The 61,167-nt window shown below is 39.2% G+C and overlaps 3 protein-coding genes across 3 annotated transcripts; 2 read left to right on the top strand and 1 right to left on the bottom strand.

Moving 5' to 3' along the window:
* Nucleotides 1-16,544: 16,544 nt before the first annotated feature.
* Nucleotides 16,545-20,835, top strand: zgc:162592 (uncharacterized protein LOC561993 homolog). Its single transcript, XM_034116214.1, has 2 exons — nt 16,545-17,514; nt 19,285-20,835. Exons 1-2 carry the CDS (start codon nt 16,704-16,706, stop codon nt 19,578-19,580), a joined length of 1,107 nt encoding a protein of 368 aa, XP_033972105.1. The 5' UTR covers nt 16,545-16,703; the 3' UTR covers nt 19,581-20,835.
* Nucleotides 20,836-23,723: 2,888 nt separating this feature from the next.
* LOC117471700 (cytochrome b5) lies at nt 23,724-28,027 on the bottom strand. The gene is made up of 5 exons (XM_034116884.1): nt 27,542-28,027; nt 26,544-26,672; nt 25,558-25,584; nt 25,415-25,446; nt 23,724-25,072 (listed from the first exon to the last, which is right to left on the bottom strand). The coding sequence occupies exons 1-5, from the start codon at nt 27,734-27,736 to the stop codon at nt 24,982-24,984; spliced, it is 474 nt and encodes a 157-aa protein (XP_033972775.1). The 5' UTR covers nt 27,737-28,027; the 3' UTR covers nt 23,724-24,981.
* A 1,889-nt stretch (nt 28,028-29,916) lies between these two features.
* dhx38 (DEAH (Asp-Glu-Ala-His) box polypeptide 38) lies at nt 29,917-48,161 on the top strand. The gene is made up of 27 exons (XM_034116520.1): nt 29,917-30,209; nt 31,134-31,465; nt 32,146-32,342; nt 32,667-32,816; nt 32,903-33,065; nt 33,150-33,268; nt 33,355-33,431; nt 33,537-33,692; nt 33,824-33,985; nt 34,543-34,650; nt 35,075-35,199; nt 35,333-35,470; nt 35,586-35,772; nt 36,353-36,538; nt 36,703-36,843; nt 37,306-37,416; nt 39,325-39,441; nt 39,551-39,658; nt 39,781-39,893; nt 41,464-41,672; nt 42,896-43,050; nt 43,663-43,818; nt 44,166-44,300; nt 44,708-44,833; nt 44,923-45,018; nt 45,276-45,397; nt 47,344-48,161. Exons 2-27 carry the CDS (start codon nt 31,137-31,139, stop codon nt 47,423-47,425), a joined length of 3,768 nt encoding a protein of 1,255 aa, XP_033972411.1. The 5' UTR covers nt 29,917-30,209; nt 31,134-31,136; the 3' UTR covers nt 47,426-48,161.
* The last annotated feature ends 13,006 nt before the right edge of the window (nt 48,162-61,167 follow it).

Below are 61,167 nucleotides of genomic sequence, written 5' to 3'. Positions count from 1 at the left end.
GTAGCAATTGGCACAAAAAATGCACAAACGTAAGCAACCATGGCTTTCTTCCGATAGCAAAGCAGACCAACGGATTTTACGAGCAAGTGCTCCACTTAATTTAAAGAGCACTTGATTAACAGGAATGCCTCATCCCCACTCTATCTATCTTTGAAAAAGCAATCTTTAAAGAAATAAATCAGCTGTGCTTTTTGTCAGCCTAGCAACATATTGGTCTAGTTTTGTATTCTTCCTATACTTTTTGGTCTGTACAACGATTCTTTGATCAATGCCATCGATTCTCCACAGGACTGTGTGGTGAAGGTCAGATGTGGAGCTTGCTCAATATGCTTTTCCCTGTCTGTCTCCACTATCACCCTTCCCCAGCTACATTGGCAGCTTGGCAGATTAGGTGTCACTTTTAGTGGACAGACAGGCAGTTCTTTGCACGTTTGAGGGTGTTAAGCCACATTCATACTGTGCTGTCCAAACAGAATATCTGATACAACTACACATATTTGTTCTTGTTGTTTGTATTGAGCTGTTTGCCAGGACGCAAGCACACTGAATCTGAGTAAACAGCTGAAGTCTAACTCCAAAAAACATGGATGGATATTGACTGTGCCTGCAACAAAACTTGTACTGTGTTTGGACAGTTTGTGAGTATCAGCGACAACCGGGGAATATTTCACATTTAGCCTCAGTCAGTAAAGTGCATCAGATATTTTTAACCTCCTGGTCAAACAGCATGGGGAATTTAAGAAATCTTTAAACCGGTGACGCTGAGCTGGAGCGCTGTGGTTGCTCCAGGCTTTGTCTGCCACCTGAACTCACACGGAGCAGCTGTCCTCAGGGGTCTGAGTAGTCTATGACCTCTGCAGTTCACTCTCAAATACACCAAAAAAGAAAAAAACAGGATGCTGCCAGGCTGTGTATGTGGCATTCACTTGGAAATCCAGCTTCATTTAGCCATTGGTGGTCACTTTGAGAGATTGCTCTGTGTATTATTCCAATTCCTGAGCTTTACAAGGTAATTACACAGTTCAATGCAATCATGTTCCCCTGAAAACAAAACAATCAATTACGTAAATTATTATACAACAGATACTGTGGTTCCAATATAGAAACCTTGTTTAAACCTTTCTAATTAGTGCACCATCTTGACAGCAAAATCATTTGTGTTGATAAACAAAGATTGCTTGGCAGAAGTGCGTGTATTAATATTGAAATATTTTATTAAAATATGCATTTGTGTGATATTAAGCAACACATTAGTGTGCTGATTCGAATAGCAACATAATGTAAGAATTGCTATTTTTTCGATTAAGAAGAACAACAGTTTCATGGTCTTGAATTCTAAATAATGTTCTGTCATTTACATAATGTTCTTCTGCACAGCATGTGTATGACAAGCTTGGCTGCTTTACTACACACTGGTAATTTGAAGAACACAAGCTACACATATTTCACAGTGATGGATAACATTTCTCAAGTTGTATTTCTCTGCAATAGGGTAGTGTAGTAGTGTGTTTGTTCTGCAGAAAGTCGATAATCAATGTAATCCTCAAATGAAGTTCTTGTTTTATGCTTAATAGTCTTAAAAAAGTGAATTTATTAGTAAAAGATCATATTGGAAATGTTACCTGTGTACAGACAGACAGACAGACAGACAGACAGACAGACAGACAGACATAGCACTTCTTAAAGATATCTTCCTTCACTGGGTATGCAGCAGGGTTATTCAACTGTATTTATTTATTATATTATAATTTGATAGACAGCCTGTTTAAGGTCAGCGAGCAGTCGCAGTGACGAAGTTAAAGCCAGCTGGGACAAGTCTGACCCCGGGTCAGAAAGTTCCCCGGCATAAACGCTCAGCAGCCGACTGTGAATAATAAAACTTCACGCTGGAAAGTTTTCTTGAGACCAATACGTGATCTGTGGGGGATTTTGCCTCATGTGCATTGCTTATGCATGCTTATGAGCATCAGGATGAGCTTTGTGTCTGTTTGTTTCTTTGAATATACAAAGACCCCCCCAGACCATATGCAATATTTATTTGTTCAACGAATAGTAACAGCAGCTCTGCACAACAACACCATTCACTGGTTCACCAGGGAATATTTTAAGATCATATTTATTTTCTATCATATATCATATGCGTTCTCTAAATAATCTACAAAGTGAATTTATCAGAATACAGATAGCTAAATCCTCCAAAATGTCATTTCTGTAAGTGCAGAAGCAGCCACTATGAAATGTATACCTTTGATCTTCAGCAACTATAACACTGAGGTTTACCATCCTGCCATCAAAGAGGTGAATCAGGTAAAAACATGTTTGAAATCATGGATATATAACTTAAAATAAAACTCAATTATTGACAGATTATTCATACTGCAATGAACATTTCTGTTTTGTAATGTAGTCAAGTTGATATAGAACCATTGGAGAGTCTTACTGTAAGAACACTTGAATAGTGCCATAGCATCCTGGTTTTATATGATTGGGTGATACTGGGCAGTGTGAATCTTTAAAGAGCACTCTGACATTTTGGGAAATAAACCTGTTTGTTGATACGTTAGATGATGGGGCTGATACTGTATGAGTTTAATCTCTGTGCACATGTTCACACTGCGTCAGATATTTCAATCTTTCCATTCCAATGTTGATGTCATGCATGATTTTCCATGAACGTTTACTGATTCGTATCTGTGTTTAAAGGGAAAGCCTTGAGTTTGGCTAAACCATTCACACACTTCTGTAATAAAATACATGTAGACATGTTCAGTGAAATTGGGATTTCCTCCAAAGGTAAAAAAATCCCTGTCACAATTACACTGATATAACCACAAATACAAAAAATATATAATGCTTTTGAATTAGAGCTGGGCAATATGGAGAAAAAACCCAGAAATATTGAATTACTGAATCAACCAGTCACACTTGGAGGACAAGGCTGAGGTGTTTGAGTGCCTTTATGTTTGGCAGGAAGCTCAAGGACTGTAGGCAAAGTGTTTGTCACCAGGCTAGAGGGACAGCAGAGACAAACACAGTCTCTGCACAAACAGATGGAGCACCACAAAGAGGACTGGACCAGGCTAGAGAAAGACAGACGGCCATATCCATGAGGGAGGTGGAGGCCCTTAAACATCGTCTGGCAGACATGGAATAATCCAGGAGAAAATGGGATCAAGAAACTGAGATAATAAAATATATATTGTTTTTCATTCAGACATGTTTGACAGAGGTGAGCAAATCACAAAGATGACAGAACCATGCAACAACTTGAGGTGAAGCTCAAAACATATGAAAAATGGAAAGAGCTTAAAAAAAGGTGCCTATTATTACTTAAAAAGAAAGCAAACAAAGGTTTGCAGCACAAAGGTCCTCAAAGAAAAGAAGAAGAAGAATGATACTCTCCATATTTTTGGAAACAAAGAAAAGTATGAAACACAGCTCAAAGCAGGAAAAATAACTTTGGAGGGAGATAAAAGGATGTGAGGATGACGATTTCATCAACTAATGGAAGATAAATGGTCATTGTGCAGAGGAAAGCGAATATGAAAAGTGAAAGGCTTTTAACAAATCTAATCTAAAGGCTAATTAAAAGAGAAGTCTTCATCCTGCCTGATCTTAACAATGAGGAAGATTTATGACAGTTGATTTTCAAAAGTGGAAGTATGTATTCTATATAAGGCTTTTCCGGAAGGCAAGGACAAACCAAATACAATATTTTGGTCATCGGTTTCTAAGTAATAAAGCGAAAGAGATTAAAGGAATGAGTGGTGGTCCTTGATTGACACTAAGTCGTTTTTGATATTTCTCTCGTATTTGTAAATATATATTTAAGTAACATATAGTTCTGTAAACACAAGACAAACAAAACCCATTATTTTCCAATTCAATCATTTGACCGTGGCAAGCAAACCAGTTTCACTATGCAAATAAATATGCCTGCAGTTTATATTGAATAACAGATTGGGCCATGACAGAAAGAAAAGGTGAAGAATGGTAGTATAGCCACACTCTCTGTCTCGTATCATACTAATTATTTTTCTGCGTTTTTGTTCTTCAGATGTTCAAGCCAAGGATTAGTTTCAAAAGAAAGTTTGATATGTCTCCGGCAGAAAAATCCATCCCTGAAATTCTCTCTATTATTCTCCCTCTGGCACAAACAGACCTCCACCTACGCCGTGCCTCGTATCGATGTGCTGACATTTTTAAATGTTTGACTGACGCGTTATCACTACCACAGATTTTGTCTGAAGGGATGTTGTCAACATTATGCCAATTTCTGATCCTCTGTCAGGGCACTGAAGTGTGGAATATATTTGGGCAGAGAGAAGAGAAATAAAACTAAAAGCAAGTTTATTGAAGAAAAGAAGAACAATGTTGATTCAAAATCTACAATACCACCAAAATAGCTGACTCTAGTTGACCTCACTTAGGCATGAGAAACATGTTTTTGTTTTTTAAACAATGTTACATTCAGGCAGCAGAAGGTTCTTCTGAATGCCATTTTTATTATGTGACCTCATATAAATGTAACATAACCACAGAGCACAAATGAAATCTTGTACAATCTCAAACCCTTTATAGAGAAATAAAGAAAAATACAGCTCCAGGCTTTTGTTATTTATCACTGCTGGTGCTACAACTGTGTTTTCAAAATTAACATAATGGAGTTGCCATGGGCTGATAAACACTGATAATAACTGATTATCTCTTTCACACTATTCACAACATTAATTCCTATGTTTGTGTTTTAATGCAAATCAAGTAAAGTCTACTTTTTGACAAATCTGAAGACATACTATTTACAGAGAGTTTGTAATATCTACATATCTTATTTTATAGTGAGACAGTCATTACAATGCACATGGTGTTTGTTTTCTAAAAGTTTATGAAAGTACCCATGCATACCAAACTTTTAAGCTATTTATGTATCTACATTTCCCACAGGCAATCTACTATAATGTGGTTTGTGTCACAATAAACTGTAATTTCACTTGCAAATTGGAAAACTCTTGAGTGAAATATGAAGGAAATATTTACAGCAGCCCTTGCTTTCAGACTGTCATGTGTAATGTTTACAAGCTAAACATTAAATCAACTATATTTAGGTATTTAATGCCTTTATTAAGTAGAAAACAGTAGAGATAACAGAAAATAAAAGGAGAGACATACAAGGGTTTCACAGCAAATTTAGAAACTGTCTCAAGGACAATGTATTTGCGTTTTTTTGCAATTTGAAAACATAGAATAATTAAAATGTTTAATTATTTTAACATTTAAAAAATAAAACTCGCTAGTTGTCTACCTTTTATACACACAAGCAAACATATCTTCCAATATAGTAGCTGTAGTGTGTGTGCGTGTGTCTGTCTGTGCGTGCGTGCGTTTGTGTGTGCGTGCATTTGCGCATGCGTGTGTGTGTGTGTGCGTACGTTCATGCATGCGTGCGTGCTTGCGTGCTACTGAGTTTCACCATGGATACAGCACATATATTTCCAGTGGCTGTGAATCATTCTGTCAGACTAAATGAGTTGTCTGATAATTAGAGTTTCCTGCATCATCATGTAGTCATTGGTCAGTGGCAGACAGCTCCATCTCTCACTATCCAGTCCCATTCCCAGGCAAGTCTCCTTCAACATTCGCTCTCATTCATTATTTAACTTTTTTGGGTCTACTTTCTAAAGTTGGCCCTTGCTTTGCTAAAGTTAATCTCAGGATTTCATATCATGATATTAGAATATGATTTATGTTCCGTGTGCTCCAGTGATCAGTGATTTGGAAAGCTGGAGTTGGAGCATAGGAGTTGATTAAATTGTATCTCAAGTGGTTGTTTTGCAGGAAGCAGTGTCTAAGCCTCCATGCAGTTTATCTACCTGTAAACAAGTTATCTCTCACTTGGCCTTCTACAAGCAATCCTTTTTTAAATATTTGAATAGCAAGGGTTCTCACAATTTCATAAAAGTAAGCCGACCAATCTTCCAGCCGTGTAAAAAATCATTAATGATGGAGCGCTAAATCATTTTCACAATTTCTTTCTAAAAGTCAATAACAGCCTAGTTTACACCCTGTTTGCTTTTATGTTAAAAGGTTTATGAAGTTTAGTATTTATTTTTGCTTATATAATCTAATTAGTACCTGATTTATATTGATATTGAGCTGACAGAGACTCTGGCCTTATTAATAAATGAACAATGTACTATAATGGCTGCTTCTCTTCACCTGTCCTGTGCAAATGCCTATCATGCATTTATTTTGGGCTGGCTATAGGCTGCAAAACATTACATATAAAAGCGTTGATGTTACTGGTTATTAGTATTTAGGGTCAGAGTGCCTGGACTCAATTGAAACTTAGAGCTGTAAATGAGCTCCAAAAGTTAACACACACACACACACACACACACACACACACACACACACACACACACACACACACACACACACACACACACACACACACACACACACACACACACACACACACAAGCAAATTGGACTTTGAGAACCAAAGCCTTCAGTGATTCAGCATAAAGCCCTCAGGAGACGTCTGAAGAGTGCACACACACACACACACACACACACACACACACACACACACACACACACACACACACACACACACACACACACACACACACACACACACACACACACACACACACACACACACACACAAGCAAATTGGACTTTGAGAACCAAAGCCTTCAGTGATTCAGCATAAAGCCCTCAGGAGACGTCTGAAGAGTGCACACACACACACACACACACACACACACACACACACACACACACACACACACACACACACACACACACACACACACACACACACACACACACACACACACACACACACTTAAAGTCCAGGAGTTCGCCTATGAAAAAAACATATACAAATATGTAAATATATATAAATAAATTGTGTAAATGAGAAAAAATAGCTATGTGCAGTATGAATGCTTTGTGAGAATGCAATCCATCACTAGCTGGAACATGCTAACGACCAACTAGACACATTTTGGTCTTGCTCATTAACATGATTGTGGTTGTACTGGGCAGAGTGGAAAGCTTCCAGGTGTAAATGTGTTTGGGTGGCAGCAGCTGGACCCTGGAAAAGAAAGCATTGCTCTCAGTGAAAATGTACTGATTAAAATTGTAGTTTGTTGTACAGCCTCATTATGACCTGCTTCATATATTTCACTTTGATTAAACAACAGCCCTTTTACATACACTCAAATAAAAAGTATGATATTAATCACCTGTTCCTTCACATTTTAGTGAACAGCACCAGCAGTGGAGCTAATAGGCTCATTATCAGAGCTCTGCCACTGGCACAAGTAATTTATTGCAGCCATTATTTTATTTATTTCTATCCAACACAAAGTCCCAACCCATTAATACTAATGTATATGTATCTATACACATATACAGTGTACAGTAATATGTATCAAATGTGATGATGTTATAGCACAATAGCTGTTCATTAGTCTGCTTTAATATGATACATTGCGTTTAATAAAAAACAGTAATTTTATCATTGTTAGCTTTACTGATCAAACCCAACTTATATTTTGTATAGAAGCTATTTTCTCTTCTCTCAAACTTATCAGCAAATGAATTTAAAGTAAGTATGTTTTTGTTGTTGTTGTCTAATCTCATATTCTTGTTTGCGAGCACAAGTGGAAATGACAGTAAATGGAGGGGATGAAAGAGAGTTGTCAAGTCTGTGACACATGGGATGCAACAGCGGCCAAAAACCACATTTCTCGCTCCATGCCAGCGCACCCATACTGAGGCCTCCATTCGACAGAAGAGATGCTGCCAACATCCATATTCATTATCACCAAGGCCGCCACAGTATTGCTGCGTTAATGATTCATAAATGGACGCATATGTGAAATATCAGCCTATATAAAACCTGTACATTACCAGAGCATTGATGCAGCAGTTTGATGCGGTTGACAGTACATACATTAGAATAAAAAGGGAACTTTTATAGTTTGTTGAGTTGCAGTCCATGAGAGTGCTTTTTGATTTCTTTTGTTGATTGTTTTGAGTTGGGAGTGAAAATCTGCTTCAGTATGTTTCTGTCTGTCCTGCTGCCTTGCCACTTTATTCATGGTCCAACCATGACAGCAGTAACATCCTTGATCTGCCCGAGGCTTTGAATCTATTGCTCATTATAATTAAATAATTAATGCAGGAGAAATGTAATTAAAGAGGACCTTGAACACTCAGTTATTTATTTTCTCTATTGGGCCATCTATTGGGACTTTTGCTTTGGAAATCTTGGCAGCCTACATAATGCCACTTTTATAATTCGTGATAAATATGTCTTAGACTATAGTGTTCAAAGAAACTGATATGTAGTAGCAACGTTTATATTTATCTGCATGTGCAAAATTGAAAAATCTTTTAAAATGAATGAAAAAACAAGCAGGGGAGCTTTTTACCGACAAACTGTTGCATAAAAGCTAAACAAGTCTGTCTGTCTGTACTCACAAATGTTTGCCTGAATGTCTTTGAGAAATTGAAAAGGGTACATCATTTAAAAGTCTACATAGAGACTTTCTTTGTGTGATTATTCAAATGGGTTAACATTCTTATATTACTTTCAAAATGTCTTGGATATGTGTTCGTATTTTGTCGTGTATTTTTCTAAAGGATATAGTGATGAGCACTCTATCCTTTATAGATTTCAAACAGCTGGGAACAAATATTCCATTAGGAAGACAGCGTACTTTGTATAACAGTACATGCGACCTCAGAGATTTACAAACTCATTATATATATGCAACCTCTGAAAACATTTATTTACCAATGGTTCTTCTGGATGAAATACCTTCAATGTTTTATGATTCACGAGGTTCCCGACAAACACAGGACATAATGTTCTCTTAACAGGTCAGACACAGGCATCCTGTACCTTCGGTTTTGTGCAACCTGAAAGTGAAAGGTAATGGTTTTAAAAATGGTAGAGAGAGACAGAATGGCAAAAAACAACCACCACAATGGACCAGGTTTGTTTATCAAGAACACGGTAGACTTTACATAAACTGCTTCATACTGACAAGCTATCACACAATAATAGGCTGACAACTCCATAATATATATATGTAACTGTCAACCACAGCATAATGGGCCAGTGTCAGTCTCGCTTTATTCAGTGATAGAATATGCTGCGTTTTGTAATGTTTGGATAACAGGAATCCATCTTTCCCTATTCTCCACGACACACAAAGGCAGCAGCTACACACTGATAGCAAACAGGGCACCAATATGTGAATGGTAAACAAGTTTCAAAAAAGATGAAATCCTGGGGGATTCTTCTGCTAGCACCTGCTCGTACTTAGATAAACAGCAGTTAATCCAGAACAGGAAGGGATGTAGATTGAGGGGGAGGGGGGATACGAAAGGCAAGGGATGAATGCTCTATCATTCAACAAAGACAGTCTGTAGGATTTCTATTGTAAATGGATAGGAAAAAGAAAATAACTCAGCAGTGAGGAGCAAATGAAGTGACTATTGTCTCAGTTTGGTTATGTTTCTCTTGTATGAACACACATGGAGGCGAAGGGGTCATCAGGGTTGCAAACCATCAATGAATCCAACGTGCAGGGAATTGTCCCAGCCAGTATGGATAAACAAACATTGTTTTTTATTGTTTTTTATTAGTCACCCTAGGGGCCTGACTCTGAGGATGACCATGTATTTCTGTCAGTGGGTTATAATAAAACAAGAAGCCAGATTTTATAGTTGACAATATTTCTGTATCAGAACAAAACAAGACGGACCATCTTGTTTTTTTCCCGATTATTTTCCAAGATGAGTTCCTGTCCTGAATATAGGTACAAAAATACAAGAAGGATAGATGGCGACAACATTCCTAGATGCAGAACCCCATGCACCTATACCAACAGAGAGGACGACAGTATACAGCAATACAAATTGAATACATCATACTCCCACAAACAAAGTTATGATTAAACACACATTAGGGAACAAACAGGTATAAGCTCTTGCCGACCAGCAGAAAAGAAACAGAAAAAGTCTGTAGGCGTGTAAAATACATATGCCTATAGTGTGCATAGCTGTGTTTGACTTGGCATAATTGCTTCTGAACCAAGGGTGATATAGTCACTTTGTTACAGGTTGACTGAAATGAAGGCTGTTGTTGTCCACACACCATTATTGTGTCTTGACGAGGACAGGGACTATATCATCAGGTAATAAAACAAATAACATTTCTCTTTCCGAGCCTTCAAATGAATCCTGAAGATGGCTCTTATCACAGTCTGGTGTTGCAGACTCGGGCGGCAGATGAGACTCCTCTGTTCATTCAGACTAAATGTGTTTTTGTTTTCTCCAGCAAGATTTCATCTGTTGCGGGTGCTATCTGATTTACTGTCAGCATGGTAAACACAGTAATTTTACCTAACAGACGGATTTAATAAATTCCCATTATTAAGCTTGACAGCAGTCCTGGGACTGGAGATAAAAACATTGACGTGTGTGCATTACATTGATAGGCTTACTGCTTATGATCTTTTTATGTGCTCTTCAGAACGTGAGATAATCCGTCTTGCAAATGCCATTTCAACATGCTGCCAGTGAACGGAAGTGTGTTAGTACATTTAAATGCTAAAATGTAATGTTAGTATTTATATGAAGCTGTATAATAATAATGGAATTACGACATTAAATGTATTTTATTTATTTCATTACGTTAATTGGAGCTACAAACATTTGATCATAAAACACCTCGGTTTCGTATGTTCCACTGTTAGTTGAGCAACACTATAGCTTGGCTCTACACTGCTTTGGTCCATACTAATATATCGTAACTAGAGTTAGAAATATTGGAAACTTTGCACAATATTCATGTTCCCCTGAGGATGAATCCTAAGGACTTGATTATCTGACCTTTCATCAAGCGCCAACATGTGCTACAATTTTTGTTTATCAATGGAAATACAAAAATCTAAATTCCCACCAGCATCAGTTGTACTTTGTACTTACTCTTATTATCAAGTGACTCGTTCTAACATGCAAAACTAAGCTGGAAGACAGTATAAAAATGCTGATCATCAACATGTTAGCATTTTCATTGTAATCATGAAATGCATGATGACATTAGAATTTAGCATTTAGTTCAGCCTCAAAGAGCTATTAGTATCTGGACCTGTTAGTAATATTGTTTCGCAGTTACCGTTTTCATTGCACTCTACGTGGTCCAAAGAGGAAAATCTTTTTATTTACAATACATTTTTTGTCATGAGCTAAAAGTTTTGTTTATTTTCTTCTTTTATATGTTTTTGTATTGCTCTGGTTTAAGGGTAGACTTAATCTGAGGTTAGACTACAAGTATTCACATAATCTTGACTGCACTTGAGTAACTGCAAGAGTATTTTATTTTCCCATTGGCTGTGATTCAGAAGTAACTACACCAACATATTCACCACCTCCAACACAGTCATTTCGAAAACTAAAATACCTATTTATATGAAGACTCTCTCATAAAAACTGTTTTGTCAAAAGCTTTTAGTTTATTTGCACTTTTAATAAACTTCTTTTTTTAGACGAGTACAGCTGCAGAGGAGGAAATGATTGCCATAACTATACCAGGAAGCTCTTTCAGCCACTCAGAGGCTCATTGTCAGTCAGTGCATGTTACTCAGCATCAAAGGTTTGACGCACACATGGATGACGTCAAATAATACACATTTCTCTGAAAAATCAACAGGCACCAACTGATAAGGGAGAAACTCATCCGCTATGCAGAGAGGGCAAACACAGAGGAGATTTTCACTTAAGCTCTAAAGTATTATCATCTGTTTTGTGAATTTTAGTTTAAACTGGTTATACAATGGGGATTTAAATAAATGAGAGGCATATTCCTTGCATCTGTTTTATTATTTGGAGAATGCCTCCTTTTTTGGGCGGTTTGGAGTTGTGCAGCAAACAATATGTTTCTCTCTGTCCTCTACATCCTTACATGATGGTCGTGGTTTGGATAATGTCTAATGCAAAAATAAAGTAATAATGTTTTCCCCATTCACATTTTCAGAGAGCTACACTCCATTTATGATTGAGCATGTTTTGGCTAAATCACCCTTACAAATGAAATATCTCATCTCCCTGAAACTTTATCAAAGCCAACATGTGTCACATTTGTGTACAAATTTAAAATAGACTGCATGAAAATACAAGCTCAATATTTGCAGACTTTACTTTTCTGCAACATTTTTTACGACTGATTCTTCTGGAGTGATAAGTAAAAAAATCTTAAATTACATTCAATACCCAGGACTTTCAAATGAGAGGTGGATAGATGTTATGCAAGGATGAAATTCTAGCCCCGGTGATATTTCTGTGCAACGGAGAGAAGCAGAGGCACTATGTCATACAGACATTGTGTAACAGGGTCAATATGTGCCGCTCAAATTACCCAGGGTTTTTGTTTTTTTGAATTTGGAGCACCACATTGCTATATTTCCGTTCACACACTGCGTTTAAGAATGCAGCACGTTTCTCTGCCAATATCTAAGATAAGATGTTTTATTTTACTGAACTTATGAATAAACTCCCACAGTTGTCTTGTTGCTTTTCTCACCTTCTGTTTTACTCTTTCTAGCACAAAGGGACCACACACATGCTGTCTCCTTTTTTTAATCAAAAACAACAAATATTGTCTTGGTGTCGTCACTTTAATTTGAACCATATGTTCCAACAGTGTGAGGATTATACAGCAAGCGATTTGAAAATTGAATATGATTAGGGGTCTGTGGCTGTGAGGTAGTGCTGTAGCCTTTTAATCCGAAGGTTGTGGGTTCGATCCCAGCTCTTGCAGTCAACATACTTAACAAGATACATATGAATACATTGCTGTGTGAGTTTTTGTGAATGTTAACTTACTTGAGCAAAATGGCACATTGCTCTATGAATGGGGTATGAATGAATGAGTGATGACTTGTAGAATGTAAAGCGCTTTGAGAGGTGGAAACGACTGGATAAAGGGCTATGTGAATACAGTCCACTTACCACATTTTACTTCTCCATTGATATGTGCAATGCATGATTATGTACAAGCAGGCCACTTATACTTTCCCCTTCAGTTTCTGCACTTCTCTCTGCACACAGGAGAGGCTCTTCCTTATTCGAGTCAACAGGGAGTACACCATGATTTGTTGGCACAAAGAAGATACATCTCAGGCACCACTTTAATAACTTTCAACCTGCCGGGTTGGTTTTGTCTGTGCTGACATCGCCTCGTTATCAGTTTGACAGACTGTCAGGCCAGACATCAAGTTTCACACAATTGCCCATCAAAACACAACGCTATATATCTCCCATAAACATCATGCATCAACCCTCACTGGTAGAATTAGAGTGTTGCTGCCCACACAAACATTCATATACAAGCACACATGTACAGACAGATAAAATCAATGGTTGCCTTCCTCCACATCAGGAAGAGCTGCACAGTATCAGGCCAATGGAGGAGTCAACCCACTCACAGGATATTCAATTGCAAGCATGTACAAATTCACCCTCTCTCTATCTCACTCATGTCCGCCTAGGATCAACTGCATTTACACATGCACCTTTGGGCAAGTACTGCTGGTGTGTGCACACCCACACCAACATAGAATCACACTCTGTGTCACATAAAAACATGATTTTAGCCACACAGAAACACTCTAAAAGCAGCTGGTTTTGTGAATGAACTGAGAGGAGAAAATGGCTCAGAGTGCACTTCCTTCTTTAAAAAAAAATGTGGATTAGATAACTCTTTAAAAACAAACATTAGATTTACATGCTGATAAAAACACTTTAATGGTTGTGAGTCAACTCTGTAGCATCATGGAGATAAACAGGGAATATTTCACAGCTAATGGAGCAAGTCTGGAAAATTGTAGGGAATAAATAAATGGATCTGGTATACTGTACGCCTAAAAATACCATTCCTGGCAATTTAGTAATATATGTTGCATTTGCTGTGTCTGGGACTGTCTGGTGCTTCCAAATCCCTTTAAAATGAGACAGAATCAGATAAGAGGCATGCAATTGACTGTGCAGCTGGGGGAGGGGAAGTGAGAATATGAACCCAAGAGTCTCAGTCCATCCCTTCTTCCAGGGCTCGTGTTAGACATCACCAAGAGAAATCCACTCATTACGACAGCGAGAAACACATATATCAAACACAGAGAGCTGTCAGTTGTCCTCAGGGGGGATCCAGCCATGGCAGCAGAAAAGCTGTGTGTCTTAGGGCCATATACTGTAGACATATATATATATATTTACAGTGTGTGTGTGTGTGTGTGTGTGTGTGTGTGTGTGTGTGTGTGTGTGTGTGTGTGTGTGTGTGTGTGTGTGTGTGTGTGTGTGTGTGTGTGTGTGTGTACTTTTTTATAGTAAAGTATAGTTTCCTCCTATGACACACTAGCAGCTTACATACAGTAACATAAGAGCTTTGTAAGGAGATGTCAACATAACATATGAATTACATTACCAGAATTTTCTTTTACTCTAACATTCTTTTCTGCATATTAAGACATTACATAATTTAACATTTATTTCCACAAAGTCTACTTCTCAAGGTCATAGGAAGAATTTACTTTTATCAAGGTTTAAAATCCTTTTCAACCCTTCATAGAAATGGGAGACACTAAGGCCTGTAAGATGGCTTTTGATTGTGTTATGGGGGAATAATGAAATCATATGTGGCATTAGGCCATGGGGACGCAGGAAAGTGTGGGACTGCACCCTGGAAGAGTGTGTTGATATGTGTTGTTTAATGGACTGCCTGTCACACAGAAGAGTACCTTTGAAACAGATGGTTACCTGAGTGGGAAAGGTCAGTGACAATCTTTTCTTGCCCTTTTCTTTGCCCTTGCGTCATGCAGGTTTTTTTTAAAGGAGAGAATTTGACAGCTACCACTCAGGAGTGCAGACAAAACACTTAAGCTTGTCATTGGAACAGGAGGTAGAGAAAAAGCATGACACTGATGGTCTGCGATCGTGGAAATTGGACCATGATTGGTTGTAAGACGTCAGTCTCCCTAGGCTGTGACAGCGTGCACAACGTATGTGGGACCATAATAGTGATCTATTGTTGACTGACTCATTGTTATTGTTGTTGATGAAAGCTGCCAAGGTGGGCTGCCCTGCACATTTAGAGCTTGATGGAATGGGGGCAGTCTATAGTGGCATTTTTATTTGCTTCCCCCAGGCATCTTGCAAAGAACAAAATATTTTCTTAAGCGATACTTAGATCCGTATACAAGGTTTTTTTGTGTGAAAATGCTTCTGTCATACTATTAACTCCTGAGATATTTTTGATACATGTATAGAACTCACTGTTGAGGCAACACTTCACACTCACATCACATATTAATTCCAATTACCGAGACAACCCTTCTGAATGCATTAAAAGCCCTGAGCTGCTGAAACGGTCTTGCTAATTGTAATTAATAAATCCACAGAGAGAGCTAACAGGTAAGCTTCTACAAATCTTTACTGAAGTGTGGATTAGCCTCGTACCCGTGTATAATTTGCTAACAGATAGCTGTATCGATATGGTGGTTGATTACTATTGCATCTAAAAGTCCTGATATCTACAGACAACTGCATCAGTAGCGGGTCACAGAAAGAAAATCTAACAGTTTGACTGGGTGCCTAAATACTATGCTCTATCTATGTTCTTTTTTGACTATCTTGATACACTAGTCACATGCTTTGAATAAATAGATTGCTGTAATCTAAGTGTGCAGTTAAAAATGTGGTTTTGCATTAAACAAGAGCTGCAACCATTGTTCTCATCTCATCACTTCACAGCTATGACACAGGAGGTGTGATTACAGCAACTAATAACTCTCTTAATGTACCTGTGGAATATGAGGTTGTATAAAGATATACCTGATAAATGAACACCCTATCCTTTGTACAAAACCATTACACTCTACCTTTCTGCCAATCCCTGAGACAAGGCCTATAGGAGCCCCTCTTAATTGATAATTAAACTATCAAATTGGTTGCATATCCAAACTCCTGAACACACATATGCATGCGTTAAATATAAATATAAATGTATTTGGATTCTATAATGCATAGTGTTCATAATTTGTGACTGATGAAATATTGCAATTCATTACTTCTTTTAGATGATTGTTTATTTACTTTTTTTGAAAATATAATACCCTTCAGCTGTCTTGTAAATAGCCATTTCTATTTTTGGAAGGATTATTTTAGTTGTAGCCTACTGTGTTAATATAACATACAGTATGAAGCAAATGGAAAGAGTATAGGCTACCTTTATGTATCATGCTGTATAAATAACACATCATTAACTACAACTGAGAGACCTAGCCTATATAAAGTATATAATTTACTAAATGTAAAATGAATTGTAAATATTAAGAAACTTTACAAAATGACAATCATTCAACTAGTTATAGTTTATAAAGTAGCCTTTGATGTTGATAACAGTTGAGACTTTGCGACACTGCTTTGTTGGATGCTGTGGGCTGTTTCCACCCTGATTGCACCAGGTGTGTCTTTGATTGTTGAGCCTAAAAGCTACAAGCAGCTGCAGCGCTGCTTCCTGATGTAACTCCACAGCTTTGCTTATACTCTTGCGTACTTCCAAACCCTGTTTTTTGCATCACGTGTCCTATGTTTTGGTCGCTTCAATGCCACTGTAAGGAAACATGTATTCAACGCTCAACTTCTCCACTTTTGACGATTCTAACCTGTCGGCCCTCACAAGTGTTGACCCTCATAGACTTCAGGAGCAGACACACCGCTCCGTTAAAATAAGCATAATTATCGTTTTGGGTGTGATGATCACTTTGGGAAACATTGCAGTTCTCCTAGTTATTACTTCATCCGTGGCTGGTTGGTCAAAGAACTCTCGGTACTTCCTGCTCTCTCTCACCGCTGCAGACTCTGCGTTTGGGCTGCTGGTCATGCCCTTGAATCTGTGGGTGAGTCTGCTAAAGGACTACACCGAAGGGCCAGACGCTCTTTGTCACGTCGTGGCCTTTTGCAATGCCACCGTCTACTCCACCTGCATGTACACGCTGGCCACGATAAGCCTGGAGAGATATATTGCAGTGTTTTACCCTCTGCAATATTCCTCTCTGATGACTAGAAAAAGGACCCTGCTCCTGATTGCCTTCGCCTGGTGCTTCCCTCCCTTCCTACTGTTGCCAATATCATTTCCAGTTGGGATTATCGAGGTTCATTTTTCTACCGCATCCCTGGTCTGCAATCCGTCCTACTCGACAAATGTTGGATACACCCTCAGTTTGGCATGTCTGATATTTTTCCCCTGCTCCATCATCATGACACACGCAAACCTGAGAGTGTGGTGTGCTGCAAAGAGACAGAGACTGAAGCTGAGCAAATACACATGTGCGCGTCGCAGCAGACACAATGTGGCATCCCGAGTGCTCGTGCCTGTGATGGCAGCATACTACGCCTGTTGGACACCTTGCATGGCAGCTATGATCTACAACGGTAAGCATTGAATGAGTGGACATAAACATTAAAAAAAAATGTTTTAAAGTTATGAAAAGGCCTGCCATATAGCCTATAGATGACTCTCTTAATCTTCCCTAATTGTGTAGAAGACACCACGATTGGAAATGTGCTTCCAATGTATAGCATTCAATTAATTAAAGTGTATACATTGGTGGAATATATCAATAATGGCTGTCCTGGTGCAACAATTCCCTGGCATCATTTTTTTAAAGTTCAAATGTTCCTGCAAATTCCATAGTGAGAACACCTTGTTTGGCTCCAGTCTGCACATTAACCACAATTTGACTCCCTTTCACACTCAAATAATGTTGTCTCTAGGAAAACAAAGACAAATGGGTTCGGATCATGGGTGAATGTAATATCTTAAAGGAAAACAGAGAATGTAGCTTATGCATCCTGTTAGTTTGTGCCATATCTGGACTAACTGTTGTAACAATATGACTGTTGCTGATTTGTATAACAGGTTCTTCAATTATGTAGTTCAGGAGTTTATATCTGAAGCTCCTGATGTCTTCCTGCAATTAATCTTACAATTAGCTACTGAGCAGTGGCTACTTAGGCAGCTGAAATGTTATCATAATTGTAATAATATATATATATATATATATATATATATATATATATATATATATATATATATATATTCTGTTTTTTAATAAGGGAGAAAGCCCTAAGTCAAAGTTCAAACAGTGATACTTTACCCTTTTTTATTATTTATTTATTTATTTCAGCTGTGACTGTGCAAAGAAAAATGTCAAAGGTATTTAGGTATTTCTGGGCATCACTATAACGATGCAAAGACAGTTTCATGACTAAGGCCTTTTTTTAAAAATTATTTTTCTAATTTCCCCGACCTCGTGGTGTCTTGGAGTAATTAGGACTGAATGTCGTGTCACAGCTGAATATTTATAGAAGTGAAGACCTTTTCCAAAGAGGGCTGTATTTAATCTGATATGACTGAAAATCCCTGCAAAATGAAGCTGACAGTATTAACTTAAACTTCAAAGTGTGCTGCTGTCCAAATGCTACTGAGCCTCACTGTAAAGTAGTTTAATTAGCTTTTAATGTGAAATCATGTTTATATCTCCTTGTAAATGTACCTATAAAAATATAATCTCTTATCTGTTTAAAACAGACTTTTGACCATTATCTCATCACACTTGGATTGGGCTTCTGTAATAGCATTGATGCTTGAATGAACCAAACATCTATTGATGATCTCCAAACTCTTTTAGTCTCCCAGTATGCTTTAGAATAGATTTAGCTGATTACTCTTAAGGCTCTTCATGGCCTCTCCTTGCTTTATCTCTGACCTTTTTAGTCACGTACGCAGTAGTAAGGTGTAAACCCCAGGTATAGAGGTATTTTGTCAAAGATTGGGCTTAAAACTGAAGGAGACAGAGTGTTTGCAGCCAGGGACCAGAGGCCTTTGAACAATCTGCCTGAGGACATCAGTCTGTGAGGCTGAGTCAGTGATTCCCCTTTTTAAACGTACTTCTATAGGAAAGACTTTCCTAATTCAACTTGAGTTTTGATTACCTTTTGAACTATATTAATATTTCATGTAGACATTTTTATCTTTCCTACCTTTTTTCTACCCTATATTGGATTTATGACATGTTTTATTTTGCTGTCTTTGTGTATAACTTTGTATAGTGGAATTTGAAAATGAGTGAAGATTATTATTATTATAATTATTAGTAGTGATAATAGAAGTATTAAATCCCCATGTCTTTTGCCCCACAGCGGTCTCGGGAAACAGTGTACCAGAGTGGCTTGAGTTTGTGGTGGTGTGGCTGCCGACCTCCAATGGTTTCCTCAATTGCATCTTCTACTTCTGGATAAACCGAAGCTTCCGCAGGAAATTCCACCTTGTGCTCCAGAGGATGCTTCTGACCCTCTGCCCCAAACTGGCTGACACCCTTGGGTGCTGCAACCCTTCAAAGACCGATTTTGTGTCGGGAATTACAGATAATAACAACAGTGTCCATGAGCGTTCCTCCAGCGTATCCTCCACCTGCACACTGTTGTCTTTGGCTTAGGATGTGGGCACCTGAAGAGCACCACTGGCATGGTAAGGGACGGGGTCAGTGACCTTTGTATTGTCTGTCTTTCGGATACTGAGATATGGGTCTGATAAGTTGCAGTGCAAATGGGATGGCGCTAAAACAGGCTATAATGGCAAGTAATTGAACTGTACAGTCTACATCACTGTAATTTGAGTTATATTAATTATATTCTACTTTTTTATATATTTTTTTATACATTTGCAGTCTTAAGATAGTGTTCAGTTGAGTGGGACACAGGCTCAGTATAGAACTTATTTGGATTTTTTTTGTTTTACTCATGCAAACAGTATTGCCAATTTTTTGTCTTAAACCACCTTTTTAGTTGTTTTATAGTTCGCCATCTACCTTGTCTGTGCGTCAGAAATGCCCACCATTATTCGGCATACAGCTATATAATGAGCCTTATTTTAAAGTGTCAGCGGTTGCATATTTAGACTTGTTGCCTCTGTCAACATATTTCACTTCAAACATTTGAGGATATTCAATTATTTCATCACAAGAAACTGATATTTAGAGTCCTATTCATATAAAATATTTGTGAACTAACATCACTATCTGATTGCGAGCACTTTGAGGACGGAGGCCGTCTACCTCCTTTCACTTCAAACAGTGCGTCTAAGACCTTTGCATATCACAGCTGGGAGAAGTTAACCTTTAAGTCAAGGCATTTCAATGTATGCAAGGAGAAAAGTAATTATGCAGCTACACTGTAGAAAGGTCAACACATTTGTGCCGTCAAGAGATAATTTGGGTAACTTCTGAAGCTGCGGTTGTTTATTTTGAGATATTAAGCCCATGATCCTCTCAGTATCTTCTAATCCAATATGAAATTGGTGACGCCCATGTCATGTTTATGTTAATAGATTTAACTGCCAGAGTGAAGGTTTATTTACATGTAAAGTTAATCAAGAGTATTGTTTTCCCCAAAAATCTAAAGAAATTCAAATTCAGAAACATTTTATACAACCTTTTTAGCCTTTTGTGTTTCTGCTTGGTGTCACCATCGTTCATGTTAGTGCAGCTGCAAATGATTGTCCTCTCCACTAACTTGTGGAAATTATGTGTATACTAAATTATGTAAAAACAATAACTGACTAAAATATTACCTGTGTATTTATACATGTTGTTATGTTTCTAAAGTCCACATTTTATAATGATTGAAAAAAATAACATTTGATAATGTATTGGTTTATGGATAATCTGTGAAATAAAGCATCATGCCTTTGAATTGTGTCATCACTTTTTAATTGCATTGTAAGCATTGACTGACAAATAATACATTGGAAACGGCATGTAATACATAAATTGAATAAATAATAAACTATTAGTATTACTTAAAATTACTTAAAGAATAGACATCTGGGTCAGCACAAACTTTTGACATTGTTACTGTTGGCTCTAAGTGTTCACCCCAATCAGTTGTACATCCTGTAAAGTGTATTCTGATGCAGCATTTGAATTTGATTGTGTGATTACTGCAATGCCATGTTAGATAAGAGATTGAGCCAGTGGTAATGAGTTAAACGGCATTATTGAAATTAATCCGAAAATGAGAATATAATGCTTTGGCTTCTGAATTTGTATTTAGTACTTGCATATTTATATAAAGCAGGTGTAACCACATGGTCTATGTACATTAGTTTAATTGTTTTTACATTCAAAGGCTTTTTTAATATTGATTTGGTGTGTTGTAGGGCTCCAGGATACTTGAGTAAACGTATTAATTTAAATGGCCTCCTCGGGAAATAAAGGTGTTTTCTTTTTGTGAAAGTTTGGTGCAGGGAACCTTTTAGGCAGTTGTCAATTCCTCAAACCCCTCTCCAGATTTCCTTTCCCGTCACAAAATGTGACACCGTCATTGTGTTTCTGTAAGCAAGTGTATCTCGACTTTGGTATCACTGTGTGCCTGAAAACAAATAAGGATTTGGATTTTAACATCATCGTAAGTAAAACAATTGATAGTGAATATGTGTTCAACAAAAAGGTAAGCTTTTGGAATGATTCAAACCTCTTTTCAGGCATCAGATTTTTTCATGCAACATCTATAAGTGTTAGTCCGGCGGTCGAGCAGGTCTCCCAGGACCCTGGAGTGTAGTGCATTAGCAGCCTCGACTCTCCTTGAGGATGACTCTTTATAAAAATGACAGGCAATCCAGTCATGGGGAATGATGTCTATCTGAAGGCTTCATGTATTCCCACAGATACAATAAGCTGTCTCATGAAGGTGCATCATTCTGTCTGGTCATAACTGCTGCAACAACATCAAGGCTGACGTGGATGTAAAATGGCTTTAAGGCTTTATGAGTGAACAACTAAGAAAGAAACCTGCAACAGAGATCAGAAACATGTCTAGAACATGTTCTTAGGCTTGTAGCCTTGTACACTAAATAAAGGCAGGAGTGCAAAAACTGTCCATATTTGTCTCCAGACATTTTCACAGTAATAATGTGCACAAGTCATAGATGCCAGTTTAAAATAAAATGCTGAAGTTGTAGTGCCACCTTGTGTTTTTACTAAGTATTGCATGGCAAAACATTTCCATGTAATCATCATACATAATTTGTGATTGAATATTGTTGTGCTAAATTGAATGAAAGGCATTCATTTGACTTGTTTTTTTTCAACTATTAGTCAAAGATTCTCCAGGTTGTTTTTGACTTGATCATGATGCACATTAAACTAACGAAAGCACGTTTTCTTTACATTTAATATTAGAGTCTTATTTAAAATAAACTGAAACACTTCATTCTAATTCTTAACAATTCATAAAATTATGCAACAAGGGGGCATTAAGTTCTTGAAATGTCCTGGCCTGATTTAAATTAGGATGAATCAAAGGGGGTTGATTTGTGCTGCTGCAGTTTGCTGAGGGCTCTTGTGAGAGCTGCAGATGGGAAGGCTTTTATTTCAATCACTGCGTCCTGATCCTCTCCACAGGGAAAGCAGCTGAGGGGAGCAGGTTTTTCAGGACTCAAGTGTTCAAGTATGCTGATATCACACTATGAAATGGAAAAAATAGATCAGGGTAAAAGTATGTATTGTATTATTATTTTAATTACCAAATGATGAGGAACCTTAATGTCGTAAAGTAAGCTGTCCTACATTTGATCACAAATATTTTTATTTTGTCACCTTCCTGTTAAGCATAACAAGTTGATATCATTTCATTGAGCTATTATTATTATGTTGCCTATATAATATAATAATATAATAATACCCCCATTACTATGTTACAATAGATTTCAAATGAGCTTTTTGGTCAAAGTATAAATAATCACTAATCTAAGCTACTGTGGCCAAGAGCTGGTTTGAAAAGTATAGCCAGCTTTAGCATTTTGCACGTGTTTCACAACTCTTTTCAGATTAGCTGCCACATTTAATAACAAAGTGCTGACTGTGTGAGTGGACTTGTTTTATCTATGGGCGTGTTCCTTGTTCACATTTTGCACTCCCATTTTGCACTATGTACATCATCTTTTTTTATATATATCCTGCTTACTGAAGTAAACGGTTTTTTGTGTTTTTTTGTAAATCATTGAGTGCTCTTGCATTTTAATGTGTGAGTTGTGTATACCTGGGGACTGTGGGAAACAGTATTTCGATCTTTCTGTGTGTACAAACATATTTTGAGATTGACAATAAAGTTGACTTTGACTTGTTCCCATGCTCATCCTGTCAATAGCATTTGTCATTATTTAACATATGTAATGTATTTGTCAGCAAGTAAACCAGTTTTAAAACCTTTACTAAAGGTATATAGTTACATACAGACAGTATAGCGTGGACATTTTTGTTAGATCTGCAAAAGAAAAAAGAAAATGTACCTACGACACAAACCTGTATAATGTCAGGGGAGGGACTTTTAGATCAATTTTTCCTTGAATGGTGTAAGTAAGGGATAATGTGCAGCGAGGCGGTCATTATGGGTAAAAGAACACCCGACAGGCTGTTAAGGAGCCCGACGCATACAGATAAATAGACCGGACTTCTTTCCGCAGATGTGAGCGTCCTTAACAAATATATTAACATGAATGTACTGTGCACAAACTGCACCACATATTCATATTTAGTCTATATCTTCAAATATGTACACAGTATTTCAGTGAGAGCAGCCACTTGTTTTGAAATATTTTATTCAAAGAGGCCATTAAAGACAGGAAATATCAGTTGGAAGATGGAAAATATTTGTCAACCAACTAGATTCTGCTACACTTATTTGTTATCACATGTTAAAATGGCAGCAAGTTATGTCCAGAAATGTTTAACTTTTGTGAAATGACAGGTGGTAATCAGGTGCCTGTTTCAGTATGTTCAGTAAAAGGAGTGATTTTACAAATGCTATGCAAAGATTATATTTACCATTATATATTCTGCAGTGCTAAAACATGAACAGCAAACTTATATTTGTAAAGGTTAAGTAACTAAAATAGATATATTAAATATGTATGCACTGTGGCTTGCAACACACACCAGATTTAATTTAAAACCTCTGGCGATTAGTACCACAACATAGATTTAAGATGCATTACATTGAAATACATTTGTGAAAAAGCAGCAGTTAAATAACAAATGGCAGAGTGAGAAACAATAACATTTCCAAACGGAACAATGAAAAAACATATTTCTTCTTTCAAGGCTATTCACTCATCATTCACTGTCAGCAGTATAAGTTTAAAAAATAGGACATGTCAGAATACAATCTACCTTAAATAATTATTGATACAATAGAACTCACCACTATATCCAAAAAAAGAACAGACAAAGATTTGATACTACAATTACATAATCGGAAATATGCATTAGCAACTAAGCAATACATGCAATCAGAACAGTGCAGAAATGAAATAAACTCCAGATTCCAATTAAAACAAAGGTAGCTGTAACAATGTTCACTTTATTCAAAACTAATAAAATGCATCGCAAGTGATATTTCAGTGTAAAAAGTATGGTCATGGTAAACTATTATCCTGATCTCATTACCATTTTGCATACTAACGTATCCTTTACTGTTTCCATTTTCTCTATCAGCAAAATCATGGTGTATGTACAAGGCTGTTAACATAACCTTTCTCTTTTCAGGCAAATGGGTATGAACATACAAAGCCAAAAATTGGTTTTGTATGTTGTAGGCTTAAGTTAATGACAATGTTAAACATGAATGACAACAGGCATAGTGACAATGAAATACAAATATACTAAAAGGCAGACAATTCAATTAAGTCTGCACTATATGTAGATGGACAAGGACAAACTGCTGGCCTCATTTTGTTGTTGCAGAGAATCACAATTGTGTGCGTTCAGTATGAGGAGGTTTTGGTCAAACATTTCAAGGCCTCCAGATGAAAATAATTAGAGGAGAAAACGATGCCAACACTCAAGAAGACTTGTGTTCAAACACGTAGAAGCGATACACAACGCCAACGACAGTCGCGACGATAGCAGGTATCAACCATGTGGTCCAGGAGCTGATGGGATAAATGAAATATAAATAAATAAATAAAATCACATGTTTATGGCTTATTTGTAATTTCATCAGTGTTTATATTGAACATTTTAAAGACAATTAAAAATAAATATATCAGAAATGTGTGAAAATCAAACATTTAATCATTTATCAGATAAAGCAGTATTTAGTTGTGGGTTTGTTTTTTGCGTATTAACAAGGATTCGGCTGAGTAATGAGCACTTTCTACTCGCTTTTCTTCGTAATTTGTTAAATAGCCATTTCTGAGCTGTCAATAATACAAAATACATTGATACACAACACATTTGAAGACATCAATTAGACTGGCACAATAATGACTCACCTGGACTCTCCTGATTTAACACAATTTTCCTCCTTTAGCAGATAAAAAGACACAAAGAAATATTATGACTTATTCACAATCAAAAAATTATTTGTATAATGTTTGTAAATTCTGTTGCAGTTCAGATGAACCACGGGGCTTACATTTGGCTTCTGCTTTAATCTGTCATCCTGCAAAGAAGATAAATAAATTAGTATTACTGTCATGTGTTGACTGACACAAATTACACTCATTAATATGGATTAAGACAGTATCTCAGGCAGTACATAGTTGATCAAAAGACAGAGGTAATTGCATAAATGACTAGTTTGAAACAACGGTTACAAATGCTGCTAGTGATATATAAAAATGTAAACATTGGGATATTTAAACACTAAAGACTGGGGGCAATGAAGAACTGCTTTCAATTTAAAACCAGTATCACGAGAATAAATGCAACCTTATCACAATTACATAGTATGATTATCTTCTGAATGTAATTATCCCATCATACAATGTTTTCTTAATAATTAATGAAATAATAAGACATGGTAAATTCTATTTAAACATCCTTTAATAAACACTTTAACAAAAAAAAAAACGTGTTTGAATGATCCACATTCTCTGTGGTCTAATCTCGGTTTCTATCACTGTTTACTGTAGAACAGGTTTTACTTTCTGTAAAGCACATTTTCATTACTGGTTAGTACAAATACAGATGGAGATCCCTGCCTAAAGCCCTTTCAATGAAAGTAATTGTGGACAAAATACACAGTCCCTTTTTTTTGTTGTAAAAGTTTAATATGAATTTAAGCTGATGACACTATGAGTCTTCAGCAGTCTGAAAAAATCCCTTTGTGTTAACCTATCCCAGAGACAAGACCAGTTTAACATGTTGCTCTTGGGGCAACATGTTAAACTGGTTAAACAAGTTTAACATGCTACTTTTGTGCAACAATTTGTTTGGTTCTTACCGATCTCAAATAGATCTGTAGACATGTATTACTGACTCTGTTTTGTCAGGATAGATTCAAGCAATGTTAATGATTTGATGGCAGTTTTTTTATTTGACAAAGGGATATGCACTGAAGTTAATAATACTTCAGAAACAGAATGAGGTCTTTAAGAGAGAACAGGGGCTGGATCTTACCATGTGGAGCTCCCCAACGTAGTACTGCATAAGCATCTCCCTGGCATCTGTGGAGTGACCCACATCCTCAAAGCTCTCTGTGGCATCTGATCCAGCCTGCTCTATCAACACCTCCTCACCGCCCGGATGCTGAAATCATAAAATTGATTAACAAAGAGTTAAGCTATTACAGTTCCTTACCACACTCAAAATATTATACAGTTAACAACGTTTTAAATTAGCCCATATCAATAAACACATTCACAGAAATACTAGCTCAATAACTGGTATTGCTAATGACCCTGGTCACTTATCACAGTGTTGCTTAACGTTATCTTATCTTATAGTTGTATTAGGTAAGGTTAAGATGACCTGTGTGTCTCTGAAACAGCATCATCATGATGCAATTTTCACAATGAATCTAATTATCCTACATTTTTACAATGACATAAAGTGTTTATGTCATTGTAAAAATGTAGGAGAATTAGATTCATAATTACAATTGTTATTATTACTTCCAGCAATAATAACAATTGTAATTATTATTATTATTATTATTATTATTATTATTATTATTATTATTATTATTATTATTATTATAATAAACATATATATCGGTTCATCTCTACAACTAAGCAATAATACCTTTATAAAAATGCTGGGCAACAGGTTAGCTAGTGTTGTGTGTTTAGCCACCTATTGACCTAACGTAAAATAGGCGAACAATGCAAGAAGTTATGAAAGTTTGCCCAAGATAAACTCTAGCCATATCGATTGACTTGAGCTTGTGAAATCACACAAACAAAAACCCTCTACACTTTAAATGCCAGATAACGTAGTTTTAATTTAACAGTCTGCAAACATTTCACGTTAACTCATAACAGGGACAGTTTTGTAATTCCAGGAAGTGACGTAATTCTTAGCAGAATCAGGCAACCAAAGGCTTACAGCAAAAACTTAAAATATGACAGCAATGGTGATACAATTGTTTAAACCGGTTGGAAGAAAATCTTTCTTACCTCTTCAAGGAAACTTGTAAGGTCATACACTTTATCGTGGACGATGAGCCATGTGTCAGTGCTCATGTTATGTAGCCTTATTTCTTCTAGTGTGTAGTATTTTACACCAGCTTCTACTGTTTGGCCGTTTCCCTCAGCGACAGTGTTATCAGCAGGTCCGCTGCCTGAAGGGTTGTCGTTAATTTCCTCACCCATTTTAACGTAAACGTTGATGGAAATACTATACTAAACCGACAAAGCAGCAAGCTAACGCTAACTTGTGTTTACCGCTATGGGTGTAGCTCTATCTAGCTACGAGTAGTAAGCTAGTGGGTTACCCGTGCAAAAAAAGCTTCTGATGACACAGTAGAGGCAAGATGACAAAAACAAATCCACACATACGCTAACGTTACAAAATGTAAGGAACTAGAAAAAAAACCTAACCCGGCACATCAGGTCAGCGACCGGTGAAAGAGACCAATGAAATGCGTGTTATTTTACCGTGAAGCACAAACACCACAACTGACCAATGAACCGGTGACTTTTAGATCGGTATCCAATCAGAATCGAGCATTTGATGATCATGAGACTAGGACATTTTCTAGTGTGATCAACTCTGCGCTGCCATTGCGCATACATACGTGTCTCATTCGTTGTTTTATGCTTTTGTAACATTTTTATGTGGGATATAATAATATAAAGTAATTGGAATAATATTCTAGTTTCCATTGCACACCTTCACTGCGAAGCAATACAGATGAGAATTGAATTCATGTGTCTTTATAATCAAACTAATTTCTAATTTGAAAATAAGTTGTGATAAAATACAGATGAACAACGGTCTATCCTAATATGTGTAAATATATACCACATTCTGGGTTACACTACTAAATTGAATATCCCCTGGATATCCAGTAGCCTACATTTAAAAATGCTCTCTAAATTGTTGCATGTTAAAATAAAATGAATTTGTCACACCGTGCGAACACAAAATGGGAAACAGGTTACCAGTAAAATACAATGTCCTTAGTTGAAGACCTACAGGGCTGGGCATGTGTTCTCATAGTTCAGAATTCTAATTGGACTGATGCATTTGAATTTTGATTAATTTATGGAACAAATACTGTGCTTAAGTGACATAGGTGACATGGGAGAATAAGATGTGATATGTGCCTCTTTCTTTGCAGATAGGGGGCCTGTGAAGCATATGTATCCTACTGATAAACACATACAATATTTGCCAATGCTTCAACCCTATAATTAACACGTAAAGTCTGGATTTCATCATCTCTAGGCACATTAATCATTTATCAAATTCATTAATTAAACTATAATCCAATAGTATTGGGAGACACATTTGGAAAAAAATACAATATTCTTTAATAAGCATAACTTTTGGTCATACAAACCGATCAGATAAAATAAATGGTTCCTCTTGCAACAGCAGCAATAACTTTGGTATAAAGTTCAAACCCTGTCACCAACCTCAGCCCCACAGCATGCCTGTCCACCTCTGCACACCATGCCAAAGTCTGAACGTAGTTTGCCGGCTAATTCCTCGTACAAGTGCAACACTCAGAAACGGATTTTTGGTGCCTTTGTTTTTGTCAAAAACAAACCAAACACATTTTAAGGTGAAAGTCCATGCCACACATTTTACATTTTAAAGTTATCTCATGCATGTCCTTGGCACACAATTGTAGGTTGTATTTAATGATTTATTTGAACTGCAGTTAAATAGGAGCTGCTTTACTCTACCAACATTTCAGAATCAGAATCAGAAACAGGGTTATTACCAGATAGGTGGACACGTACGAGGAATTTGACTTGATGTCATGGTGCATACATAAAAGTGAACTATTTTAGGAAAACTATAATAACATTAGAAAATAATACAAATAATAGAAATATAGTCAAATATAGCAGTATTTACATATAAATATAATGGAATACAATATGTGCAGTAATACAAAAAACAGATATTATGTACATTTCTGGTGTTTAAGCCTTTTAAAATAAGATTGTATTTAATCATTTTCGACAACATTTCCAAAACAGCGATCAGAGATCACAGTGTTTTAATAAAATAGACTCTTAGAGTAATTAGTACTAACCCATTTTATCCATTAACACTGTGTCTATGTTATGCTTATACATATATATTTGTTCTCACTCCTTTAAGACTAGTATATTTCGGGACAATATTGAAACCCAAATTGTTAGGAAAGTAATATATTTGGGGACAATAATAATAAAATCCAATTTGCTAAGAAATGATTTGACTTTCTCATACAGGGATGTAGTTATCATGTGTGGACACTCTTCCGTCCAGAAGGAGGCAGCAGCACTGAGCTGACTGAGCCCAGTCTGCCAACATATCCACAAAGAAGAAGAAGAAGAAGAAGAAGAAGAAGAAGAAGAATTGTGGGATTGCAATGGCTGCTCCCTTATCTGTAAACATATGCGTTGTGTTTACGAAAACTGCAGTTTAAATATATACTAGTCACTGCTACAGGTCCATTGATTCCTGGAATACTTACATACCCATTATTTGACTTCATATCTTAACCTGGATGTGAGTTTTTCTGCATTTTAGACCCTCAAAAACAAGCGGCATTGTCCCGCAGTTTGCCGCCCGGCCTTCCTAGGATAGAAGCGGATAGCTTGCAAGCTAGCTGCTCTATCTGAGGTAAGCAACACATTTAACTTATCTGGTACTGAACAAGGAACATGTACTGAAATCAATGGAGAAATGGACAATAGCTGTCGGATTTATAGCACGTGTCATCGTTTGAAGCGTATCAACATTCACTCCTTTTGTTTATAACTTGTAATACATTTCCTAATTGTTAAACAACATCACAGCTGACGCAAAACAAATACAAAACTAGCTACTATCTGTGACTTTAGAGTAAGGTTAATGTCACAAATGTGGCTAAAGCTACTGATGGCCAAAAATATGTTAATGCTGAGATAATGAGTTAGGACTCTATAATATCTGTGTTTTGTTGGGTTGTTTTTCAGTTAAATTAATAGATTCTTAGATGTGTGCCGTTCAGCTGAAAGTGACATTTGGGAACCAAATACATGTTATGTAAGATAGAAGCATGTTATTGTACAACCAGGTTCAATAAAGGGCTGCATTGATTATTAGACTGAAATAATATTAATTCACTATACATTTGATGCCAATGTAGCTTCAAGCTTGATACCAAGGTAGCTTCAAGCGATGTATTAAGAAGTAATAGCAAACATTTTTCTTGTTTAAGCTTTTCCACTTTACGGATTTTCTACTATTCTCTGTTTTATATCACTGTCTATTAGATCTTAAACACTTAGTTGCTTTATCAATCAGTTAATTGCAATGAAAGTAATCTGCTATCATTTTTAGAATCAGCTTATTGTCATTTAAACAAAAAAAGGTATCTATGGGATCTTCTCTCCTTTGTCTCTGAGTTCATTGTATTGGAATCTAGATCCTATAATTCATGATGCAGAAAAGCAAAACACTAGTTGAAATTAACTGTATAATAATTACGCCTAAACAGAGTTGACATTAGCAACCCTTTATTATCTTTACACATTCTCAACTTTTGTCCTTATTTCCCCGCAGATAATGGATGACGATGTGTCCATGCACAGGCTGGAAGGGTCTGATCCCGATGATCAAGTTGGAGGACTGATCGTAAAGAAGAAGAGTGCTGCTGAAGAAGCCCATGTTTTTCGGGCTCCCACTCCACGCACGTCCCTGCTGGGCTTGGATCTGTTAGCAGCTCAGAAAAGGAAGGAGCGAGAGAGTAAAGAACAAGCAGACGCAGATGAACGAAATAGCAAGAAGTCAAAAGTCACCTCCTACAAGGACTGGGAGGAAGGTAAAAGTGACTCTGGGTCTGATGAAGAAGAAGAAGAAGATGATAAGGACAGTGGTGTTAAAAACAAAGAGAGGTAAGTGATGGTGCTTCACACAATAATATTTTGTTGATAATCATGTCGAATGTATAAATAGACAAGCAACATATATCCCGCAAGTCTATGGAGATGATCATTATTTAGTATACATTTTTTTTAAGTTGAATGTAATTATTAAGATATCTATACTCTTGGATCTCGCTGTTTGAGAATTTTCCGATCACTCTTTCAGTTTATGCCTTTGAGTCCTTCCAGAGAAAACCACCTCTCTAAAGCAGTGCAAATATTGAACCAAGTGTACTGCCATGTGGTAAATACTTGTGTGTGCTGCTCTTGCTCTTTTGCATATCATATATTTATTTTTGCTATGTTTACAAATGTCATGTTCTTATATGTTGTATGTCAGGGACTACGGATGGAAATAAGCTCAAAGCTAAAATCCGGCATATTTACACTTGAAGCATTATTTGTCTAAAGTGTTCATTAATGTGCATTGTCCCTATTCAAATAAACGATTAAATGAAATGAAAATAATGAACCAGGAATCCCCATGCCTCTGAACTTTGACCATTAACACCCCTTTCTTTAATATGTAATCCTTGTATTTGGATGTGTACTGACCTTAGTTCCCTTTATACTTGTAGGCTATTTTACGAATTGTAGTAGCACACAAATATGATTATTAATAATGTGTATTATTTTGTGGGGTCTTGCAGCAGGAAGTATCGTGTTACTGGCTCGGAGACGCCCTCAAATCCCGGAGGGGTCAGCGAGGAGTTCAAACGCAGACACCAGCAGCGAGAGAAAGACAGACGTGAGCACGGGGTCTACACCACCTCCAACGAGGACAAGAACAGAGAAAGGGAAAAAGAAAGGAGCAGAGATAAGGGGAGAGACAGAAGGAGTGAAAGAGGTGATTCTAAAGATCAGTCATTTTGTTTGTATTCTTTTGTATTTCAATGCAAGTTCACTTTTTGTTGTATTCCAGCTTCAATTATTTTGTAAAAATGATACATTTGTTGTTAAAAGCCCTTAAAATGTGGAGATTTGATACATTGTGCTTTGTCATATTATTGTAAAACTATCTTCATTTCATTTTCTTAACTTCAGTGAGAACAGTAGCACTACATTTTGGACTTTGGATGTATTCCCTTTTTCTAAAGAGGATCAAGTCTTAAAATACATCATTTGTAGAGGAGTCAGCCTTTCTCAAAGTCATTTTTTTTTTCTGTGTCAGGAGAGCGCGAGGGCAGCCGCGGCAGCAGCAGCAGCGGTCGGTCGGAGCGCGGTGATCGGAGCGAGCGCTCACAGAGGGAGGGCTGGTCTGATCGCATCAGCCGGGGGAGTAAGAGAGAAGAGCCGTCATCGCCACAGAATCGCCCCAGAGGTAATCTAGCTTTATTTAAAAAAACATATTTAAAACTGTCCTTGTTAAAAGGATTCATGGTCTAAACAAATGTTGTTTTCACATAGATTCCTTCACACCCTCACGATCAAACTGGGAGGAGGATGATAGCGGTTATTCCAGTTCACGGCATTCCCAGTGGGAGTCTCCGTCCCCCGCCCCGTCTAACAGAGAGATCGACCGCTCGGAGAGAAGCCATCGCTCCGTCCGAGAGAGTGACAGGAGAGACAGGTAAACTGCTGTCATTCATCTCCTGTACCATGTAGGGAAAATGCAACTTATACTAACATAACATCTTTCTGCTGTGTGCTTTAGGTCAGTCAGAGGCCGGTACCCTGACGACACACCCCTGCCTACCCCATCATACAAGTATAACGAGTGGGCCAATGACAGGAAACATTTGGGATCTACACCTCGTTTATCACAAGGAAAAGGTACTATTCTAAAATCAAGCTTATATATGGCTTTACATTTAAATACCGCATGTCCAATAACATTTGATACTCGTTCTCTTCTTCAGGCAGGAAAGAAGATGGGCAGGGAGGAATTATGTTTGATAATGAAGATGAGAAAGACCAGTGGGTGGAGGACCAGAAGGTGAGCGGCACAGTCATGCCTCATTTATGCCTCATTCAAGCTATAAAGTAGTTTTAGGTGATACAGCTTTATTTACACATCTCTGATTGTCTCCCTGTTTTGCAGCAAGCTGACAGAGATTGGTACATGATGGATGAAGGATACGATGAGTTCCACAACCCTTTCACTACCACCTCTGAAGAATATGTAAAGAAGAGAGAGCAGATTCTTCAGAAGCAGACTCAAAAAAGGATATCTGCCCATAGGCGGCAGATCAACGAGGTACATCCACAGAGCTTAATGTCAACCTGATCAGAACCGTGTGTCTGCATGCACAGCCATATCATCTGTGTGTGTGTGTGCTACTGTCTGTGTTGGTCTGTCTGTGTAACTGACTGTGTTTCCTATCTCAGGATAACGAGCGGTGGGAGACTAACCGTATGCTGACCAGTGGTGTGGTGCAGAGGTTGGAGGTGGATGACGACTTCGAGGAGGACAATGCTGCCAAGGTTCATCTGCTGGTCCACAACCTGGTTCCTCCTTTTCTGGATGGAAGAATAGTATTCACTAAGCAGGTAAACAAGGCCTAAACAATCAGGGATAAAGTCACACGGCTGACAAATCGCTCTTAGAAAGAACTTCTTAACGACTCGGTGGCTTGACAGAACTAGATATGCAAAAATGTCATATTGGCCCAAGTCTCACCTGCCAATTTATTTCGGAATAAAAACGAAAATTGACAGCATACACAAGCATTTATGTCACTTTTTATGTATAATTAATTGAAACTTGGTTGTGCCATTGTCCATGAAATATGTTGCTCTGTCTGCAAGACTCCACCAAGTTACAGGACATTCTTGTTTACCCACAGTTTATTTTCGACTTGCACATGTTACAAATAGAGAGCTTTATGTATTCTTTTTTACTCGAACTGGAAAACACACTTGACGGCCAGGCTGTACTGTGTGCCGCAGATTAAACTCTGTGTGTGGTGTGCATGAAATTGTTGTAAAATCATGCTGCACATGCTTGTTGTTTGACCGGAAATGCACATGATGTATGAGACTGATCATTTTGCCTGACTTTACTTGAAGGGTTTGTTTTTAACTGTGTGTTTGTGTCTCTGCTGCAGCCAGAGCCTGTCATCCCTGTGAAAGATCCAACATCTGACATGGCTATCATCGCTCGTAAAGGCAGCCAGCTCGTTCGGAAACATCGTGAGCAGAAAGAACGCAAAAAGGTTGGTTGGATTATTAATCAACTAATGTTGTTACATCAACATTTATTGCTAAACCAGTAAGGATTCTAGTCGAAAATATACTATTGTCATATCATCTGGAGAAATGTGACGCTCTAAACACAATGCAGATATAATCTTGATACTCTGCTGTTGAGAAATGTCAATGAGGTTTGTGGGTCTTCACCTGTCTGGTTGATAAATGCCAACGCTGTCTAACTTCATCACTTTGGTAATGCATTTATTCATGATCACCATATTGGGTCGCTTAATGACATTTTAACTGCTAACCACGATCAGTGAGGTGAAACAACTTGACAAATTAAACACCAAGGGCTCTGTGTTGTAAAAGGTTGTGTGCCACATTTCTGACTGGAGCTATAATCTTCATAATCAATTGATTCAACTGTAATTATTTGGATTTTAGGCACAGCACAAACATTGGGAATTGGCAGGCACCAAGTTGGGGGACATCATGGGAGTCAAGAAGACAGAGGAGGCAGACCGCTCCGGGGGCAAAGCGGTGGGCGAGGACGGAAAAGTAGACTACAGGTGACGAACTGTCCATGCAAAGTTTGGATCTAAATTACATTTTTAACATTTTCTGCTTAAAAATTCACTGCCTTAAATGAACAGAAATGTCTCGCCATATTAATGATTTGGTTTATGTTTCTCTGCTTTACAGAGCAGAGCAGAAATTTGCAGACCACATGAGAGACAAGAGCGAGGCCAGCAGTGACTTTGCTAAGAAGAAGACCCTTCTGCAACAGAGACAGTATCTTCCCATTTTCGCGGTCAGACAGCAACTTCTTAACATCATAAGGTATTGATAGGAGTTGTATTCCTGTTGTTGTGTCTTTACTCTTAAAAAAAGTGTCCTACATTAAAACTGTGCAGAGTAATTCTATAACTAACTAATAACGTTATGGTTTCTACAGGGACAACAGCATTGTGATTGTAGTTGGGGAGACGGGCAGCGGGAAGACCACCCAGCTGACCCAGTACCTGCATGAGGACGGGTACACCAGCTACGGCATGGTGGGTTGTACTCAGCCCAGAAGAGTGGCGGCCATGAGTGTGGCCAAGAGAGTCAGCGAGGAGATAGGAACCAACCTGGGAGAGGAGGTGAGACAGCTGTTTGATGCTTAAGCAAACCATTTTGAATTGGTAATACTTGGCACTACTTTTGCGAACCACCAGTATGTGTGCAGTATTACCTTTGATTGTAGAACCCCTGTGAACATCTAATTTGTATTGATTTGATCATGAAGAAAACGCTATTAGAAGTACACTGTCCAATAGTCATAACCCTTTCCTTGATAATTTGTTCAAACTTGCTACTTTCAATGTGGTGTAACGTAAAACAAAACATTTTTTTCCAATGTAACTAGCTTGGTACATTTAAAATACATTCTTAGTGGAGCCCAATGATGTTGTGTATAGTACATTCTAAGGGCCAACATGCACAAACTCAATAGCAAGTCCCACGCTGTATAACACCACCATCTAGTGGTCAAAAGGAAAATATCATGTCTGTTGCTACTTCATGGTTAGAGCTGAGGAGCAACAAAGGGAAACCTTGGAGATGCTTCAAAATGTTGGTGCAAAAAATGATTTTTAGGTAATTTCTTTAATTTAATGTTGTATGATTCCTTAGATCATTCATTTAATTTTTTGTTTATTAATCTGACATTATTGCCTACAGGTGGGCTACGCAATCCGTTTTGAGGACTGCACATCGGAGAAAACATTAATAAAGTACATGACGGACGGTATCCTGCTCAGGGAGTCACTGAGGGAGTCGGACCTGGACCACTACAGTGCCGTGATCATGGACGAGGCTCACGAGCGCTCCCTGAATACTGACGTGCTGTTCGGCCTGCTGCGTGATGTCAGTACACAACTATTTTACGTGTTTTAAACTAGAACTGTTATTTTCTAGACATACATGCAGCTTCATCTGCTGTGTAACTAAAATGATGCTTTTTTATATTTACGTGTACACACACACACTGTGATTTCACTCAACTCTCTTTTCTGTCCGTCTCCCATCAGGTTGTATCTCGGCGGACTGATTTGAAACTCATAGTCACCTCTGCTACCATGGACTCAGACAAGTTTGCTGCATTTTTTGGCAACGTACCCATTTTCCACATTCCAGGAAGAACATTTCCCGTAGACATCTTATTTAGCAAGGTATGTGTCTACTCTATCACTCCAAAGGAACTCACTATACATCCTCAATACATTATAATATTTCTACTAGCATTTTTTGGGCAGCTTTAGATTTTTTTTTTTCAGCTTTTATTATGCCATATTTCAGGAATTAGCAATCATTTGAATTATCGCTGAAGCCTTTAAAGGACATTTATTCTCAAAACACTATTATCTAAAATTGTAATGAAATCTTTTACTTTAAGAAATGTGTTTAGCCTTGGGTAAAGCCTATCTGACATAATCCAAAAAATAATAATCACATTACAGTAAGTACTAGGATACCCTCTTCAGTCTTGACAATAAATACGTTGTGTTATTTTACATTAACTAACTTTTGGCATTTAACAATAAACATCTCTCTACTGTTATGCTTTGTGGAGTCATTTCTGTGTTTTTCTTTTGTTTTGTTCTTGACTGATTTGTGTGTTCTGTGCTGCGTAGACTCCTCAGGAGGACTACGTGGAGGCAGCAGTGAAGCAGGGGCTGCAGATCCACCTCAGCGGGCTGATAGGAGACATCCTCATCTTCATGCCCGGGCAGGAGGATATCGAGGTGAGAGACTACTTCAATCACTCAAATATCTCAAATGGTTGGGGCATATTAATGTTTGGCATTAAATACTGTGAATGTCAGGTATGAAATGTGCTGCAAAGTACAGAATGTAAGCTGTTAAAAACCTGGAAAAGTCATGGAAATACAAAATGCAAATTCCAGGCCCTGGGACCCAAAGTCATCTGCGGCCGCGAGCTGTTATGTGCCATCATGCACTTAATATATTAGAATGAAGCGCTAGCTGTGTGCTCGAGTCTTCCTGTCTGTCGGCTGAACTCTGCTGCTCCGGGATGAGGGTCTAACTTCAGCAGCTACATTATCTACGGGTGCGTTAGTTAATAGTAACTGTGCGGAGTCACTGTGGCACAGACTGGACCGCTGGTGAACAGCTGTTAGAACGGGCCGTTCAGAGCAGAGCTCCCTGTCGGAGCGGCAGAGCGTGATGTGCACTGACAAGTTTTTCTGTCGCAATATTATTTAAGGAATCGTTGAGCTAGCTAACTAGCATACATTGTCACTATCTGCTAACGTTAGCTTTAGCCTTAGTTTTCTAATAGTTTTTTTCATAGGCTATAAACAGAGGTCGTATAAATCTTGTACTAGAGTAAAAGTAGAAGTACTCAGATCTTGTACTTTAGTAAAAGTAAAATTACTCAGATCTTGTACTAGAGTAAAAGTAGAAGTACACAGTGCTTGTACTTGAGTTAAAGTAGCAGTACCAGAGTGTAGGAATGCTCTGTTACAGTAAAAGTCCTGCATTCAAAATGTTACTCAAGTAAAAGTACAAAAGTATTCTCATCAAAATATAGTTAAAGTAGCGACAGTAAAAGTAGTCATTGTGCAGATTGGTCCATTTCAGAATAATATATATGATATGTTTTATAATGATTGATCATAAAAGTGTTCTCAAAGCTGGTAAAGGTGCAGCTAGTTTGAATGACTTTGTATACTGCAGGGTAGCTTGTGAATTTACTCCAGGTGGAACTAAAGTCTGATTTAACACTTGATTATATTTCACATCATTCATCCACATCTGTAAAGTAACTAAAGGTATTCAATACATGTAGTGGAGGAAAAGTACACCATTAACCTCTGAATTGTAGTGGAGTAGAAGTACAAAGTAGTAAAACATTGAAATACTTAAGTAAAGTACAAAATTGTACCCAAGTATAGTACTTGAGTTTATGAACCTAGTTACTTTACACCACTGGCTATACAGATAGAAAGACTAAGCCTTGCACAGAGGCATAAAAATACATTTTCAAAATGCTCAACAGTGCTGCCAAAACTGACTGCTCCACAATTAAAATAAATGCTTTTATATATTTCTATTAGATGTGACTCTATTGCGTTTCTGTTATTATTACCACTGCTGCTTTAGTTGTTCTGACTGCTAAAATCCTCTGTTATTCCTACTATTTTAAAGCCGATATTCCGTGGGGTCGGGGGGCTCGGATCCTTGTCACCTTTTTCATACCTGATGAGTTTGCATCCCAGCTACTATTTGATATAAGGCTGCCAAGATGCCAGGGAAGTGCAGTTTCAACAATGTATGGCTTCTAAAGGATAAGTACCAATTGTGGCAAAAGACATTGACCCAAGACGTGCTAAATGCAAACTGTGTTGTAAAATATTCAATATTTCGAATATGGGCGAGGCAACGCTTGCTAGCCACATGAAAGAAAGAGTCTTTTTCTTTGGTCATGGAAAATGAGGTAAAGGTCATGGAAGAGTCATTGAAAATCATTGGTGAAAAAGTGTATGAACCCTGTAGATTTAATTGATTAGATTTTCAATTTGCTTTTATTTAGTTTTAGTTTTGGTAAGTATTCAGTGTTTGCTTTGGCAAGGAACAGGACGTTCTTTCTTTTTTGTGTTTGTAGATAAAGGTTTATGTGTGTCCTTCAGGTGACCTCGGATCAGATCGTGGAGCGGTTGGAGGACTTGGAGAACGCTCCGGCTCTGACCGTGCTGCCCATCTACTCCCAGCTGCCCTCCGACCTCCAGGCCAAGATCTTCCAGAAGGTTTGTATCTGTCACTGGTCTTGATGCTGCAGATGTTTCTACACTCTACATCTATGAGTCCTACAAGTGAGAAAACAAAGCTGACTGCCTTTCATTTCTCCTCTGCTAGGCTCCAGATGGTGTGAGGAAATGCATCGTCGCTACAAACATCGCTGAGACCTCCCTCACCGTGGACGGAATCATGTTTGTCGTGGATGCAGGATACTGCAAACTTAAGGTACTACCATGCTAAAGCCTCATTGTATAAAGTGTATATGTATTTACTCGGCAGTCATTGAAAGTTCACTTTCCTGTGTGCACGTTTAACCAGTAATACGCTGTTCTTTTTTCTGTCTACAGGTTTTCAACCCTCGCATTGGAATGGATGCTCTACAGGTCTATCCCATCAGCCAGGCTAATGCTAACCAGCGCTCAGGCAGAGCAGGACGTACAGGACCAGGGCAGTGTTACAGGTAACATGCACACAGCCACTATCAGTGCTGAGAAGTTCTGCCATTTTTAAGGTTCCTTCAAGGCTACCCCTAAAGATGGCTTTTTAGCTGGCATTGCCAAGAATCTCTAAAACTACAGAAGGGATTTTTATGCCGAGCAAGAACATATTGTACATTATGTTCCCACTCTTGTTTTAGATTCACAAATAAACAACCTGAATATGATTTTCTTTTTTCAATTCCTCTTTTCTCTGTTTGAGAATGTATCATTTTAGCATAACTGTTGTTAAAGTGTGTTTCTCCCTTCTGTCATTTGAGATCAGGGCTCTGGATGTGTTGCATGACCGTGTTTTCAGTTGCAGGGAGAGGGCAAGAACCTTAATCTCCAGAGGATTTCATGCAGTTTAACTTTGTTTATGACAGAGAAATGTGCCACAAAAGACCCACAAAAGAGATTTCACTTGACCTTGCTTTCCTTTCCAATATTTACCTTACCTTATTTTGCATCGCTAATGAGCTAGGATGTTTATGAAACCCCATATTTTTCTGGATTAAGCCTGCCCACCTACTCCTATACCCAAGCTTTTACAAATGTATACAGCGTCACTTTTGGGAGAGCTTTACACTGAATACAGCCGAGGTGTTTGAGTAGCTGTGGATGTGTGTATGTGTTAGAGAGCGGAGTAGGAGTGAGTCACGCTGGTTTGCTCCGCTTGCGTGGAGAATTCCCCATTCAAAGACCCTTTTAGCTGTGACTGCAGGCCCTCACTCACAAGCTCAAAACCTCCATATGCATTCAAATCATTCTGTAATTATAATCTCCCACTTCAGACAGCTGTAATTGTTGCGAAGACCCTTTTTAAGGTCCTTTACTATAACTCAGGCTCTGAATGTTTTTTTTAAAGAAATTGTAGCTTCCTGAATTTTCTACTGCAGCAGATCTACATGTGGTGCTTACTGCGTATTTAGAATCCCACTTACAAGTCTGCACAAAGTGAACATAGCCCAGAGAAGCTTATTCAATTTCTCTGTCCCAAAAATGAAAAAGTGTGCATATATTTGCACATTATGGTTGAAATGATGGCTCCCACGGGATTGTTCTTGACATCTTCGTGGATTCATCTTCTTATTATAGACGCATGCATTTCCAAACATTCGGTCTACCTACGCTGTAAAATGTATTCTCTCTTACACACGGCATCTATTGCACGTCTGTCCGTCCTGGGAGAGGGATCCCTCCTCTGTTGCTCTCCCTGAGGTTTCTCCCATTTTTCCCTTTAAACTGTGGGTTTTTTTTTCTCCGGAAGTTTTTCCTTGTACGATGTGAGGGTCTAAAGGACAGAGGGTGTCGTTTTCTCATACTGATATTCTGCACAAACTGTGCTGTTGTATTTTCTGTAAAGTGTCCTTACTGTAAGGTAATTATTATATGTACAGCACTTTGGCTCGACCAAAAATCGTTTTAAAAATGTGCTATATAAATAAAACTTGATTTGATTTGATGTGATTTGATTTGATGTTAGGTTAAACATCAAACGTGACGTACAAACTTCAACTCACTCTCTGTCTCCGTGTCCTTTGCCCTGTCCAGGCTCTACACTCAGAGCGCCTACAAGAACGAGATGCTCACCACCACCATACCAGAGATCCAGAGGACCAACCTGGCCAACGTGGTCCTGCTGTTAAAGTCTCTGGGTGTTCAGGATCTGCTGCTCTTCCACTTCATGGACCCCCCCCCCGAGGACAACATGCTCAACTCCATGTACCAGCTCTGGATCTTGGGAGCTCTGGACAACACAGGTGGGTGGTGAACTACATGTTGAATAGACTTTGAATATGCTGTGTGATGTAATGCACTAAACATATTCAAACATATAGTTATTGTTGATTCTTCTCTATTCATCGGTTGTTTTGTCTATAAAATGTCAGTCAATTTCCATCACAAGTTTCCAGAGCTCAATGAGATGTTTTAAGCAACTAACAGTCCCATACCCAACGATTTTGTTTACTGTCACAGAAGAAAAAGAAAACGGGTAAATCATCACATTAGAGAAACTGGAACCACAGAATTTTCCACATTTTATTTCTCCTACATTTTTTTGTTTATTGATGAATTGATAATTTGATGAATTGTTGCAGAACAAACACATATTAACACTTGTCCATCATGTTTTAATAATGTCATTCTAAATATTTTTTAGTACATGGATGGTCTATCATTTTTCTTTCCTCGCCTCTATTTGTAGGTCTAAAAGGCAGCTCTTATTAACAGAGGGGCAAAGCAACATAAATCATCCTCTTTTTGAGATGACGATGAAGCTGTGACATATATTGGGGTATTGGGTATTTCAGGGTTGTATTTCCCCTCCCTCAGCGCTGCTTTGAGCTCCTGCATAGTGAAGCTGACAGCACAAACACAGGCAGGAGACCAGCTGTTTAGAAGATGCTGCGGTGATGATGCAGACACAGCAAAAGGGCCTTGAGGAGGTAGTTGTGAGGTTGAGCCGGTGGAGTAATTGCCTAGTAACTGATCATGTGTTTGATTTGACTGGTCGGGTCTCATTTCTGTCTCATCCTTAGCCAGATCCCAGGGGATTTAGGGATTTGGGGATGAGGGGGGACTTTTGATGATTCCCTGTATGGTATGTTAACAGCAGATTATCTCTGATTAAGGCTTACCTGCCCCAAACTGCTGCTATGCTTCCCTGCTTTTCCTCCTTATAAGCTCCTTAGACACTGTCGTCTAATCATTTAAATCAGAACTGGCAAAGTTTTTGATCTCACCCTTTTTCTTTTTCCTTCTCTACAAGTATTCTCAACCGTCAGCAGTTCATCCTCTCTCACGGTGATAGACAAATGAGTGTCACATTATGCTGGCTTCTTCCTCACGCCAGCAGGCTTTTGATGGAAAAAGGAGCTTATCACTCGTCTTGTGCTTGTTCCTTCTTAATACTTCACATCTCGTGCACTTTTTTTATAAGCTTCACACCTGACCTCGTAATTGTGTTCTTCTCTCTGTACAGGCTCTTTGACACCGACGGGGCGTCTGATGGTGGAGTTTCCCCTCGACCCCGCCCTGTCCAAGATGCTGATCGTGTCCTGCGACATGGCCTGCAGTGCGGACATCCTCATCATCGTCTCCATGCTGTCTGTGCCCGCCATCTTCTACAGACCTAAGGTTTGTCTCAGAAAGTTACAGTATAATAATGTTGACTTATTGTCTGTGTGATTGAACCCATTTGTATTGCATGTTTAATTGTCATTTTACATCACAGGGTTGCAAAATAAATGAATGGTAACGCCCCTACAAGCTAGATTATACAATTAGTATACAATTATAGTATTTTGTAATGTTATTTGCCAATAATCTACATTTTTATATTAACTATATGTCAAATGACATATTTAATTTCAAATGGGTCGCTCAAAGGTATGAATACACAGAGACTTATCCCCCGAAACTGAAGCTCCTTTCGGCTTTAAGGAGCATTCGAGTGTTTTTCAGCTTATTGTTGTGGTCTTCTAGTTGGAAAATGTACCCTTCCAGTTCACTCTCATTGTACAGATTAGCTAAAGAGGCAGATATCTACCTTCAGGAAGTAAGGGGAGACCAAAAACCGAGCTAAAAGGAGAGTAAATAACGGACTCTGACCATTAACTTCAACTCCAGTTTTTGGACAACAGTTATTGCATTTTTAAATACTGTTGTTAACAATTGTAAAAAAAAAACAGCCTTAAAATGAACAAAATCCTAATGATGTATGGAAACTGTATCTGTGTGTCTCTGCAGGGTCGCGAGGAGGAGAGTGACCAGGTGAGGGAGAAGTTCTCTGTCCCAGAGAGCGACCACCTCACATACCTCAACGTCTACATGCAGTGGAAGAACAACAATTACTCCAGCAACTGGTGCAACGACCACTTCATTCACACCAAGGCCATGCGCAAGGTCAGACTTCACCGGTTCTCTCCGTCATCACCCTGTGCCCCTGGAAGAAAACCTATCATTTAGTTTTACTCTTGAATTCCAACACATTTAGATGACCTTGTAGAAATCTCTCAGTTTACATTGTGCACTTATTTCTAGCTTTGACTATAGTGTTTTTATATGATTCATGTTCTGTGAGGCCTATTCAGTTTTCTACTGAATTACTTTGACTGAAATTGTACTAAATTCTAGTTAAACGTTCACTTTACATCACGGATATGTTTCGTCCTAAGCCATTCAATGCAAGCCAACAGGTTGGACGCGTTTTCCATGTGGTTTAATTCCCAATACGTATGGTTTTTGTGCAGGTACGAGAGGTGCGCTCCCAGTTAAAGGACATCATGGTGCAGCAGAGGATGAACTTAATTTCCTGCGGGTCAGACTGGGACATCATCAGAAAGTGCATCTGTGCAGCGTACTTCCACCAGGCTGCCAAACTCAAGGTACCTCCATCACTTTCTTCAGTTAATATGTTTCGCCTCGTGGCAACTGGTTGTGGCAGATTTATAGCAGCATAATTACAGAGTGGAGAAATATCCCTCCTGGCCTCACATTAATACGGCGCTAAAATCTGAAAGGGAATTTAAAATCATGACTTTATAATCAAGGTTCTCCGTTTGACTTATGAGAAGCCGGCTAACCCGAGCAATCGTAGCAATCCTGGATATACTTCACATTTATTTTCCTGCTGTCTAGGGCAGGTGGAGAAGCAAATTAGCCCATGTGACCTACTTTGCTTTGACCTTACAGTGCTCCCATAGGTGCAGGCACCAACATGCATCCCATTTTCCTATCCAGACATTCAGAATCGCACATTTAATTTGTTATTTATTCCTGTGTTTGCTCCCAGGGCATTGGGGAATATGTGAACGTGAGGACAGGCATGCCATGTCACCTCCATCCCACCAGCTCCCTCTTTGGTATGGGCTACACCCCCGACTACATCATCTACCACGAGCTCGTCATGACCACCAAGGTAAAATAACGTCGTCTTGGCCAGCACAGAAACAATGAAGGATAAACTGTTTGTGTTTGTGGAGGATTAACATGTTTTTTGTGTTGCAGGAGTACATGCAGTGTGTGACTTCAGTGGATGGAGAGTGGCTGGCAGAACTTGGGCCCATGTTTTACAGCGTCAAACAGGCGGGAAAAAGCAGAACGGTAAGACAAGACGAGGATGGTACATGCTCAATACATTTTTGTTTATTCAATAGAGTATGTAGACGGGACTTTCCACATGTCTGTGTACTTTTTGGCTGCGGCTGATTTCATAATTTGTCCCACAGATCTGTGTTTCCGGACCATTTTTAGCTTTTAACCGCCAAGTCACCTACTTGCGAGCTCTTGTCACTCATTGCATATGTGAAATGGTTGTGGCCGGACCAATCTTTTCTCATCTTTTTGGGTTGCTGTTTCAGGAGAACCGTCGGCGGGCCAAGGAGGACATCATCAACATGGAGGAGGAGATGTCCATGGCTGAGGAGCAGCTGCAGGCGCGGAGAGAGGAGCAGGACAAGAAGACCAACACTGGCACTGTTAAGTAAGTCAGCAACAACCTCTCCTCCTCTTGCCTCCTCATCATACACGGGTCCTCATCTAACAATAGTTCCCCATGGCCCTCATTTTCCATTCGCTGTCGACATAGAAACATTTAATTTACCTACCTCGCTGCCAATCCATATCTTCACCCCCCCCCCCTACCTCTCTGTCTCTCCCACTCTCTCTTCTCAGCCTCTCTCTCTCTTCATGATGAGCTTTTCTCACCTCTGGTCCCTCCAGACGAGACAAAAAGAAATAATATTGACTCCTGGCTGACCCCCATTACTGCAGCAATTTAAATTGTGCCGTAGCAGAGCAGAAAAAAGAGGGGAATGTTCCATTTCAAATTAGACCGAGAAATTAATTTCACACCCATCCACTAGCTTTACAGAGAGAAATAAGGTTATCAAGACAGATTTAAAAAGACTTGTATTGTTAATTAATCAGCTGGTTTATCTGTCTGAGTTTGCGTGTCTGTAACAGATCTGTTGAAAATAATCACTCTGGAGGTATAGGATTAAGAATTAGATTTATGCAGAGGTAGCTGGATGTGTGATAATGAATGTCGCCGGCTCTCCTGGGCTCTCGGCTGTCCTCCGGCAGGCCTCACACGAGTCTCCTCCGTGAGTTCAGTGTGACCACGATGAAAGATTCCTTCTGATCGACCTTCATGTGCCGGCTGCTTATCACCCGTCTCCCCGCTCACCAGCACAGATCAGTGGTGTGAATTAGTCGGTTGTTTTGTGTTTTTAAAAGTGGAAATGTGAGGGAGTGTTTTTGGAAACACATCAGGGCTCAGAGCTAGAAGCCTGTTAAGTTCCACGCAAAGCACTTAAAAGGACAATACAACAAGTATTAGCTCTTAGAGTAACATCAATATCTCAATACGCAAAACAAAATGTGTGAAGATTAGTGAAGAAGTGTTTGGCTTTGGAAAAAAACAAGTTTTAATGTGTTTAGGAACGAGCAATGGGATACATTCTCTATTTCCTGACATTTAGTAGACCAAGCAATTTGATGATGTTGATCAATCAAGAAAAGTATTTGTAGGTTAATTGATATTAAAGGAAAGAAGGCGTAGCTGCAGTTACATACTACAGATTATACATCCAATTAGCTGCACAGCTTTATATTTTTCGATTACATTTTTTCAGGTAAATGGACTCCAAAGTTTCTGAATCATTTCTGTACGGGTTGTGAATCGATTTGCAGACTACTGGAATTTGCATCAGTTGTGAGATTCACCAAAGTTTGCATCAAATTTGCACATTTTGTTGTTGTGGTTGTTATAGTTACAGTACTTTTGTCTGGTAATGCAGTTTACTTACAGATTGAGAGTTTGAGATCCTCTTGTTTAGAACTGAAAGAACACTGATGAATTTCAAGATTTGTTGAAGACTTACTTTATTGTCAATGTCCACAATGTGAATGGTAAAAAAAAATCAAAACAGTTGTATGTTTTTGTTAGACCCTTGATTACATTTAAAAAATGCTCCACAAGTGTGAATTGCTGTTATGGAACTACTAGCAGGCTGTGACACACGCAACAATTTCTCCTGAAGTGAGCAGCGACACAGAGAGAATGGGACAGTGACAGAAGGGGGTTATGGCCTGATGGTCATAATTGCTGCAGGTGTGTGTGTGTGTGTGTGTGTTTGAGGTAGAGAGATGAGGGAAGTGTGGGCAGTGTCAGGGTGTCACGATGCTGTAATTAAAGATGATAGATTGTGCTGTCAGAGGCGTCAGGCGCTCTGCCTCCAACACTGAGACAACAGCTCGCCTTTTCACTCTCCTGCGGTCCTGCTGGATGTTTACAGCTGGACAGGCCGGCCTTCCCTCACCTTCAGCCTTTCTTTTAACCACAGCTGCTTGTATAGGAAATGTTTGAGCATGATTGAGCAAAAAAAACCTCTTTAATATAATCTTCTTCCTTTTCTCTGATTTCAGGGTTGTAAAGATTTGCACACCAGGAAGAAAAGACGAGGCCCCCATGACGCCCAGACGCACCCCTGCCCGCTTTGGACTGTAGAAACCCCGTCGACCAATCACATTGCCTCCTTTAGACTTGTTATTACCGCGACCTGGACCACACCAGCACAAGCACACAGTGTAACTTCCAGCTGCCATTTGTCCCTCCCAGCATGGCCAGAATCACCTGCAGTACCTGAACAGACCACTAGAGTGAGAACTTGTATAAGGCACAAGACTGAAACAGAGCCAGGTCCCTTCACCTTCATCAGCCTATAGCTGTTACCGCGATACATTTTAAGGAATAAAGGACTTTGTTGTTGTTTTTTTGTAAATTCAGTATGTATATGTTGTCATTACTGAAAAGTGGTTTTACAAATGTCTATTCAGTAATGATTTTACTCGATCTAGAAACATTTAATTTTCTATGCTCTGTTTAATTTCCTCCATCCTGAATGTATTTTCAGAGGTAAACTGATAAAAAGTGATCTAATTTCAATGTTGTCTTTGTGTCCTTGCATTTACTAGTTCTGGTTCGGTCGTGGATTGAACAGCGTGTACGCCACTATGAAGTGCTCTTCTACAGACTGAAGCACTATACAAACTGTACTTATGGCAAGAAGGTCTTCAGAGTCTAGAGTTGTATTGTAATGCCCCGAAAACATACACAACACACTCCTATAGGTTTAGGCAATTGACCTTTTTCTATTCTCTGTCAACCCTGTTCCACCATTGTAATGTACCACAGCGTTCTTCATAGAAAACGTTAACATGCTGGATTAAAACATCAACGGTTATATTTTTATGGTCCTTGTGTTCAGAATAGCACAGCTTCCTTTGTGGGTTTCCTCTAAACAAATGTGTCTTTCAAATTTGAAAATGTGTTTCTTGATGTACGCCCTCTTCTGACCTCTCAGCTGATCAGAATAACGCGCAGCTCGATGTGTATCAAAACAGTTTAGCAAGGGCCATGTTTGCGTAGTGACAGTGGTTCTCTTTTGTCTTTTTAACACAGATTTGACACAGCAGAAGGACTGCTAATCTTTTTTGTCTTGACATCTTTTGTAAATGAAACAAAATAAATGTTAGCTATTTTTTGAATCCATGGTGATTTCATTTGATATTCACTAATGTGTCTTTGTGCACTGCAAGCACTGAACATAATAATGTTATTTAGATGTACATTTTTAAGTGAGTTTTGCAGTAACATGAATGATAGCTCAATAAGTGAATATGATTCAGACTAGTTGAGGCCATTCATTCTCTACGTGGAATTGGTTTCCTTATAAAACAACAGGGGTCAATGGTTCGTTTAGAAGTTTTGAGATGATCCTTAAAAAGTCTTGAATTGAGCTTATTTTATACAAGGTCTAAACATGTTTTAAAGTGTCTAGACTGTAGGAGGGAAGGCATGAAGTCCTGATCTGTGTTTGGTGCCAAAGTCAGCCTCTGGCCACTCGGACCTCTTCCTCTCCTCCACAGCCTCTGACCCTGGTGCTGCAGACGGGGTCTCAGGCCCACATGGTCGACACTGACATAAGCTGCCTATGAAATACTTTTGTATGACTGACTTTTTTATTTCTTCTTTCTCTTATGCCTTTTTAGGACATTTCTCTGATTAACAATACTATGACGTTTTTAAATTGTTTTTTATGTCATACTATAGTATGACTTTTCACAAAAATGTCATAGTATAACAAAAGTCTTATTTTAGTCAATCATTTGCAGTATTGAATAATTAGTTTGTCAATCATAAAAACGTCCAAGGTAACTTAACATAACACAATCCTCATGATGCTATTATGCTTAACCAATGACTTTATTGATAAGCGAAATAGTTAATGACTTATTTAATCAGCACTACTTACAATTGTTGTTTTTATCCAACCGAACAAAAGAGATGGTGCGTTCACTATCATTTGATCAATTCAAGCAGAAAATCCACACAAATCTGAAGGCACAATGTTTGACATTTATTTCCTCAAATTTAAGAAGCTTTTTTTCTCTTGACTGAAACTATTAAGTGATAGTATAAAAATTGAAGTTAATTACTTTCTGTCAATCAGCTATAACACTTCTAAATTAGGATAGATGATAAAGACATTGAACTCCTGATTCGGAAATGATTTCACATTAATTAAACTGTCCTTACAGTTGACTATCGTGCATGTAACAACTTGAGGTGTGTGGGGTCACGGGCCTCTGTAGTACACTATATTTAAATGTGAATACAGAGCAGCACAAACTGAAATGAAATTCCCAGAATGGTTGTTTTCATCGTCAGCTTAACAATTGCAAGCTGAGGCAAGTGAAACTGATCAGAGAAACAAAAAGCCTGGGTCTGTCCCTCCCTCCCTCACTCCGGCGCTCAAACCCAGATGTGTCACACATCTACATGAGTGATCCCCGGGCTTTGAATCCCCTCAGCCTTAAAGACGCTGATACGCTTTAGATGAAGTGCCAGGCTATATGTGGGTGGATATTGTGTTTGGCTTTATTGAAGCTGTATGTAAATATTCAGGTCACAAAAGCCTGGTGTTCCAGTGTCTTCATCACAGTTAGGGTGACATCACTTGATGTCTCTTAGCTCAAACAGCTCTTACTAGATGGCATCAATTTGGAGGAAAAAGACAAAAGAAGACGCTGGCCTGCCTGTGATTTCTTCCAATGTAGTGCACAACAACTAGCAGTGTTTTTCTCTTAGCTGGATCCCTGTGCAGCCCTGCTTTCTTGTTGGTCAGTGTTTGTCTCACTGTAACCCTCATGCAAATAAGCATGATTATGAGCGTTCCCTCGACCCCCTCTATTCTCCAAGTCATCTTGATTGAGTGTGGCAGGCGAAGGCAGGATGGATATAATGGACCCCAGCCACTTTAATGAGACAAATCTCTGCTACGGGCTGACATTTTGAAATAGTCCTTGTGAATGACAGTGTCAGCAGTCACCTTTACCAAAGCCTTCCAGGGATGGTCCCTGTAATGATGGAGGGAATTAAAATGGCCTCCGAGGCGGTGGAGATGGGAGCCGCAGGATTAGGGTGCAAAGCCACGCCTCTTAAATGGGCTCTCCTGCCACACCCGAAATAAAGTACAGCTCTCCTCCGACGTCTACATATCCCTGAGATGTGATGGAGGGATTAAGGTGAATGTTTGTTGTTGACCACTATGAGATTTGTCGGGACAAGCTGTCCCTCAAATTAAGCGCCCCGCCTTCGCCTTGCGCCCCCACCCCCCCTTGTTGTGTGTCTGGTAGCGGACAGGGACAAGCTCTGCTGTCATTACAAACTTAATAAGACCAGAAGTGAGATTGATGAGAAAAACAGAGGCATCAACTGCTCTTTTAATTAACTCTTGTCCCATAATGGTGCCTGGACGGAGGCACTGAGCAAAGAATGAGACATTTTCTTTCTCTTTCCACCCCTTTCTGTTTTGTTGCCTCGCTCACCCCCCGATAATGAACAGCCTTCTGGGACCCAATTACATCCAAGGCTGCATTAGGAGCACAGCAGGCCCAGTGGAAACTTCAGCTGAGTTTCCCCTCATCTCCTCCCTCCACTCCATGTTACCCTGCTGGAGATGGCCTTCACTTGATTGCATTTTGAATGTTACACACACACCCCCCCACCACACACACACACACACACACACACACACACACACACACACACACACACACACACACACACACACACACACACACACACACACACACACACACACACACACACACACACACACACACACACACACACACACACACACACACACACACACACACACACACACACACACACACACACACACCACACACACACACACACACACACACACACACACACACACACACACACACACACACACACACACACACACACACACTTCTATAGTCCCTTACCTTCACCAGTTCTGAACCCACATGTGGTTTATGATAGAAGCAGGAGGCAATGTATGCTTGTTGTTGGCTGTCCTTCACCGCTTGCATTGATAGAGTAGCTTTGTATTCAACGTCTGATAGGTGGTGCGAATCAGTGCACTAAAGCCTGTGTCCTTGCAACACACTGCATATTCTTGTGAATAATTCTTGTGTGAAACTGAATAAGCACTGATGGGATATGAAGTCAAGTCAGACAAGTAAATTATACTGATTAAATCAACAATATGTTTTTAGGAACCATAATACAAAATAGAGTTTTTCAAGGACACAATGACAGGTGGCACTGTTTTAAATCAAGTTTAATGCCAATTACAAGTTACAAAACAGTTCAACCCAACACAACCTACTCCAAAGTCTAAAGAGCACTCTTTTTTTCTTATTACATCTTAGCATGGTTACATTTGAAATAGCCATAAACAGAAAGCCAGCTGAGACAGATGTAAAAGTGTAGGACAAAGTAAGTTGAGGAATCGCCAAATGTATTACAATTCATCCTCTGAATGTTTAGCAAAATGTTATGGTTATCATTTCTTTAGCTGAGACATTTCAGTAGCACCCATTTGATAATAATAACAGACAGAAAATAAAAAAATCCCCAGAATGTCAACAGGACTTGATTGTATTGATCTCCATTATTGTGTGTTAACATTCCTGTAAAGTCCACTACTAGAGCCTACTAGAGCCTCGGAGGCCTTGATGGGATTTGTACAGTATGTGATGGTTAAATGTATTTTCGATGGGGAATGCCTCTAAATGCAATGCTTGGGGACATCCAATACATTAATACCAATTATTGGTATTGTTTGGTTTCCACAGACACGTTAAGTGTGGCGTATTGACTGCTTTGCTACAAAGAACGTTGTCTATTGATTGGCCGAGGCAGAAACCGATGGTGTCCTCTTCCTGTGAGGCTGGGATTAATCCTTACATGCTGCCAGTTAGTGAATAACTTACCTACTAAGACCCCCCTCACCGCTTCCGTGTGAGCGCACGGTAAATCCTCACTGACACCTTCTGAAAAGTCAAACATAATAAGGGATAGGCACAAACAAACTCATGAAATGACAGAATGCTGCAAAAATAAAGGCATTAGCTGTTCTAACACTAACCAGTTACTACATCTCTGCAAGGGAACATTTTATTATCATTAGCTGCTTTTCTATGAACTTTAATTTTGGTTTCTAACAAGTCAAAAATAATTTACCAAACTAAATACAGATACAGCTTACCTTTGTGAGTAACAGAAGAAATAAGTATAAGAGTGTTTGCATCACACAGTAATCTTCTTACTTGTCCATTGTCTTATCCCTAACCAACACTTTGTGTATACTGTACTACCATGCTTAGTCTCACTCCCAGCGGACTGCATGGTTACTAACAGCTCATCCACTATTGCTTAGGGGTCTTATTTTGTTCTAGAAGAAATACTTTATACTGTCAAACTCAGACATCCCTTGTGATTGAAGGCCGATGGGCATGGAACTCTCAGAGCTGCCCTCAAAGCTGCAACAATGCCTGCTTTCACACAGCCAGCTTGTGGTGGGTGGAGTGGAAGAACAAAGGCAGACTTGTTAGGGTTTAGATGCCTTTATTATTCTTTTATTCGGCTGCAATTTCTTGTCTATCTGCCCATATTCATTAAGATAAGATTTCGGCTACATTGGCCGTGGGGTGTGTGTTTCTGGGAGTAGTTACTGTATGTGACTCAAAATACATCAAGTACTTTATTTTTTATCTGTAGAAATTGACGTACAGCAGCTTGATCATAAAATATAGGTATTATTTATTTTAGATCATCACTCACTCACATGTACTAAAAACGAACTATGTCTCCAATTAACGATAATTTGGGGACCTTTTCAGGTAGAACTGTTTCAAGATTGTTTTTTAAGCTTTACTAAAAGTATTCTGAAGGTATAACTAAAGTTGCATAGACCATCTTAGCAAAAACACATCCCCTTAATCATCAAATGAGACTCTAAACTGTACAGATCTTGAGTGAAGAGTACAGTAAAAATATTTCATGAAAACTTGGTGAGGTTAAACAACTCTTACATTTGTTTGTTTTGAGTGCCTATCATAAATAGAAAAATGTCCATCCCTGGAATTAGAAAGGTGAGATCTGATCAAAGTGATATCCAAATCTTCAGAAATTCAACCCTGCAGCGGAGGCTCGGGGAGGCTTCTCGCATTATATGTTAGTCTGCTAATCAAAACTCCTCTTGCAGTCAGAGCACAACTAAATCACAAGAGACTTAATTCAGACAATACATGAAATACATTGATGATCAAAGAGCATTAGGAATGCTAAAAACAAGGGATTTCACAATGATATTAACTATTATTGTTGTTATAAAGCAACAAGATGATGCCTAGGGCCAGGTTTTGTTTGAATTCTCTAGACGTAGATTCCCAAAGTTGGACAAATAACTACTGGGTTGCATTATGGGAAGAGCAGGATCCAGTGTTTTTTTTTAAATCTTTTGTTATGATAGTAGGCACTAGAAGTCAGGGAATGTCATCCTCTGCTGCATTCATCCATTTTGAAAGTTTTTTGCGGTAATAAATCGCTGCATTTCCCTTAAATAAGGAAATAAGTTTAGAAATGTTTAATGGTTTCAACCAGCATAAAAACTCAAACTTAGGCAAAACAAAACAGTTTCAAATCTTGGTTTAAGATGAACTAAACATTAGACTGCTTCGTTTCGGACACTCTGGGGCATTTCTGTACCAAAAAAGTTTCGATACAGATAATGACGCCTCATATGTACGAGGTTAGTGACCTAAGCGTATCACATCTCGTTGTTTTCGTCACTATCACAAGTCTCAGTCTGAATTGACCTTCCAGCGCACTGAGCAGGTTTCCAGCAGCTGCTGTGTCACTGAGGCCTGGTCGATATACAGTAGCTGGAGGGAGAAAACATCGACTGTCAGCTGGCAAAATAACAAGGGCTAAATCCTTCTGTAACAATGCTGCCCAAATCCCCAATCAGCAATTACTTGTTATGCTCTTTTCTGTGTCAAAACACTCCCTTATTACATGATCGATGGCTTCTTTATTTGTAAAACAGGTCTCTAACCAGATGTAAATTCGAACAGAATGCAAATTTGCTCTGCTTATATGACCGAGCTTCCACTGTGTCCCAATCCCTGTTAAGCTCCTTGTTGACCGCGTCTGCCAGCTTTGTGTACACAATTGGCTCTTCAGCCGCTCCAACAGCATCGTTAATGTCTGCCCTTTTGTGCTGCTCAATTCCACTGGAATAAACAGAATCACACGTGCACATCTTTTTTCTAACACAGATAATTAGCTGAAAGAAACAATCCAGAGTATGAATAATAATGTGTCTCGGTAACATTATAACTTTTAAGCATGGGAAAAGGAGGGATTTGAATGCCAAGGGAAACGAGCTTATCAAATAAAGCTTGAAAATGTGCAGTGAATGAAATGAGTCAATCATTTTAATGTGAGATGGGAGCCCTGAGGAGAATAAATAAGCAATCGTCACATCATGCAGGGAGAACAAATGAGCATGGTACACAATTAGGCAGGGTCACATTCTGCCAGAGCTGTGAGCGTGGGATGGGCTAATGAGCTGTGTGAGCGTGTGTGTGTGTGTCTGTTTGTGTAAATGTGTATAGAAAGAGAGAGAGAGGAAGTAACAGATGAAAAAGCTGATCCCAAAGCCCTCAAAATTCTGATGTACAGACTAAGTCAGCCAGACACACAAGCGACAAGTCATGCGAGAGACAAAGACAAAAGTGAGAGGGGCTGGTGGTGGAGGAGAGGTGGGCTATCAGTTGACTTGGCATCTGGGGCAAGTAGATGTGCAGGCAGACACAGCAATGGGCAGGTACAGCAGCCAAACAAGACAAAAAGAAGAGAAGTGCCTCAGAAGGACCAACGGCACAGAGCTTTCAAAGGCGACTCATAGTTATTAACTATTCAATCACATAAAGGAGAGCTCAAGGCGTGAAAGGTTGCGGACCAAAGCACTTTTGCTTCAGTGCATTAAGAGCCCGGTCCAGCACTCTTCCTGCTCGAAAGAGAAATAGATTGCCTCCCAGGAAGATGACTGCTCAAAGGAGTAGCCTTTTCCCCCTTAATAACAGCAATCTGCAGTGAAAATCTAATCCCAAGTACCATTTACACTGAATCTAGATAACTTCTGCTCAGAAAAGTGTACAATATGAATATTTCATACACTGCTATACAAATAAACAGAAAAAGCCCCCACCCTCCCTCCTGTCAATCAAGGGACGTTCGTAAAGTAAGTGAACTGGAAAAGCAAATTGCTAATGAACACCATGCAAATGGAAATCCACATTTTAAAATAGCATTGTGGGGTATGTTATAAAAGTGGCCGGAATGAAAATACAAGAGCGTAAAATGTATTTGATCGCTTAGACATGGGTGTACATGACCCGTTCATAAAAGGAAAACAACAAACCAAGCATGAACAATGTTCCTCAATTGAAGTAATAGCTCCATCTTTGGCATTTAACTCAGATATGGATGCACCCTTTAAGCCCCCCGCTCTCCTTCTCGCTGGCCTAATTCCCCCTCCTCAGTGGTGGATAAGAGGGATCAGAAATCCATCCATATGCATGGCCAACTATCTGTAGAGGGGATGTCAGGTCTCAGCCTGGCCAGCTTTCTGAAAGTACTGGTAATGACACTTAATAAAAGCAAGGGAGCTGAGCTCTGAGAGGGAAATTCTGTGCTGGTGCTCCCCCAGCCCCCCCCCAGGCATCAGACCCGGCCTTCAGACGCCATAAATAAACAAACGTGCCGCGTGAGAATAGATGTGCTATTTCCCTAGCTTCTCTCATGCCATTCCATCCACTTATTTATCTATTTATTGTTGTTCCCGGGATCTCTGGTTTGCTTTCAGCCCACCTCTGTACTCTCGCTTCCCTGCAGGCTTTTAAATGTCCCAAAACATTAGCTGTACTTTGGTCCACACACCCTGCGGCCCTTAATGGGCTTTGAGTTTGCATCAGCTCTCCACTGGTCCTCACAAATATAAACACATGAGAAGCTGTCAGACCACGGTAAATCCACCAATATTCAGACATACACAGATCTTATTAGCAACCGCATTGCTTACTCCACTTTCTCTAATGGATAAACAAACTCCTTCAAGCCCCAGTTAAGCTGTCATCTTTTCAATTGGACTAGTTTGGCATACAAAGGAGCACTTGTGCTTCCAGTGATGCAGGTGATATGGCTGAAGCTGAGAGGAGAAGGGTGAGGAGGGCACTCTGGTTGCGGTGATGCCTGTGTTGAGGCTCAAAGTAAACAGAAGGAATGAGGGGATAGAGAGGCTCTTCTTAGCACAAGCCCCTAATCAGTACAGTCAACACATGGCAGATTGGGTTCACATCTTTTCCCCTTGCTCTTGCTCCTACCACCGGCCAAACTTATCCCTTCAATCAGCCCCAATTTCCCTGCTTTCAATCTGAGAGGATATCAGACAGGAATGTGTTGCAGGCAAATGCCAGGTAACACAAATCTGGCTTACTCTAGGCAAGGTGGTATTGGCTGACCAAAAATAAATAAATGAGATGGCTTCTACTGTGGGGCACCAACCACAAACCTTTCCCAGGCAACACATAACATTCACATTTTGATTTAGCAAACTTTCGAATTGACCATTACCATCACTTGAGTGGCATGCTTACTCAAAAAGGATCCTGTGTGGTCTCGGTGAACATGACTAACACTCTCTGTCAGTCTGAGAGGACATCCTCGGGTCAGTTGGCTGAAAAGTTTGCCATTTCTAGAGGCTCAAACTGTTACGGTGAGGTGAGACCTGTTCCTCTGCAGCACCGTGTCCTTTGATAACCAACTCCCTCTGCCACCCTCAACATCTTCCAACTAAATGCATAAATGTGTTAACAGCCTTTAGCCATCAGTCGGAGCCGGGCCACACAGGTGGGGAGGACACAGGGCGGCCAGTGGGGGTCAGGAGGAGAGGAGTGCTAAATGTGGTTGTATGTAAAGGAGAGACAAAATGTGCTGGGGCTGCATTAGCCCAGGGCCCAGGGCCCAGAGGCACAACCCAAGGGGGGGGGGGTTGACTTCTAACACTGATGTGCAGGCTGTTCAAGGCTTTCAGGCTGCTGATTTCACAGCCAGAAAACACAGACCATTAGTCACACAAACACACACTGAGGCCTATGCTAATCCCAGAACAAGCAAAATCAACATGACAGCCGATAAAATCCTGGGAGTTATGTAGCAGCTTTGCTTTTCAGTGATACTGTCTGTGATGTGCTGGTGAGTGTTTGTATTGACCCGCGTTTCAGATGATCCACTCCAGAAACACTCTCGCTCCGTCTGAAAGTTCACTGCTTTGTCACCGACGCTGTTTCTGGAGTCGGCCAGAGCAAAAGCAGAGAACATGTGGTCACAGAGAGGAGAGATTTGTAGAGTTTTTACCGTCTAGTTGAACAGAGTAAAATGATCAGAGCTTAGGTCAGCGAATCGTGTACCGTCTGAGTCTGCGATGTTGCAATAGTACAGTGAACTGGGTCAAAGGATGCAGAAGAAAGAAGCATAACAGCTGATGATTTTTCAGTTTCTATGGTAGAAATCAGTAATACTAGTTTTCTTTCCATCAAGTGGAAAAACACTTAGTCAGAAAGCCCAGTGCAGGATTCTTGCCTGGCTTCAGATGCCTGACAAACATAATTGTATGCTTAGCAGAAGCAACAGTTAATAAGCAAAATGTGTCTAAAGAAAAGAGTAAAACATTTGTGCAACCTGACAAAAAAGGATGTGTTTCTTGTTTCATGTCTTAACAGAGAGTCTACCCTGTGCTGCTAAAAAGATAACACACTTTGTTCACAGCTATAGACTGCAATATTTGATGTATCTACTGCTTGCTTTGCATTTAGGGTGTTTAGGGTGAATTACCAGCAAGTTGAGTAATACAGTTTTCAATGACCTCGTCTGGTTAGAAATGTTAGGATGTTTACTATTTGCAATATAGTCAAAATAGGCCTGTTCAGAAATACAACTGTACATGATGCTAAAATATTGACATAATGCTCAAGCACTGCGTTAATGCATCTGTTTGTGTGTTTTTGTAATAAATAACCTATGTATAAAAAACAAACGTAATCATTTGACATTGCAGGGCAATATTAGGAGATTTCACCCACTTTATTCTCTGTGTGTATACCTGGATACCCTCCTCTTCAATCCTCCTCTCATCAAGCTCAGCTTTAAGTCTTCTGACCTCAATTTGCCGAGCTTCCCCAACATCCTGCAGGTGGATTCATGTACACACACACACACACACATGCACACACACCCGAAGTGCACTGCATTTCACACACTGTACATAAATATAACTCTCCTCTGTCCACTTTCTCTTTCTTGGCGGGGATGGATGATCATCGTGCTTTGCTCTTTTATTTTCCATGCCAGTTTTTCATTTGCTCGCCTGCAGCAATGAAGGGATATGATAAAATGTGCATTAGCTGTTGTTGGGATAAAAACCAATTACTCTGCAAGTACAAAAAGACCTCAGCAGTTATGTGGTGTGTGTTAAGGCCTTACTTACATTACAGGACAAACTAGTTGACAGCGGAGAGCATCTTGTGGACACGAGAGCCTCTGACTGAACACAAAACCTCTGGATGGGGACAGAGGGAAGGAGAGACAGGGAGTTACATACAGAAGGAGCGCAAGAGAAGTCAAATATTTTAAAAACCAATATCTACAGCAAACAGCTGCTTTATTTCTGGTTTTAAGAGACTCAAGCTTGGAGTGTTAAAACTGTAAGGAAGAGACAGAGGGGCAGTAGGAAGCAAGGGGACATTTATAAGACTAACTATTGTGGAAGAGTGATAGGGTCTATGTATATGTTTTTGTTTGGCCTGGACTACCTTACCGTTATAGCTATACCCCCAAAAAATGATACACTGCATGTTGGACATAAAGCTCTGCTGCCAGCCTGCTATCACTCATACATGCCTGAAGGAGGAGAACACATCATGAAATACAGTATGAGCAATGGTTACTTGTAAAAGTATATTGGCAATAATAAATAAATCATCTAACAAAACACATTTACTTCACATCCGAGCCCTCTAAATGAGTATGATTCTCATGCTGTTAGAATATCATTAAATGCGATACATGCTATTAGAAATACAACATTTGTTTACTTGGCTTTTACAGGATTTCTGTATCTATTTATCAGGAAGATGCTTCGGGAAAACTAACTTGAATTGACCAGGGAAGACACACTTTATTGCACCACTATTCAGACTATAAGTCACTTGATGATCCCACCACATACCTTTATTTTCCTTCGTATTGAGCACAGGGGATGCAATAAAGCAGAAACATGTCCCCCATCCATGTGCTGTCACCTCTTCACTGCTTCCAAGCCAATATATTGCCAATGCCATCAACACTGCCTGCACAGCCCCATCTCTTTGTAAGGTGAAGAAGCCATTTTAATAATGATTATGCATTCACTTAGCATTCGTTTTAATATCATAGTTTGCATACAGCTAGTCAGAGTAAGGATCTATTATAGCCACGTTTCTGGGCAATAATAATATTGGTGTACTGTAAAACTGACTTAAGGTTGTTTCGAAAAATACTTAGTGATAAAAATCTGTGCGCAGCCTGTCACTGGCTACCTTTGGGTGTCACTCGATTCCCCCTGCCTCAGCCCCACGGCCATTTCCTGCTATTCAGGGAGATGGAGGCTATGCGCACATCACCACCATCACAATGACCTTTCCACAAGCCCAGGGAGCACGCAATGCAGAGGAGAGGCAATAAAAGTAATGAAAGAAGCAAAGGCAATTAAAGTGGTGTGTGTGAGGGGAGCGTGGCGGAGATGAGCCTAACTGGAGGCGGCCCTGGAATGCACTACAGCTCCACATCCCCCATAATCCCTGTGTGATCGCAGAGCAACCCTGGTGTGCTCCCAGTCTGATCATCCTCTCGCAGCATTCACCAGCTAATCCGTGCAAAAGGACAGCCGTGCACATATACTGCACACAAACACACACATGCATTAAAGTCATTCAGAGATTGATTGATTCAGACATTTCTGCACTCAGTGCTAGCGTAATTATTGTAGGCTGCATACAATATGTACTGCCACGGCGAGATGAGGAAACAAAACTACTAAAAATAAATTACCAAACACAAACACATTCAGGCACAAATGCACACACGTTTAGTTCCAGAAAATGAGTTGCTCTCCTCCCGCCCTCTGCAGCGCAGCGTTTCCTCGCGGCCAGTGAGAATCATTAATGCCCTTCCTCTGATGCAGCCACACAACCAACAGCAATTATTTCTAAAAGCTCAAAGTGAAAACAGACAGCGAACGCACAAATATACACGGCACATAATCATTATTCTTTTTGTTAGGCTGGCTGTGTGGGGGTTGAGGAGGTGGCAGCGGCTGGACTTCATTTTCTCTAGCGGAGTTTACTGACCGCAAAATCACAAGGATGCTTTTCCTAAACCAATTAAGAGGCTGCAGTGCTGCTGTTACCATGTGACATTGACAGCACTTAAGGAGGCTGACGCCAGGCCTTAGAGATGAGCCAGAGATGTGCTCTTAGCTCAGGAGTCAGCACACACACACACAGAGAAATAGACATTTATGCAATCATGCACGCACACATACATCAATACAAAGAAGGGAGAAGTATAGCAATATGTACAGTTGAAGCTCTAGACAAACACAATTATATAACTAACACAATACTAAAACATGAGGAATTTGAGGTCTGTGACTTGTTACAAAAACAAACACTTTCAAGCTGATAATATATGTAGGCATGAAATATTACTGAGGACTTGAGTCCAGGAAAAGATTTCATGATCTA

This window comes from Trematomus bernacchii, unplaced genomic scaffold (genome assembly GCF_902827165.1).
Source record: "Trematomus bernacchii unplaced genomic scaffold, fTreBer1.1, whole genome shotgun sequence".
Taxonomy (NCBI): Eukaryota; Metazoa; Chordata; class Actinopteri; order Perciformes; family Nototheniidae; genus Trematomus; species Trematomus bernacchii.
Note: the sequence above shows the minus strand (reverse complement) of the source record. Positions and strands in the feature narration are given on the sequence as shown.

Excerpts from the sequence above, each read along its gene's own strand:
- zgc:162592 (XM_034116214.1), top strand. The coding sequence starts at position 16,704 with ATGTATTCAACGCTCAACTTCTCCACTTTTGACGATTCTAACCTGTCG. Across the intron at positions 17,515-19,284 it reads GGCAGCTATGATCTACAACG|CGGTCTCGGGAAACAGTGTA; the intron begins GTAAGCATTGAA and ends TTTGCCCCACAG.
- LOC117471700 (XM_034116884.1), bottom strand. The coding sequence starts at position 27,736 with ATGGGTGAGGAAATTAACGACAACCCTTCAGGCAGCGGACCTGCTGAT. Across the intron at positions 26,673-27,541 it reads TTACAAGTTTCCTTGAAGAG|CATCCGGGCGGTGAGGAGGT; the intron begins GTAAGAAAGATT and ends TTATGATTTCAG. Across the intron at positions 25,447-25,557 it reads GATTAAAGCAGAAGCCAAAT|GAGGAAAATTGTGTTAAATC; the intron begins GTAAGCCCCGTG and ends TATCTGCTAAAG.
- dhx38 (XM_034116520.1), top strand. The coding sequence starts at position 31,137 with ATGGATGACGATGTGTCCATGCACAGGCTGGAAGGGTCTGATCCCGAT. Across the intron at positions 37,417-39,324 it reads CCGGGCAGGAGGATATCGAG|GTGACCTCGGATCAGATCGT; the intron begins GTGAGAGACTAC and ends TGTGTCCTTCAG. Across the intron at positions 45,398-47,343 it reads ACCAACACTGGCACTGTTAA|GGTTGTAAAGATTTGCACAC; the intron begins GTAAGTCAGCAA and ends CTCTGATTTCAG.